Below are 60,718 nucleotides of genomic sequence, written 5' to 3' on the forward strand. Positions count from 1 at the left end.
TAAAATGAAGATCGCAGTTCTCCTTCTTCTGGTGTGTCTTGCAAATCTCTGTGTTGTATCGGTCAGGTCAGTAAAATAAATTAAACTATCTTCTTTAAATAACCATTTTCTTATATTGGTAATATATAGATAGACAAACTAACAACAAAAACAGTCAGGTAGACAAACAAACAAAAACAACAACAGAGAGACAGACAAACAAAAAAAAGTTTAATAGTTGGATCGGTGGATGAAAGGTTGGGTGGGTGGGTTTAGGTTTGGAGGTTGGATGGATTGATGGATAGAAGAATGGATTTGGAAATTGGAAAGGATGTGGATATGGATATAGAGATATATGAATTTGTAGATTTAGCTTCGTTTTATTCCCTATCAAACAGTTGTTGTAAAAGGACTGGTGAAGACTGTGTAAGTAAGAAGTGGTGCTGTGAAGATAATGATTGTGTCGTTAATAGAAGGTATTAAATATTTTTTTCAGTCATTAAAATTATGAGTCGAATTTTTCCTTAAATTTTTAAATAATTTTTTCAAAGGAGCTTTAATGTCCTTAAGGTTTATTGTTACTGAGATTTAATTTAAAATTGCCTTCGAAACGAATTTTTTGAAGCATGTTTTATTGTTCAATTTTCGATTAATTCATTATGCTAAACTCGAGAATAAGCTCAGTGTACAATGGCAAAACGTTTAAATAACAAAGTAGTTATTTCCATACTAGAACAACGCCTGACACCACACCAGTAATGCAGTACAGGTTATTCAAAACGTTTAAGAAAGATTTGTTGTACAATCTTGGTTTTGTAAGTTGTACATAGGCTGTATGAGTTTTGTCTCCCTAGCTTGAAAATAGTGCAAAAGACAACGTTCACGAACAAGAAATAATTCAAAAGTTTAAAGACATCTCCGATATTAATCTAATACTTATTTATGAAATGTCCACTATCAGGCTGAAGTGGTATTCAATTTATAGACTTTAATATTGCTAGTATGTAATAGCTTTAGGATACAAATAGTATGATTATAGTAATTGTTGTTATCCAAAAATATTTAATAAAAACCTCCATCCATTATTGTTTCATATTAGTTTTCTTTTCTTTCTTTATATAGAAGAGATAAAGGAGATGGTGGAGAAAAAATATGTTGGCCTGCAAAGTAGTAAGTTATAGAGACCTGAAAAATAATGCGTAGTTTAAGGTTGCTTCTTTAAGTTTATAATACATTTTTTAACATAAACATACTTTTAAAAAAAAAATATCTTCGCCATGTCTGTCTTCTAATTATAACACATACTCCATTTTTTCAATACTAACCGACACTTTCACTATTAACATTGTTTGCGTCACATCTCCATCGAAAATCACAACATCTCAATCAATACATTCAGCAACAAAGTATCCTAATCTTCTATTGTTCATAACATGTTTAGATAAATGATAAAACAGCAATGCTTTACACATTAACGTTGCATACAAAATTTTACTCAGCAAGACTTTAAAGTTTCCAATTATAAAACTGATTGCGCAGATCAAAGTATAACACACAGGAACGCTTTCAAAATACTGAATTTAAAAAAAAAACAATCGATGATTTATGACATACACATTTTAGTGTGCGTATTAAACGTGTTTGCTTGTTGGGTAAGTTAAATTAAAAAAAAAAGAAAAAATATAAACAGTCTTTATGTTTAGAATTTTAATATTTGTGATTATATACATATAACTGTAATGGTATTATTTACTATGTGATTTTTTTCCCTCGTAGAAAAGAAAATGAATGAAAGAATCTTTAAGAAAAAATAAACATCTGATTCTGGCATTGACATATGTTTTTATGGTTGTTTTTTTTTTTACTTTGGTTTTTTACTAAATGAACGCGGATCATACCCAGAACAATCAGTTGTGTCGCCAGATACAAATATATATATATATATATATATATATATATATATATATATATATATATATATATATATATATATATGAGAAAAGTATGTTTGTGTTTGTTTGTTTGTTTGTATGTCTTTTATGCATTACTAAACCTTTCATTACATCGCCATGAAACTTTGGGAAGTTGTTGAGAATATTCCTGAGGAGGTTTTTGCGAAAAAAAAATTCCTATTCGAAGGGGCGGCTCCCCAGCAGGGCGCGATTTCATTTTTCTCTATATGCGGTATATAAAAAAGCGATTTTGGTTGGACAGCGTTCATTCGATAGCCATGAGACTTTGGGGATTTGATTAGAACACTACAGGGAAATGTTCTGTAGAAAAATATTTTAAATTTCGCAAGGGCGCTGCCACAGGAGGGTCCGATTTTTCTCTACATACAGTATATAAAATTAAAAGTCGATTGCATTTTAACATCGTTCATCAAACTTTGGGGAGTTAATTAGAACACTTCAGGTGAGATTTCTGTAAAATCTTTTTTTCATAATATCGCAAGGGCGGCGCCACGGGATAGTGGGATTTTTCTCTATATACGGTATATAAAAATAAAAGACGATTGCGATTCGACAAAGTTTATCCGGGTGCCATCTTTATAATACTAAAATTCAAGTTTGCTTACATGTTTGAAAATTTTTTTTGTTTGTCTAATTTGCTACTGGAGAGAATCTGCACTATGTGGAGAGCTGTAAAATAGTATGTAGGTAGAGAACGATTTTTGTTTTCAGACAGACTGTTAATCACAAATTTATTTAAAGACGTTAATTAATGTATTGATTTATTCATTGATAGATTAACCACATTAATTTTAGAAGTTTCAAACGATGGCTTAACTTTGACGGAATAGTGACGTCACATGATTTGTTTACATTTTACATCAACAATGGCGGCTTCTATCGAAGAAAACTGTTTTCCCATACCAATGTTTAAAGCGTTCTAAAGCTAAATTTTGTCGACTATAACTTTAACAATACGTCCGTTTGCTGTATTTATTACGTTCCAACACTTATATCTATTTTCAACTGTCTTTGTCATTTAGTTTTACAATAAATTTCTCTAGATCTACAGATCAGCTGTTGAAGGAAGAAAAAGTTATGAATCTAGATCTCTAGATCTAGATCTAAGTCAATAGACTTAACGTAAATTCTAGACCTAGACTTAATGTAAATTCTACATCTAGAATCTATTTCAAGCCTTAATTATTTTATATGGGACTCAAATACAGGATCTTAATTATTGGACTTCACAACTTAACTGGGACAGCTTTTTCCGTGACAACCTTTTTTAGTTCTGGTCCACAAACTTGACAAGAGAGCGACCTTGGATGTTCGTACTTCGTAAGGATCAAGTGAGGGGATGGGGGAGTGGCGGTATGCTTAAACATGTTTAAGAATATATAGTAATAGATCTAAACATTTTAAAGATATTCACATGCATGTTTTTATTAATTAGCGTAAGTGTTTTAACAATGTTTAATCAGGCCATTTATAAAATACGAGCCGACCCACGGCGTATCACACGCCGCTATTTAGTTTTTTTTTTACTTTTCAGTAATTCATAATTTGTGCATTCGACAGTACCAATGCTGTCAATAAAAATATTTCTTTAAAACCAGTGACGGAACTAGAAAAAAGCCCCCCCCCCCCCCCCCCGCAAAGAAATTTTTTTGGCCCCATATATATATATATATATATATATATATATATATATATATATATATATATATATATATATATATATATATATATATAACAAAAATTCTTAGTTTAAAAAAAAATTAAAACAAGTTACAACAACATGTCATTTGTGTGAGGTCCATTAGTCTGTTTTGAAAATCTCTGGTACAACATATGTTTTCCATAATGCCTCCTATACGAGAGTCGATCAAAAGAATATGAAACATTAAACCTTTGTATGTGTAATGGTTTCTTGCGTTATCTTTATTTTTAAGTTTTTTTTTTTATTTATGTCATTAGTTTTAAATACATTTCCTTTTTACTTTCTCGTATATACGAAGTATAGAGAAAGTCATGTAATCGTGCAAAAAAATCGAGATTTTTACAAATCTCGACGTTTTACACCTCACTGATATGGAAAAACATAATTTTGCACTCTTCTCCGTATGTCTGTGTGTCTGTCTGTGTGTCTGTGTGTGTGTGTAAACACGATAACTTGAGTACCGTTACAGCTAGGGTGAGTAAATTTCATATATAAGTATTTTATTAAAATAGTAGATCAGTTTGAGCTTTTGAGCGATTTCCGATAACCGGAAGTGGTACTTTTTCTACTTTTCAAAAGCCTATAACTTACTTAAGTACTATTTCAGATAGATAAATGAAATTTCATATGTAAGGAAAAGATCTAATCCTCTACATTCTGTCAAATTTTGAGTAATTTTCGTTTGACCGGAAGTACTAATTTACGCTTTTTTTTTCTCAAAAAAACGAATGTAAATTTATAAAGTACTAATATTATTGCGCACTATTATGCACATTTCATTTGGCGTTCACCTGGTGTGCAAATCTTTTTTCTACGAGATTTTATTCTATTTTAAAAACTTTAAGTATTTAAAATGGAGTTCCCATCCCCTGTTGTTTTATGGTCCTAGTACCTTTGACCACAGGTGCTTTGACCATAGGGGGTTTGACCACAGCGGGGCTTTGACCATAGCGGTGCTTTGACCATAGCGGGTTTGTTCATAGGGGGGTTTGACCATAGGGGGTTTGACCACAGGTGTTTTCTAAGCAGAGGGTCTTTGATCACAGGTGGTCTATCAACGGGTGTTTGATCACAAGTGAAAAATACAATACGTCTAACGACAATATTTGCGACATGAAAATTTACGTCGTGGAAATAAGAAATTTAATCGTATTTGAAAAAAAATTCATAAAAAAACGTTTTAATAACAAGCTTTTATGTAATAATGCACTAAAAAGTAGAAAATAAATTATAAACTACTGTTTAAATAACTGCAAAGGAAAGCGTGTTCTCTTCCTAATATTAGACACTACTATTTAAATTACTATAAAGAAAAGCGTGGGTCACTTTAGTATCTATTGGATACCTTTACTAATATTTAGGAAGAGACCCATGCTCAAGCTCGAATCCGAGTTCAAATCAGTCGAACGTCTCTGATTGGTACCTAACCAACGTTAGGGAAACGAAAGCAGCTGGGCATAGTGCTGAACACACTATCCCTTTATATGTGTCTTTGATATGAACGGGATAATCTGAGGAAACAGTTATAAGTGTACAGACGTTCTACAGATGTAAGTCTCAACAATCAAACCGTTCTCCCACGCTGCAGATTCAAGACTTAAGAATCTCATACAAAACCAAGACTACAACGTTCATTTTCTCTATATTGATATATACATACATACATACATATATATATATATATATATATATATATATATATATATATATATATATATATATATATAATCTGTAGAAACCTTGAAACTGTATAAATTTAAAGCTGTTCTAGCCAAAAAAGTAATATCCAAAGCAGAGAAATAATAAACGAAAAAAAAAACTGGTAGCTAGATACATATGTAGACAGACATCCCAAAAACGGCTGACACTTAGAAGCAAAAACTAGGGACAGACAACACGAAGATTTCAGTTAAATAAAACAACAAAAATATCCAATATAGCTTCAGACATATGTGTGTGTATCTCTTACCGGCAACAATGGCAGCAAAGATTAATCCATAAAAAGCAAAGTAATTTTCTTGATTAAAATACGTCATACTACAATAACATTGATATAATAACACCTAATAATACACTTATACAATTGCTGAAATATGTGTTGCCTTAAATTTTAATTTTTTAAAGGCTCTTTGAGAATAGACATGAGCAAAGTTTTGTAAACATTGATGATTACGCACATTTATCTAGCCGTATAGGGGTCGGTAGTTCGCATCTAACAACGATAGAAATGGGAGGGCACTCCCTCAATGATGTTAACCACACCTCGCAACTACAGGTACCTAACTCTAGTTTATATGTTTAGTACGGTTACACCAAGATTTAGTGACGGAATGACCTAGCGGTAGAGAGCTATTGCTAACATGTAAGATTACCTAACTCACGTTATGGAAAGCAGTAGCGTATCGAGGGGGGGGCGGGGGAGGGACATATGTCCCCGGGCGCCGACCTTGGGGGGGGGGCGCCAAATTGAAAGTTTGAAGGGGGTGCAAATGAAAAGTTCGAGGGGGGGGGGGGCAAATCGAAAGTTTGAGGGGGGTGTGCAAATGAAAAGTTCGAGGGGGGGGTGCAAATCGAAGATTTGCTCTCGAGGGGGCGCCAACTTGGAAGTATGTCCCCGGGCGCCGGGAAGGGTAGCTACGCCTCTGATGGAAAGTAAAGGCGGCTGGGCATAGTGCTGACCACACTATCCCTTCATACGTCGAGGTCAAAGAAACACGTGAGTCTACTTTACCTGACCCTTAGACCTTGAGATTTGTAAGGGGAGATTTATTTACACTGAGATTTAAGACTTGTATTGATACACAGTTTATAAAATGATACTTTGTTAGGACTAGGCCGGCCAGCTTAAGGATCAATAAAGCTCTTAAGATTTAACGTTAACCAGGTGTTGTGTTTTATTGAACGACCTGGTGGGCCAGTTGAAAGGGTGTATAGGGGAGCTATGGATGTCCCAGCCTATGAGAACAACGCTGAAATATTACTTTGTGTCGGGAAGCCTAATAGTATTTTCTCTAGGTAAAAAAAGTGGCTATTTTTACCACAAAAGTAAACAAATGACTCTGTACACTGTACTTTAAAGACGGTTTTTCATAAATAAATATGGCTTTTAGGATCATAGCAATGTCTATTTAGATTCAACGTTGGTTATTCCGAATATATCAAGTAAAATTGGGAAATCAATGAATTGTTCGATTTATAAAGAAAAGTACTCCCGACCATTCCGTTTAGAGATAAAAATGTATTGGATTTCATACAAAAGGTTTAAGTCTAAGTTCTTGTTGAGTTGATAGGTTGTCATTGGAAACATTGTAGCTGCATTGCATTATTGAATGAATTTGTCCGCTTCGTCACAGTAGATGTATGTTACTTCGTTGTTTGAGTCTTGTTAATAATACAATTCATTGTGGGCTGTGTCAATTTCTGGTTGCCAACTTTAAGGGTGTGTTTTTAGAATTTTGTTTCTTGTAAAGAAGCAGTCTGGAACCTCACAATATAAACACTAATAGGTAAGTGCTCTTTGGTGTTATGTTTCGGAATGTTCCAACATGTTTGTCTTGATTGTAAATCTAACAATTTAGGGCGTCCATGTGCTCTTCGTTAACCAAATGTATTGACAGTGGTCCGAAGAATAAAAGCAAAGCAGATTAGGAAAAGTTTGTGGCGATTCAGGTCTTCACTATGTGATTTGGACGGAGTGGTGGCTTCTAATGTCATTGAACTTTGCTGGTGATGTATTTTTTTCTTGTTAGGTTAAGGTGATATGGTGTGTTGTGGCTTTTTACTTGCTGTGTAAACGGTAATACTTCGGTTGTTGGTGTGGTGGATACTAATGATGAATATTTTTTTTTGGCAGAGCTTGTATTAGAGTCTCTTGCATAAAGAAGGAAGCACCCAGCTCAGGGTTTCTTCTATTCGGGTTATGTCGCCATTTGTGAAACTTAGAGTGTATTGTCCGTTGGTCTTAGTAGAATTCTGTCGCTTGTAGATCTCAATCATTAGAGCTGATAGCCATGCGTAAACACAATAGTAGTTAAAGTATAGAAATTATATTTATTACCCCTTTTTTAGTATCCTTTTTTGTTATATTTAAATTCATTCACATCTGTTAAATCCTTCGGTTTCACTTGATGCCTTAAATTAAGTAAACGATTTCAATGCTAATGTCATCATCACTTGCTTCAGAGACTTCGAAATATGAAGGGTAAGTGTAGTCAACACTATGCCGAGCCGCCTTTGTTTCCCTAACGTAAGTTAGTTACCCATCACTAATTATAAGATTGTATATTTATAAAAATGTGGTATATAAAATAATTATAGATTGAATTTTTTAAAAAAATGTAATAAATAATGTTAATATTTCAAAAATAAACTTATTACATTAAAGTTATAAAATTGTAAATATTATTCTATAAGAACGTTGTCTGTGTTTAGATAAATCACTTTTTACTTTAAGTTTGTGTCTATTGTTATGTAGAGGGGGTGGAAGCAAGAGATGTAACTGAAATAGTAATATAAACAGAAAGTGATATTTCAACGCTAATGGTAGACAAAGGTACAGCCGCCTTTACTCTCCCTAACGTGGGTTAGGTACCAATCAGAGCTGGGTGGCCTCAGGGACGGTCTATAGACTTGAACCCGGTTTCGAACTCAAGACTTACGGGTTAGCAGTCCAGAAGTACATGTGTAAAGATTGTAAATTGCACCCGTTGTTTCAATACTAGTATTGATAACAATAAAAGAAAAAAAATTGTGTTGAAGAGAGACAACATTTTAAATAATTTTTCTAATCATACTGATTCATCAACTGATCACTAATGTATTAAAATGGAGTATGTAAATTTCGCGTTGTGCTTCAATCTTCAACGTTTATTTGATTTAATTTTTTTTTAAATAATAAGACGTATTTTTTAAGCCATCATTATTACTTAGATTATTATGAAGTAAAAATGTTTCTAAATTTCATTACTTTGCTTATTTTGAGAAAAATAATATATTTTATTATTGTGAAATGAAAAAAAATTATTTCTTTGACACATATGAAATATTTGTGTTATTCTTTTTAATTTATGAAACCTAGTAAGTTATTTGTTAAAATTATTTGACAATTGTAGCTTGAATTTCTTTTTCTTCTTTAATCTTAAAAGGAATACAATTATTCTGATAAATGACGTTTGTTTTCCAAATAGACAACGTTTCTTTTTAAAATTGTATGCATAGAAGTTATTTTTAAGCAGGTAAACGTTTCAAAGACTGCCGCCTTGGAAAACCATATCAGCTAAGTCAGTAACCGAAGACGAACCATCACCAATTCACACATATCGCTGATGATATAGATGCCATTGCAACCGTGAAGACATGGAGTAGACATTGATAATGACCAACATCCTGAATGGTATGGCTTCTGATTTGTAAATGGCAATGTTGTAAGGCTCTGTGCCGAGAGAGAAAATAAGGGGAAAGCAAAGACGAATATTTATATATGACACAAAGGAACAGACTAGTGTTCTCACAGAAAGAAAATGAGCGTCAGACGACTGAAGTGGATGGCGGAGAGTTTATGTGTCCACTGTGGTGCCCCCAGCAACCATAATAAGGGCAAAGTGAAGATGATGATGATGATTTGATAATGACATATCGCCTAATTATCGCAAATAAATATACAAAAAAAAATTTTCTTTTCGATTTTTATTAGATGAATTAATTAACAAAATTATCCATTAGTTGTTTCTTTTGACAAGGACTCCTGGGTCATCCAAAAATGACGTCATGCGTTGCCATTCCCTGGTCTCATACACCTAAATGTTGTTCCACATGGTTTGGTCCTATTACACAGAAAAAAATAAAAAATTGTTAAAAACATCTAGAAATGGTATATATGTCTATCTAAATATATATATATATATCTATCTCTCTCTCTCTCTCTCTCTCTCTCTCTATATATATATATATATATATATATATAAATATATATAAATATATATATATAAATGTATATAAATATATATATATATATATATATATATATATATATATATATATATATATATATTTATATATATATGTATACATATATATATATATATATATATATATATATATATATATATATATATATATATATATATATATATATATATATAATATATATATATATATATATATATGTATATATATATATATATATATATATATATATATATATATATATATATATATATATATATATATATATTTATTTATTTATTTATTTATTTATTTATTTATTTACTTATTTATTTATTTATATAAAAAACCTTAGAATCATTAGATTTGTCCACATGTTTGTGAAAAAGTAATTAAAGAGTATGTCATTTGGTCTACGAACAGTGGAGGTAGCTTTTTAATGTAATAATTTTAAAATATTTTGTTTACTATTTCTAAGAAAAACAAAAATAAAAAATTATAGCATTTTTTAAATAGATTTTTTATTATAAATTAAGTTTTGTGTTGTAATTGCGAAAGAAATGTAATAAAATATTTGATTTATACTATTAAGAAAGCCCTCGCATTTCTAATAACATTGCGAGTAATAAATATGCGAATATTCAATCATTGTTTGAATGACATGAAAGCACTCCAATGTTTAAATTTAGGCCCTATGCATTTAATATAACAGCTACTCACCTATGTATTAATCATTCAATGTCTCATTTTTTTTGAAAACCTATGCGAACCTAGGCAGTATGCCTAGTATATATATATATACTTTGCAATGGTCATGAGAAATGCCCAGTTGCATTATTAACAATTTTTTATATTCACAGTGACGCTCTCTAACACATACTTTGGACAAATAGGTGTATTCAAATATTACACGAACCATAAAACACAAACACCCGAACTCAAACATAAATACATTGTTTATCTGTATCTTTACACACATGTGTACTAAAATGCAATTTTTTTACGCGGCATGCTTTAATTGACGATTTTCACGGACCCCCTATCCCCAGTAGGATAGTGACGTCATTTAAGGACAAATTTTTACCTGCACACATAAATGTCCCAACAGCATGGTTTAGTGGGAAAACATTTTTTAAAGTATCGGGCGCACCTATAAAAAAAACATTTTATTTACTAAGACAACTTATTATAGTTATCTATAATAAAAAGCTGGTTGACATGTTATAGTTCTTCCTTCCATCCGTTATTCCTGCATCGCTAAAGATTCTAGAACCATAAAAGTAAACATTAACACATGCCGCGATTTTACGTAACTCATTTTCTAATTATAAGTAGGCCTATTGGAGTAGGGTTTGTTTATATAACGACTTTCATTTTTTAGTTGTCGTCAAATGTTTACTCTTTTGCATACCTAAGCTAAAGAACGTGAAGAAATATTAAATACATGCACATTGCTAAAACATATTAAACTGATCAATGTAAAACAATACATTTGCTTATATGCCTAGAAAAAATGAATTGAATTTACATGTACCTATGTGGGGATAGGACAAAACTAATCACAAACACAACCGAAAAAATAAACACAACACAAACTCAAAACTAAAACAAGCACATACAAACACAATGCAAACACAAACGCAAAAAAAAAACACAAAGTAATGGACAAACACAAACGCTAACGCAGACTCAACACGCAAACACAACGACAAACAAACAAAAAAGAATCGCAAACACAACGCAAAACCAAACTTAAACACAAAAGAAAACACAGTCGCCCACACAAACGTAAACACAAATGCAAACACTAATGCAAACGCAAACGGAAACAAAAAAACGCAAACATAAACCCTATCACAGCCCTAAAAACAAACAATAACGCATCACATAAACACAAACTTTAATGCAAACATAAAAGCATAGTGCTCACAGTGTAGCCCTGGGCGTCGAATAGCACCCTGCCGGGGATCTGGTTGAAGCGCCGGATTCTATTTAGTAGACGACTATAATACCCCTAGCCTGTCCGCAAACCGAAAGATAGAAGTAAACAGTGGACATTTAGGAGCAGCGTGTAAACTGTTATTGATTAAAAATAATAATCAGTGTATATAGGAATATTTTAAAGGCAGTTTAAATATCCGTGTTTTACCAACCTCATTGCACTTTATTCAATCCACGCTAATTATTGTATTTCAACAATAATGCCCTAATTGACGTCAGCGCAATATGCATTCACATTTTTTTACTTAAATATCAATATTTGGCGTGAGTTTAAAAAAATTCAATTACCTCCCCTGTCATAAGTATTATATATTTTATTAAACATTTGAATTGATTACTTTTATTCGACCATAGGTATATAAGCAAAATATTATTTGATATTGATCCTTTTAATATGTTTTAAATGTGAGTGTATTTAATATTTTATTTAAGTTCGTTTCTTGACTAATGCAATAAAGAATAAAAGCTGCAGACATGAAAAAAATGTAATTCGTTATGTAAATATACCCTACTTAAGTAATTGTATAAGAATGCGATGAAAGCAAAGTCAAGGCATATGTTGATGTTTTCTTTTAAGGTTCTGGTTCTATAGCGATGACGGAATGATGGAATGACGGAAGGAAGGACTGACACACTACCACTAGCCTTGTATAATAGTATATTATGACTATGATTACGATTAAGCTAATCACGGTTTTTGTTTAGTGCTACCGTCACCAGCATGGAATGCGGGCGCTCTGCTAGTATGCACTTTACGAGCCGACTCGCGGCGTAACATTCGCCGCTATTTAGTTGTTATATATTCTACATTTCAGTAATTCATTATTTGCGAATGCTGCCACTGAAATTTTTTGCTTTAAAACACTATCAGTAGCCCGTTAGGGACGATAACCCCCTCCTCCATTCACCCGACTTCTACCCGGTTCCCCGTGAAAGAAGTCTCCTCTTAGTTACCTCCCTTAAGTTTAAAATAGTTTCAAACTAAGTTATCTGCCCCTAATGGCCGTGACTAATTAGACCCTAATCCACGATTGTAAAAAAAAAAAGGTCAACAGACCGGTGGGGGTGGGGTTGGTAGCGATATGCCTAGAGAGGAAGAGAGGGGGCTGCTAGGCGGCGCTTACGTCTTTTGGTGCCCAGCAAGGTCCCCTTGAAGAGAATTATATATATATATATTGTTGAGCTTACATCTTGTTGGTTTCCCGCATGGTGCTCATGAGAATTATATATGCGAGTTGACCCGCGACGTAGCATACGGCTCTATTTAGTTGTTCTATTTCCCATTTTTCATATTTTGTGAATTCGACGCTAACAATGCTTCGACTAAAAATATTTTGCTTTAAAACACTATCAGTAGCTCGTGAAGAACCCTCACTTTCCATTCCTCTCCCTCCCCCGTGAAAGCAGCCATCCGTGACGACAATTCGCGAACGACATTAAAAAAAAAGATTAAACAGAAGGTGTTATTACCTCACCTTAGTTTCACATATTTTAAAAACTAAATTATCTGCCCCTAATAGCCGTCACTAATTCGACCCAATAGTAAACAGCTCACCAGACTGACAGGGGTGGGCTTGGTAGCGATATGGTCTGTTTAGCTTACGTCTTGATGGTGTTTCGCATGGTCGCCATGAAGACAATTATATAGACAGATTGCTACGTTATAATGAAGATACACTTGTAATTCTGGTTTAGGTAAGGTTTAAGATGTTAAATGCATGTATAAATTGAGTCATCATTCCCGTTCGAGCCCAAGACACATGGGGCAGATGAAGTAGGGCTCATCTGCATCAGAGACCTCAGCATATGAAGCGATAACTGGCGGTCACAACATTACATATAATTTCTAAGAGTCGACTACACTAAAATGCTATCAAAAGGTCATGCAATATTATTCGAATTGATGTGAAAGCTTAGAGGTTCTCAATACATCTTTATATGCATCTTTAATATTATATTTTTATTGGTAATATACTCTAAAAGCAACTGTTATTCCTAGGATAAACGGATTTTTAAAATTAATAGAGATTATGTATAAAATTAGCTGTGTTCCGCTTGTTTACTTGATGGGCCTTGTACTTTTGCTCAATACCACTATTACCAAAACATTTTAAAATTTACCATAACATTTGCTGGTTCTAATCTTAACTCTAAACAACCAGGTATTATAAAGAAACTAAAATATGTGGATAACAAAAACATACCATCTTTTGCCAAAGGTTTCTGTTAAGTTACATTCCACGAAAGAAACTGTGCATAACAGCAGCAACAGTAAGATCAAATTGCTCATCATGAGTTAGGCCACGATGTGTCTATCTATTTAATGAGAAAGTTTGTTCATAATAAAAGCAACACGTTTGTTTTTTAAATTCATAAAAAGCGTTTTAATAACAATATTTTATTTAATAATGCATTTTAAAAAAATAAAATATCTTCTTGAAATATATAATAATCCACTATCTTTTAAATTAACATAAACAAATGCGTTGGTCACTATAATTTCGAATTGATACCTTTACTTATATTTAGGAAGGGACCCACACTTTTATTTATATGATTTTAAATATTATTGTATCATTATATATTTCATGAATTACATTTTTTCTCTACTTTTTAGTGCATTATAACATATTAGTGACAAAGCAAAGAAAAGTTATATTGCTAAAAATCAGACACATTCAAAATAACATAGGCTACCATTACTTTTTTAGAAAAACAAAATTTAAATAAATTATTAGTCAGCACTGCATCGTATTAAAAACACACACACACAGATTAAGACACATAAATGATTCCGTAAAAAATCCCGGCTGTTCATTGGTATTTGTGTTATCTTTTAAAGTAGTTTGTATTACTTTTGGCAGAGAAAACTATTTACATTTTATAGCGTACGCCTTGATAAGTAGATGTAAGTCAAATTTGCTTAAAATAGGTAATTTCTTCATATTCTAAAATTAGAAGATCACGCCATTAGTTTTGTGCACTTTCCGTTTTTTAACCCCGTGAAATTTGAATTCATTTTTTTCTGCGTTCTTATCAGAATAATAAACACTTTTGCGGTAGCATAATTAAAATGCTTTTATTTTTATTTTCTTTCTTTAAATAAAATATAGTTTGTACATTTAAAGCACCCAGCATATTATTTTCAACAAAATACCATATCAAGTTCTCTATATATTGATGAAGAGTCAGATTTGATATCCTGTGAAAATATTTTGCGGACAGAGAGAGAGAGAGAGAGAGAAGTGCGCGAATGGGCTTATATATATTAGGACTAGCCGTTGGTACCCGTTACACGTGAATTATCGGTCTATATATTTTTAATGGTATACATTTTTTGGAAAAATATTTTATAAAATAGTTATTGTTCAAAAAGCAATGTTCTTTACTAAAAGGTTTTAGGATATTAGTGACAAAGCAAAGAGATAACTAAATAGCTATAAGCCCGACACATTTAAAATAACACAGGCTACTAATACCTATTAGAAAAAAATAAGACCAAATTATATACATAATTTATCAACACAACACCGTATTAAATGCACGCATTGATTAAAAGGCTTAAATAACTCAGTTAAAAAACCGGCTTTTCAATAGTATTTATGTTGCTTTTTAAAGAAATTTTATAAGTTTTGGCCGAGGAAATTGTATAAAATTCATAAATTACGTCTCGATAAATAAAACTATAGATCTAAATTAAATTTTAATGAAATAGTTCACTTCTTTATATTCTAAAATTGGATGATGACGCCATTGGTTTTGTGTACTTTATTTCAATTGTATGACATGTGACGTCAGCGATTTCTGCGTTCTTGTCCCAATTATAAACACTTTTCCGGTTGCATAATTAAAAGTGTGTTTCTACATTCGAATATGTCTTTATTTTTATTTTCTTTCTTTAAATAAAATTGTGTTTATACATTTAAAACATCTTCCATATTATTTTCAACAAAAGTCCGTATCAAGTTCTCCATATATCGCTGAAGATTGTGATATCCTGCGTAAATAGTTTGCGGACACAGAGAGAGAGAGAGAGAGAGAGAGAGAGAGAGAGAGAGAGAGAGTGAAAGAGAAGTGCGCACATGGGCGTTTATATATTAGAATAGAGAAAGTATTGTAATCGTGCACAAAAAACACGTGTAATTTTTACAGTTTTCCTGTTTTTACTTCTTAGGGCTTCATCATATACGGAGTGTAGGGGACTTATTTTCATCGGACAAACGTTCTAAATAAAGATTTATTAAAATGTCGGTGGTTCACACGTAATCAAGTTCGGAAAAACTGGACTTTGCAATTCTGTCAGTGTGTGTATGGGGGAATGTCTGTAAAAAAAGCGTGAATGGGTTTATTTGAATAGGTTACAGCTAGGTTATTTAACTTTTATATAAGTATTATTATATCAAACTTGCAGTTCTGTATTAACTTTTGAGCGATTTCCGATAGCCGGAAGTGGGACTTATTGTACTTTTAGTTTTTCAAAAGCCTATAACTTGAGAACGGTTTCAGAAAAATAAAATCTTATAAATAAAATCTTATATAAAAGTAAAAGACCACTTTTTCTGCTTCCCGTCAACTTTAGAGTAATTTCCTTTCTACAGGAAGTAGTAATTTACAAAGTTTCCGATTTAACAAAAAAGCATATATATTTATAAAGTACTGATAACATTCCGCACTATCATGCACATATTTTTTGCCATTAACTAGGTGCCCAATTTTCGTTTCTACGAGATTCTATTGTATTTTAAATAGTTTTAGCAATTAAAAAATGATTAAAAATTATTTCTATATCCCGAGTTGCCTTCCCCGTAGTGTTATAAAAGAATATTCGCAATATTAAGGAGGAGAGATCACTCCCGGTTTATTTTCAGCACTTTAACCTTTTTTGTTTACAAAAAAAATTGCATGCCTAAAAACTTTTGCGCACCTAATGAACATGGTAACTCGTGTATAATAAGATGGAATAGTTGGTTACGGCTGCCAAATAATTTAGGCAAAATTTTCATTATTTTAAAAAAAAATTCTTGGCATCCAACTAAGTCAAATTTAATGTTAGATTGCATTGTCTTCATGTCTTGATCAACGTGCCAACTTTTCGCACCCCAGTTTCGATCCATGATGCGTGTCGGTAAACAAACTGTCGACAGGAAGCAAGTTAGACAAGAGCTTGTAGATACGCTTTCTTACCGAAGTATATATTTTTTTAACATTTTGAGCTTAAACTTTCACCGGAAATAAACGTTCTAAAATGGCAAAATATATAGAACTAGCGAATGAGCTAGACATTAAAAAGGAAGACAGGTTGGCATTTGCAAAACAAAAGAAAGCTGAAAACGATACTAGAAAAAAAAAGAAGAGAAGGCTAGAAAAGAAGAAGAAAAGGCTAGAAATAAAGTAGAAAAGGCTAGAAACGAAGAAGAGAAGGCTAAAAAGGAAGTAGATGACAAGGAAATGGCTAAAGGGTTAGAAGATAGAAATTGATAAAAAGAAGCATTTAAAAGCAAGAAAAAAGGAGATGAAAGACTGCTAAAGCAGTAAATGAGAAAATACGGCTTCAAAGAGAAGCAGATAAAGCAAAGCATAAGCTAGAAATAGAGTTAAATAGATCTGAAATTACAACAGGCAGTGTTAGTGTTTACTTAAGTTCATCACAGAGCGGCAGTCTAGGTGTTAAGCCCCTGGGAGAATGGTAGTCAAGGTGATTCAATAAGTTTATCGGAAAATGGCAGCAATCACCATAAAATAATACTATCGGATGATAGCAAACCAATGATGATGAACAAGTTGGTCAACGAAATAAGCAACACCGGAGATAACGTACCTATAGTAGAACTATTAAGAAAGTTGGAGTCAAACCATAAAGAAGATATACTGGACATTAAGAGTAAATTTAACAGAGAATTGGAGAATTTTTTTTTTTGAATGAATTGGAATTAATAATGAATCACAAGTTAGTCAAGAAATATGAGTCAAAAACTAGAAGGTACCTGTAATTAAAGCACAAACTGAAAGTAGAAGAAGTATATTAAGCTGTGGATACAGTAACAATAATTATATAAAAAAAAATCTAATTGATGATTTACATCGGAAACACAGGTCACTCCCAAGATCACTGCTAGTGTAGATTGGCAGATCAAACAGAAATAGTCATGTACAAGAAACTACATATAATATCAAAATACACCAATAACAATAATTTAAGAAAGAACGTATCTTATTAGGCCAACAGAGACCTAGATGACAGATATCTAATAAAAAAAATATGAGAGGTCAAGGCAATGCCATAATATTTGTATAAAGTTGGTTGATAAACCAAGCAAAAGAACACATAGTGAGAAAATACTAAGCTAGATGACCAAGAAATAATACAGATACCCAAAGAGAAGGAAGATAATGGTCAAGAAAACCTAATAGTAATACAAGTTAAAATAAATCAAGGGAATTATTATAGTAGCAAAGCTAGAAGCCACACCCACAATTTATGGAAGAGATGTCAGACAGGTCATCAATTATACAAAGGTTAAAACAAACATGATTTTATGAATTTATTGTTACACATTATGCCAAGTATAGTATGTTATCTAATATATAAAGCTCAATTCATACAGCATACAGCTACATGTGATAAGTTTGTTTGTCGTGGACATACTTTGATGGATTTAAGTGTTAGATTATAACCGTGCTCATAGTCTAAATTTATAAGTTAAAAAATTACTATTAAAAGGGTTGGGACATAATTTTCATTTTTTTAAACTGATAGTAATAATTTTCGGCATGTTCATTAAACACAACTTTAAAAAAAATATCATCTTTTATAAAAATTCTAATTATGTCTGAAAATTATATTTATATTTAGTCCTTTAGCACTTACTTCCCTTTGATAAATTAGGAAAACACAATTACTTCCCTTTATAAAACATTGCATTAGTGGAAAAGAATTTACATTTTATTACTTTGTTTTGGTGTTGGGAAAAAAATAATTACATAATTAGCGGGGATTGATCACGTGCAAATGTTGTAGGTATTTTACGATTAAGCTCGGAGTATTATAATAGTTCATTAAATTGAAACAGGCGCGTCCGCCGGCGCCCCACCAGGGTTCAATTTGGCGCTCTGGGCTATCCTGTGAGCGGTATGGTGCATAATTTCGCTTTAAACAGTACGATAGAGTATGGATACGAAAGGTTACTATAGTCTTTAAGTGAAGCGAATCCGGGCGTCCTCTGGTGCCCAGACAGGTTGCTATTTGGGGTCCCGGGCCTCCCGTGTTCGGTTTGGCGCCTACGTTCGTTTAAGTGAGTGCAAAAGACTATGAATAAGTTGGGGTACTATAGTCGTTTATTAAGCTGAAACAGGCGATTCCGCTAGACTGTGAGCACTTTGCGTTTATGTTCGCGTTAGTGTTTTCTTTGTGTTTAGGTTGGGTTTGCGTTAGTGGTTGCGTTTTGATTTGGTTCGTTTTTGTTCTTTCTTTTTTCGTTTTCGTTTGTGTTTTTTTCTTTGGGTTTGTGTTTGTGGTTGGTTTTGCGTTTGGATTTGGTTTATTTTCGTTTGCTTTTTCATTTGTGTTTTTTTCTTTGGGTTTGTGTTTCTGGTTGGTTTTGCATTTGGATTTGATTTGTTTTCGTTTGCTTTTTCGTTTTTTTCTTTGTGTTCGTATTGGTGTTTGTGGTTGTGATTGGGTTTGTTGTTAGGTTTTTGTTTTCGTTTGTATTTGTAATTGTGTTAGCGTTATGTTTGCGTTTTATTGTTGAGGTTTTGTTTGGTTGGGGTTTGGGTGGGCAATGCCGGGTTTATGATGATTAATAAACACACAGGTAATGGACTTTAACAGAAAGGTTTTCACAGAAGCCAGAGCAGGGCCTGGCCGGGACGGCTAGTTATGTTATATAATGTTTAATGTACAATATCTATGGTAGGCAAATAAAAGTAAAGGACTATATATACATCACATGATTATAAGCAGGACGTCTAAATCATGACACATGTACAGGTCAGAGCTTGCTAATGGCAGGAATGTTATTGATGTGCCGTGACCTAGATGTAACTTAAATGGGTCAACTAGGGGAGACAACAAGAAAATTAAGCAAGCGTGGTAAGAAAATGCGTTGTGGATAAGGAAGGCTATCCCTGAATATAATAAAAAAATTAATTTATGAGTTTAATTTAATCTTGAGTATTTAAATTATGTGATATAAAAATGCAGATAAGTCGTATAACAAATTAGTTTCTTGATATTCTTACTCAGTTGATGTAATGGGTTTAGTACCAGGGTAACTCCATGATTAAAATGTTTTTTTTCTATTTGGGCATATGTAGGTACCAACAATTAAACATAATGCTTAAACATTTCAATGCTTTTTTCAAACACTGACACATTTAAATTATCGGGTTTATTTCGATATTGATATTGTTTAAGGTTCTGTGTATGAACAAGCTGATTGTGATGTGTGCCACTGTATATTAAAATGTATGAGCATTTTCTACACACTTATTGATCTAAATATATTGTCATAATATTTTGCAATTTTTATAATCTAGAAATTATCTAGTGAGTGATATAATCACCACACATTGTGGTATGTTCTGCTTGTAAACTTGTGACTACAAATGTTTATTCTATATTGAATTTATTTTCACTCTACTTTTTTGTGTCTGGCACATGATCCTGCCCTACTAGCATTGTACTTATAAAATTGTGTTGCAAGGAGTTTTATTTGAAAAGGGGACATGTAACAGACTGTACTTTTGGCATCGTTTATCTATATTGTATTTACCATGAACTTGTACAAAAGGAGAATGCCTGGCCAACGAAGGACTATATGAGCGATTAGTCATGTTTTTCCATGCTTTTGTAAGATCGATCACATACTTTAGGGGAGAGAATGAAGGATATAAAAGGGGAAAAAATGGACACAGAAGAAATAAGAAAAATGCATAAATTTGGACAATGTTTAGAACATGGGTTCTCAAACTGTGGGTCGCGAGCCCCAGGTGGGTCGCAAAGGGCTTTCTGGGGGGTCGCCAACTAGTAGAGTACACACCAGTAATGAAAAAAAAAAATCCCATAAATATTTAGAAAAATATCTAAAATTCGGCTTTACTAACATCACTGGAAATGAAATAGAGAAGAAACAACGTGTATTGTGCAAAGTTGTTCTCAGTCATGAGTCTATGAAACCTTTAATTCTAAAAGGTCATTTTGAGACGAGTCATTATGAACTTACCAAAAAAATGAGAAAGAACACGGTCATATTTTTATCATTCAAGGAGTGCAAGGAAGCTGTGGTAAATTGTTGGATAATAGGATTATCAAAGTCAATAATACAAACTCAAACTCAGTTTCCAAGACAACTTCTCGGCCCATTCATTGTTACAATTGTCAAAAGTAGGTCATGTAGGAAGAAACTGTCCAGATAGAGTTAGTTTTAGAAATTAGTTGGGAAGAAGGTAACAAGTCATATGCTTTGTTTTGTTTACAATAGGCCTGGTCATATGCAGAAAGATTGTAGGGATTTTTAAGCATCAAGGAGGAACAATTGTAGGAATGACCAACATGTTGTATATATAGCTGTGCTGTTTATGTTGATACTTCTCTAGGTTGGCGAGAATCATAACTTGATGTGATGCATGATGTGGAAATACTATATTGTATTATGATAATGTAGGCTGAATTGATTTGTTTTCTAGGTTGATAGAAGTCCTTATGCGCTGTTGATGTTTTTATACGATGTGTTGATAGAACTTTATCCTAATGTTTTATTACAAGAACTGGGGGATCCAGTGGCATGTTCTTTAAGCTACATATAAGTAGTATATTAGGTCCCTTTTGGAGCGAATTCTTGGCGGAGGAGCGGAGGGGGAGGAGCAATGACATATAGCAAAATACTCCTGGTGCTCACTCTGTGTGCTCACTGTCTCTATCTCTCGTTTTTAAATTTGTATCTCTGTCAGTCTGTCTTTCTGTCGGATTCTGTGTCTATATAATTTTCGATCTATCGGTCACCTTTTCAACCCTCTGCTATTGTAATGCTTGTATATAGTAGTCAACACAAATAAATATAAATTTCAATCTAATTCAATCTTGAAGTATTTATCTATATAGGCCTACTACTAAAATTCAAATGTTTGTATATAATTTATTTATTGATTTTTTTTTTCACTTTTTTGTCTGTTTTGTTAGATTAGATTGGAGCACCTGCTCTATGTGTAGAACTGTTAAATACGCATTTGTATAGAATATTTTTTCCTCGAATAATATACACACATGTAAAAACGGTACATAGTTTATTAATATGTTTGTTTGTAGAAATACCCCTTTAATTATAAAAGTTCAGAACAAATATTTTATTAAAAACAAACATGGCGACGTTCATTGACGACCATGGTACCCATTAATAACGCTCATAAAGCTTAATGATCTAGCAAATAGCTTCTAGAATAGGCATATTAGCAATTTTTAAAGTTCCAACACTTTTATCAATTTTAATAGAATACGCTAAATTAAATTAACAGTTCTTCTAATTTGAGTATGCAATCAATGTATCTAGATCTATCTATAAGCTGTCAAAAGAAAAGTATTCAAATTAGGCAGAACCAAAAATAATTAGTAAAAATGAAAAACAAGCACGCAAACACAATAAATAAATGAGTTTTTTATTTAACCATTTTTGTCCTAGAATGTTCTATTTTTAGCTTCACATCTATATATATAATTCTCCTCTTCGAGCCGTTAGAAAACAAGCTGCAAACGCTCTCCCTACCTCCCCACCCCTACATGGTTTTAGTGAGCTGTGTTCACTCTAAATGTTTACAAGCAAAGCCGGGTTTAGTGACGACTATTAGGGGCAGATAATTTAGTTTGAAATGATTTTAAACTTGGGGAGGGGGGTAACTAAGTGGAGTTTACTTTAACGGAGGAGGGGGGGGGGGGTTATCGTCATAACGAGCTACTTATAGTGTTTTAAAGAAATATTTTCAGTGGCAGCGTTGGTACTGCCGAATTCACAGATTATGAATTACTGAGAAGTAAAACAACAACTAAATAGCGGCGTATGATATGCCGCGGGTCGGCTCGTATAATATAATTCGACAAAACAAGGAATTCATCTAGAGTTACCGATAATTAGACTAGAGCAATTTTTCATCTGTTCGTAGATTCTATCTAGATCGAGATTCTAGATATACAATCTAATTTAGGCCAATAAAACAGCGAATAATTTAATTTCTTTACTAAGCTATTTCAGGCCTTAATTATTATATTTAAATCTTTGTATTTTAACAATGGACTCGTCTAAAATAGGATATAAGCTGACTTAAGTAAAATAACCACATATATATTTTGACCAAATGATAACTGCCTAACTGGACAAGACGATAGTGTAATAGACACCATGTAGGTAGTACAGGTACGAAACACATCACGTCAATGTAAAATTTTAAGGTTTGAATTTTCCCTCATTGAAAATACACCGTACGAGATCACAACGCACGCGGTTGGTTCTAATGCGTTTGGACCATTGAGTGCTATGTCAAATATTTTTAGAGCATTATAAACTTTATACCCTTTACTTTAACTTTTTAACTTTCTTACTGCAACTTAATTTTTTCTTTACAAACCGGCTTTACAGTAAACAAAATAAGTGAACTATAGTCCAACTGATTTATTTCTTTACCACATAAAGTGATAATGTGACATACATAGTGCCCAGATTAATTGTTTTTCCCCTAATTTAAAATCAGGTACCCATCAGAACTCGGTGACCCAGATGGCGCCCTATAGAAACAGGTTCGAAACTCAGTTCGATCTGCAGTCAAGCGCGCTACAGTCCGTTCATTCAACCCATACTTAAAAATAAATCAAATACGAAAGAATTTTTTTTATAATAATAAGCTTTTAAGTGTAATTAAATAATGTAGGAAATTTCATCGGCGACAAAATATTTTATTATGAAAGCACACATTTCTTGCTTAATTTGTTTTATTTTCTAGTTTTTAATCATTTGTAAATTATTTTTATTAAATTCCCTTTTGTTTTTTATTTTAGTAATTTTTTTTTTTTATTAAGTTGTAATCAGTAATATAATGTATAATAAGATACACAATTAAATATTTTGCTTTTTCATCAGAGAAGAATGTAAACTTAACTCGTAATTTTTTTGTTATTCTTATTAACCATAAAGCATAATACTCGCAATAGCCTATTTAAAAAAAATAATGATATTTGTTTTCAGGCAAAATTTAATGTCTTTTGCTTTCATAAAATTTAGCTTTATGAATTGCAAACTGTACATTTGAGAGTGTAGCCATCACTACTTGCCCAAAGCATTTGCTAAACATTAGAATCATATATATCCATAATGATACAATATACATTGATTTAATGAAACTCTTAATTAAGGCACATACTCTACATTATTAGCTTACGCATTTGCATCCTATATTGATTTTTGCATCTTATTGTAAAATGTTTCTAACTCATTAATAAAATAAATATAAAATAAAATATAAAATAAAATATAAAATAAAATATAAAATTAATATAAAATAATGTAAAATAAATAATCACCCGTCATTAGTTAGCAATTTAAAACTCACGATAAAACACGAACAGATTACCAACTTACAATTTGCAACGTTGGTTCTGTGTAAATTTTCTGCAATCAATCAACGGTCGCCTCTGAGAATAGCTAGGTGTGGCCAAACGAATGTTTTATAGAATATCACAGACAACCTAGGAGGCTGGGCGTGTTTGATCATCATCCAATAGAAATGTCTCATTAGTCCATTAACGAATAAACCGATCGCCACACTGTAAGACACGTAAACTGTAGGCGTATCATGAGTATCATGGCTGTTATGTATTATTTTGTTTAACCTATCAAAAAAGAATAACTGTATGTTAACTTTACAAGTGTTTGCTATACCATATTCTTAAAGTGGACTATTCAGTGGATGTTATAGGTTGGGGGTATCAATAAATGATGTCACCCTTTTTTTGACGATTTTTACCTCCCCCCACCCCCTCCCCACCGTCACACGTCGTGACAAAAAGCCAGACTTCCCTAAAATAACGTCGCACCTCAGCCTACAACCCCCTCAAAATTAAGTTGAATTTTTTTTAAACAGCTATATTTTTCCAAAATCTTGTCTGAACTCTGTCAAAATAGAGTATTTTAATCAATTTTTATAAAAATTTATTAAAATAGCTTTCTAAAACGCAAAATAACGTCTAAAATGCGTTTCTAACATTGCCTTTATATAATGCAAAAGTGGGACGTCACACCATCTAAGCTCCCCCACCCCTCCCCATCATCACACACCGTCACAAACTTGCGGACCCCCCCTCCCCCCTACGAGTGTGACGTCATTTATGGACGACCCCTTGGTGTTAAATGGTAGTATTGTATAAAATGGGAGTTTGAGGATAACGTTAATCATAGATCAAGTTTTAAACAACCTAAAATGTATGTGTTTGGAGTGGAGACTTGAACGACACAAAAATGACCATTGACTAAAACATAAACATACACATAAGCATAAGCATAAGGATAAGCATGAGCATGAGCATGAGCATGAGCATGAGCATGAGCATGAGCATGAGCATGAGCATGAGCATGAGCATGAGCATGAGCATGAGCATGAGCATGAGCATGAGCATGAGCATGAGCATGAGCATGAGCATGAGCATGAGCATGAGCATGAGCATGAGCATGAGCATGAGCATGAGCATGAGCATGAGCATGAGCATGAGCATGAGCATGAGCATGAGCATGAGCATGAGCATGAGCATGAGCATGAGCATGAGCATGAGCATGAGCATGAGCATGAGCATGAGCATGAGCATGAGCATGAGCATGAGCATGAGCATGAGCATGAGCTTGAGCATGAGCATGAGCACGAGCACGAGCACGAGCACGAGCACGAGCACGAGCGTGAGCACGAGCACGAGCACGAGCATGAGCATGAGCATGAGCATGAGCATGAGCATGAGCATGAGCATGAGCATGAGCATGAGCATGAGCATGAGCATGAGCATGAGCATGAGCATGAGCATGAGCATGAGCATGAGCATGAGCATGAGCATGAGCATGAGCATGAGCATGAGCATGAGCATGAGCATGAGCATGAGCATGAGCATGAGCATGAGCATGAGCATGAGCATGAGCATGAGCATGAGAATGAGAATGAGAATGAGAATGAGCATGAGCACGAGCACGAGCATGAGCATGAGCATGAGCATGAGCATGGGCTCATTTTTTTACCGCCCTCCCCCCCCCCCCCCCCCCGAACGAAATGAAATATATAATATATATATATATATATAGAAAATATATACTTTTAACAGTGTCCGACCCCCCCCCCTCCCCCGAAGAAAGTCTACCGCCCCCCCCCCCCGAAAATTTCAAGTGCCCCCCCCCCCCCCAGAGAAAAAAGTCTGGAAGAAACACTGCTCGCACAACGTCAACAACAAATGCAAAACTAATTGTATTGATTAAAGAAGCAGTAACAATCAATTTAATGATAGCCCATGACGTTCTGATTATAATCAGCAGCAATAAAACGCGTTTTAACACTCAAAGAAAATGTGGAATTCAAATGCATAGTCAAAAAAATTCAATCAGGATCTATAACTAAATGTGGTCTGTTTTACTGTATGTCTAGGAGCTAGATTACAGACAGTGGAGAATGAAATAAGAGCATGGAAAAAAGTGGTGGTTAGTGGCACAATATCAGTAAATAACATCACTAAGTAGGTGCTGATGTAAAGTCCACGGGAAAAAAGAAGGAGACAAAAAGTCCTGAAGGAAATCGTTTGAAATAGAGGTGTGGGAGGTTGGATTATTAGGGTTCGAGCTTCATAAAAATCATTTGAGTTGACGAAGTGTTGCCTACGCCTATACTCCTTAGGAAACCGAAACAAAAAAAATGTTTTTAGCTCTTAAAGTTTCGGCAACTGTATCGTCTTCCGCCCACCTGCTCCGACCGTATACCATTGTACTGATCGGATAGGGATTCAAGAATCCGTGATATTTAGTTCTCTTTAATACAGTTCAGTGATCCAGGCAAGATTTAATGCAATCACTCAAAAGTATCTGATCTCTCACGTTGAATTTGAGAGAATCGTAAGAATCTTACAAAGAACTAGTCGCGTCTTTTTTTTTAACAAAACTGGCTAGTGAAATTGTACATTACGCGCTAATACACTTGGTTTCTTTACTAAGTGTTACGAGAGTTATCTACTCACCAATCCAGTACAAATACTTGCGATTTTTGTTAGCGAAAAAAGCGCCCCCACCCCCCCCCCCCCCACACACACTCATCACAACCATCTTGGACAAAGTTTGTAGAGCGGTTTTTAACGTAACTAACTTTTTTTTTTAAATGTTACACAATTATACAATGCACAGTACAATTCGTTTCTTTCTGAGAGCTAAATGTTGTTTACTCAGAATGCAGTGTAATTTTGCTATTTTATTAAAACGTTTTTCTTAACTCAGCTTCGCGTTTGTTTGTTTGTTTGGTTGTTTGGATGTTTGTTGTTAAAATTGACATCGAAAATTAGCCCACTTCTGATTGCTCTAGAGACCTGAAATTTGGCATGCATGCTACTTTCGCCTAACAATTTCAGATGCAATCATAAAAACTAGCAATTAGTGACCGTAATTAGCTTAATTTAATTACGCCCCAAGGACCATAAAATTGAGGACATGATTTCTAAAGATACCGACAAGACTTGAGGCCTATTGACACAGTTACTTCGGCCCCAATCGATGTGAGCGCGCTGGCCGTGATCGTATAGTGGTTAGTACTTCGCGTTGTGGCCGCGACAACCCAGGTTCGAATCCTGGTCGCTCAAGATTTTTTTAGTCCGTGTATTTATAAACACTTTTTTAAAAACCACGTTTTTCATGTGTAGCAACGGACTAAAAAGGAGAAAATAAAATACTTAAAAAAAACTTTTTAAAAAACCACGTTTTTTATGTGTAGCAACGGACTAAAAAGGAGAACGGACACGGTAACACATTGTTAACGGTGACACGGTTGGTACGCTGGGCATGCTAAAATACACATAAACACGTTTTTCCTTAACTCAGCTTCGCGTTTATTTGTTTGTTTATGGGAGATTTGATCACGTGATTCGTGAGTAGATCTCCACGCCAGCAACGTAAATTACACCCTTTCTCTGTTTAAAGCGTATCGGTCGCTCAAGATTTTTTTAGTCCGTGTATTTAAAAACACTTAGTCAAGTCATACTTAATCAAGTGATTAGATAAAGTAGAAAATAAACTATATAAAAAACTTTTTAAAAACCACGTTTTTCATGTGTAGCAACGGACTAAAAAGGAGAAAATAAAATACTTAAAAAAAACTTTTTAAAAAACCACGTTTTTCTTGTGGACTAAAAAGTATAAAATAACTATTTACATACATTTGATGACAAAAAACGTGGGTCGGGCAGATGGGTCGGGAAATTTGATGGTGAACGTACCCACGTTTTTTGTCATCAAATGTATGTAAATAGTTATTTTCTACTTTTTAGTCCACAAGAAAAACGTGGTTTTTTAAAAAGTTTTTTTTAAGTATTTTATTTTCTCCTTTTTAGTCCGTTGCTACACATGAAAAACGTGGTTTTTAAAAAGTTTTTTATATAGTTCTGCTAACTTTATCTTAAGAATAAATGAAGTGAGTTAAACTGTATTTCCATCAGCTGCTCTAAGAACCTTCTGATTGAAACTTATCGATTTAATCGTGGCCTTTGGTATTAACATCATCAAATATGATTCTGGTATTTTTAGATTTTGAAATCTGTTCTTGCATTATTAGTTAGCGGAAATGTAACTTAGTGGACTGGAAATAGTTCAATGACGACCTCTTTCTATTTGCCACCCAACTCGTCCAACCCACCTATCACACGCATCCCTTCCACTCTTCCCACCAACTATAGGGCTTGTAAAAATCTACTAGCTGCATAGCACGAGAACGAAAAGTTGTCACCTACTTACAAGCCTTATAACCACCAACCCACCTACACGCGTCTACTCGGTAAATACAAAGTGACTCCCAAAAATATAGAGCACTCACAATCCTAATATATAAATCCCCACGTTCGCACATCTCTCTCTCTCTCTCTTTCTCTGTCCGCAAAAAATTTTCGCCGGACATCACGTCAGAATCGGCAGCGGTATATCGATAACTTTTTACGGACTTTTGTTGAAAATAATATGTTAGATGTTTTAAATGTATAACCACAATTTTACTTAAAGAAGAAAAATAAAAATTAAAGGCGTATTCGAATGTAGAGAAACAGTATTATTTATGCAACCGGAAAAGCATTAATACATGTGAAAAAGAACGCATAAAACTGTGACGTCGCTATTGCTTATACATTAACTAATGACGTCATCTGCTGTGTTTTGAATAAAAAGAAATGAACTATTTCATTCAAATTTGATTTAGATCTACGTACACTATGAAATGTATACAATACAGTTTTTCCGGCCTAAACTCATAAAATTTATTTTATTTATTTGGATTCTAGATCTAGACTAGATTCTAAATCTAAATCTAAATCTACGCAATAACTAGACTAGATCTAGACGTAGACGCTAAGATCTAGATTTAGACTCTAACTTCTCTAAAATCAATTCCAAAAATAAATTTCTATATTAGGACTAAACTATTTCAAGACTTATTTATTTTATACAAAATCTTTGTTTGGAACTGGCTAATTTGAGATAAAAAATTAATTTGAAAGAATAGGCATATTCGCGTAAGTTAAGATTTTAAAATACGTGTTTCATTCTCCGAATATTATAAGGTGCCTAAATAGCGGAGATGTTAGTGTACATTAAACCACGCAGGTGGTGCGGGTTCGAGACACACCAAGTCAACTTGGTTAATGTATTTTTTTTAATTATGCTCGGGCTAAACTTAAAAAAAAAATTCTTTTAGGAATCTAGATCTAGATCTAGATTGTCGGGTGTCCGATAGGGCACTTCCCGGCGCCGCAGGCGCTTCAAATTTGGCAGGATCTTGCCTTGGGGCGACAGAACACGGGGGCCGGTTGGCCGAAAAGTCTACGATGAGGGGGTCAAAACTGACCTCGACTGACCGGTACCTTATATGAGCTATAAATTAAAAAAAAATGTCCACGGAGGAACCTCTTCATAACTCTTGAGGTCGTAGACCGACCCTCGGGCGAATTAATTAAGCATTCAAATTCTCAATGTTTTCGAAAGCCTAAGCGAAGCTGGGCAGCATGCCTAGTGTGTAATAAAAAGCCTATATAAGTAAGGAATCACTGTGTTATTGTTCTGCGCATCGTCAGAAAAACCGAGTATTGATAATAAGTGCGGCAGCCAGTAGATCTCTAAATGTCTCCAGCATGTGCTTGAGGTAAAGGCTTGTAGGACATTTCGACCTCTGGCCACAGCACACGAATGCCTATACAGGTTATATGGAAACAGCTGGTTTAATAAGGTCAGAGTAGATTGGTGTTTAAATTAGCAAGATCTATTTCTGAAGATGATGTAAAATAAAAACCTAGGTCGATGTGTTAAAGGTAAACATGCAAGCCATAGACGAAAATGTACATCATATTCTCTAATTCCGCTTTGATAGACTTTATGCAAGTTTATATGGACACGATTCTATAGATATCCTAATAGTGTTTCCATTGGATTGAAGTTCATTAATCGAATTTGTCAACTTTGTCAACTTGACTGTGAAAACCGGATCTACTTGGTGGATGTTAAGAGTGAGGTGGATTATGTAAATGTTACATAGCGTTTAGTGGTTTGAGTGTTAAAGGGAATTAAGAGGCTGAGTGCATTGCGTGAATGCTAGAGTTGAGTGGATTAGGTGTAAGTTTTGGAGTTGAGTGAGTGGAGTGGATGTTAAAAAACTGAGAAGTTTGTCACAGAATGTTGTATGGCTTCCGTGACTGTTGCAGAATTGAAAGGATTGATTCTTCTTCTTTTTCTTTGTTCTTAATGTTAGTGTTGGAAGGTATTCCCTCTAACACAATTAAGTATACGTGTCAAATGATTATGAGTCATTGAGGCCATTGACTCCGATTTCGTTTGTCTATTTGTGAATATACAATAAATATTTGTCCCTCATGACACATACTATGTAATGAAAATGAAGCCAATAAATCAATCTACTCAGCTTTTTAGCTGTGTAAGCTGCCAACGTCCACACATTTTTGATATTCATAAAATCCACTTTACAATTTAAGACTTTTTAAATTCTATTCTATCGTCGAAATACTTAGTAACCTTATATATAAAATCTCACGTCTGTCATCTATTTTCCGAGGCTATGAGATGAGTATCTTTAACAATACATGGTGAACCAAGAGATACGGACTTTTGTTGAAAATAATGCTAGATTTATTAAATGTATAAATTAAATGGACAATGTAAGAAACCCATTTTGACGAAGATCAGGATTTTGGTAAATTTCTGTTGCGTATATCTCGTAAAGAAAGATAAGCAAATCTGATTAAAAGCAATTTTATTCTTGATTTAAAGTATTTTGTATCAGTTACAACATTAAATTATACCTAACATGAATATTTACTTATTTAGTTGAAATCACTTAGATGAGTGATTAAACAAATCGCTCATGATCTGTGAATTGAGTACTACTGTAGTAGTCTACGTAGTAGGGCATAAAACTAAAGGTATAGTTTATTTAGCAGGACGTAGAACTTGAGTGTGTAGCTTATGTGTTAGGGAGTAAAATTATACTAGTAACGAGTGTAGCATAAATCTGCGATGATTAGCAGACAGCCACATACATATCTGTGTAGTAAGTATTGCATTGCTAAAAGCCTGCTTTTATATGCATCCTTATTGAAATATGTGTATCTGGCCACCTGGTTTGGACGAAGTCGATTGTTTGGTCACGTGACGACCTAGATTTAAGCTCTATAGTCCCGGCTCTGAACTCGTCATTTCCGGGTTTGTAAGAGTGCCAGCTGCAGTAATAGTACTAACATACAAGATATTAATAAACATCGTCTTAACATTTGATCGCATTGAATCCTGAACAAAATAAACTTTGGCTTAAGGAAGATCCATTAATTTTTGTTTTTTCTACTGCTTCGTTTTTAATTTTAACGTTCGAAGATATTTCATACACAACGATTAAGTATTGCGTTTATAATTGTTAAGTACCATGTAGGCCTGTGACTCAAATATCAGCCTGCTTTTCTTTATGGAAGTGCTTCCATAGCCTTTGTCCATTCAAGAACAATCTGCAAAGATGCAGTTGCTCGAATTTAGAGTTGTCTCTCATGTCACCAGCTTTTTTAATCCATGTTAGAAACACAAATACGTACACAAACTCAAGAAAACACCAATACAAACAAACTGTTTGACAGCAGAGATACAGACATTTAAAAGAACAAATACTTAAGCATAAAATACACACTAATACGAAAACGTACGAACATAAATAAACATACATACTAACAAACACAACATAGACGCTTACATGACACACACACATAAACATACTAACACAAAGACACACACAATCACGCACACAGATATAAACACATAATCCAAACCGGCTAAATGTATTGATGCATTGTGTTAAAACATAATTTAATAGATGGTAAAAATGGCTTGTAAATTGCCAATTCCTTTGTACAGGAGTTCAAAATCATTGTGAAGATTGTCATTTTCTTTGTGGTGATTGTCAGTATATTGGTGGAGTAAGGCTATACTCTTGGTGGAGATGAACAATACCTTGGTGGAGATGGCCATTACCTTGCTGGAATATTCACATTTCATGATGGCGATGGTCAATATCTTGGTAGACATGGCCAATATCTTGGTTGAGATGGCCAATATCTTAATTGAGATGACAATATTTTGGTGGAGATGGCCAATATCTTGGTGGAGATGGCCAATATCTCGGTGGAGATGGCCAATATCTCGGTGGAGATGGCCAATACTTAATAGGAGTAGGCTTATATTTTGGTGAAAATCGCACAATCTTGGTGGGGTTGACCTATATCGTATTTAAGATGGTCAATATCTTGGTGGAGACGGCCAATATCTCGGTGGAGATGGCCAATACTTAATAGGAGTAGGCTTATATTTTGGTGAAAATCGCACAATCTTGGTGGGGTTGACCTATATCGTATTTAAGATGGTCAATATCTTGGTGGAGATGGCCAATATCTCGGTGGAGATGGCCAATACTTAATAGGAGTAGGCTTATATTTTTGTGAAAATCCCACAATCTTGGTGGGGTTGACCTATATCGTATTTAAGATGGTCAATATCTTGGTGGAGATGGCCAATATCTCGGTGGAGATGGCCAATACTTAATAGGAGTAGGCTTATATTTTTGTGAAAATCCCACAATCTTGGTGGGGTTGACCTATATCGTATTTAAGATGGTCAATATCTTGGTGGAGATGGCCAATATCTCGGTGGAGATGGCCAATACTTAATAGGAGTAGGCTTATATTTTGGTGAAAATCGCACAATCTTGGTGGGGTTGACCTATATCGTATTTAAGATGGCCAATATCTTGGTGGAGACGGCCATTATCTTGGTAGAGATAACAAATAAATTGGTGGATATGACCTATATCCTGGTGGATATGGATAAATTACAGCCCCATTTGTGCTGAACCGCGAGAATAATGCTCACATTGATCGAAGTTATTCAACCCAAATTGATTAGACTAATAGTCAATCTAAGACCTGAACATATTACAATCTTGATTTAATGTTGTTAGTGATAATTGAAAACCTTGTGCTTCAAACTGCAAGAAATCGCCTTATTGAATTCTGGATAAATTAGTATGTTAACAATACGTAGCACGTGTTCAATTTTACAACTTAAGTGATTAGATTTTGCAAGCTGGTGTATTTTAGTTAAGCGATTCGTGAATATTTGGGCTCTTCAAGTCCTTTTACATTGAATTTGTAAAATTATTTTTAAGATTACTTTACATACAATCTGTGAGTATCTGCTTGAAATGATTTTACCTTGGTTTCTACATTTTTTTCAAAAGCTATTCTTGCATTATTAGTTAGGAGAAATGTTGTAATGCAAAAGAAACTGATTGAATGTAAAAAAAATATATGAATATCGCTTTAAACTGAATGATGTGGCTGACAACGTAATGTAATTTTTGCACGACCATAAAGTGACTGCGAAGTTAAAATACTTTACTATACTATATTTTTGCGTTTTAGAAAACTTTTAATAAATTGTGATAGAAATTGATTAAAATACTCGATGTAGACAGATTTTAGACACGTTTTTGGAAAAATATCAATGTTTTAAGAAAAACTCAACTGACTATTTAAGGGGATTTGTAGGCTGAGGTATGAAGTCATTTTAGGAGCGGGAAGGCTTTTTGTGACGATGTGTGGCAGTGGGGAGGAAGGGGGAGGTAAAAAGTTTTTTAAAAGCTTGACGTCATTTATGGATGACCAATGAAAGGAAACCTATAATTTTGATAGAATACTTTTATATACAATTTTGTTAATTAAAAAATAAAGTTACCGCGGTCTCAGACAAACATGCTGTCAGAAACCATTGTAAAACTGTGTTTTTCAGATTCAGTGAGGTGTAAAACGTCGAGATTTATCAAAATCACGATAGCAATGTTTTGCAGGCTCACAATAGTTCACCTGTACGCTGTACACGAAAAAGTAAAAATGAATGCTTGTGGATGGGTCGATGAGATTAAGCAGAACATCTGTTACTTGTTCAGGTGATATACGATATGATATAAACATGCATGGGACAGAGTGGCCTAGCTTTAGAGAACTGGACTGCTAACCCGTAAATCTCGATTTCGAATCCGGGTTCAAGTCAGTAGACCGCCCCAAAGTCCACCCAACTCTGATGGGTATCTAACTCACGTTATGGAAATTAAAGGCTGCTTGAGATTGAGTTAAACACATACCTTCAAATGCCGAGATCAAGAAACATAACACTACTTCATCTGCCCATTAGGGTATTAAATAGTAATAAATGACCACACTATCCCTTCATATGCCGAGGTCACAGAAACAAGTTAATTCTACTTCACTTGGTCCGTAGACCGTCACGTTTGAAAGGTAACTGTACTAGCTTATAAATAACCAGGACATACTAGCAAACACTGCCTTACTTACACCTACGCAAAACACATATGTATATGTTGTAATACTCTCAATGAAATAAAAAAAAGCAACGGACACATGTGTGTGGTGCATTTATGGGCATTGTATCTATATTCATAAAAGGCAAATCTTGTGGCGTACGTACGTATTGTTGTCATTATTGATTGTTCGGTATAGAAATCTAAACACGATCATCGATTCGTTTCATTTTCGCCATACCTGATTTACCAAAATGATGGTCATCGCGCACTTTCTGTTTAAATTGTTTTTAATTTTTCAAATATTTGTATAGGGCGTATAGGCGACCTCGTTACCTCCATTGTTAGGTCTTTGGAATTTAAATATTTTGCACTGTAGTTCATCGCCTGTGTCCTAAATGAACACGTACCAGAATGCAACAAATGACCGAATGGACACTTGCCCGAATGCAACAAATGCCCGAATGGACACTTGCGAAAATAGGAGAAATGACTGGCATTCTGGCAAGTGGCTTACGGGAAAATGTCCGGCTCCCTGTCAACACACTTAACTGCACACGTTTCCTTAGTATGTGATATAATACGCCAAAAAAAAAATCCAATGATAATCTAAAAAACAAGCACAAAACTGAGGTTAAATATATTTTATTCGATGGTTAAATTATTTAAAAATAAACCTACTCCATCATTATAAAGTAAACCCACAATACACAACAAAATCCATTAATAAAACATGTTATAAGTCATCGTGTAACAAACATTAAAAGAAAGTTTAATATTCACATGTTACACCGGTCCTTCTCAAAACAAAATTGTGTCAATAACTATCTAGGTATGGTGTTATTCGGGTTAATTAACTGTTAATTATAACTTACAATTGGCATTGAAAGAATAACATGTCTATTTTGCTGTTTCAGTAACAATCAGAGGCGTAGCGACCCTTCCCGGCGCCAGGGGACATACTTCCAATTTGGCGCCCCCTCGAGAGCAAATTTTCGATTTGCATCCCCTCGAACTTTTCATTTGCACCCCCCCCCCCCTCAAACTTTCGATTTGCACCCCCCCTCGAACTTTTCATTTGCATCCCCCCCCCTCAATCTTTCGATTTGCACCCCCCTCGAACTTTTCATTTTCACCCCCCCCCCCTCAAACTTTCAATTTGGCGCCCCCCCCTAAGGTCGGCGCCCGGGGACATATGTCCCCCCCCGCCCCCCCCCCCCCCCTCGCTACGCTACTGCGCTATGGTGACTACGTTCGGTCTAAACAGTCTGATAGACAATAGAGAGGATGGGGCGTTACAAACGTTCACTAAATTGAACCAGGCGTGTCCGCCGGCGCCCAGGTAGAGTGCGATTTGGCTGCAAACAAAAATTTCAGTTTCGGCCACCAAAGGCTCACATGGGCCGCTGAGTGCCATGTAATACTCTTTATTTTTAAAATCAGAAAAATTAACTAAGGTTAGATTATTAACTGGGATGTTTCTTTTTGTCCGTAACAAATCAGTTTCGTCACTTTGCGAATGATGCAATTAGCATCTATTTTTAGACAATACAATCAGAAATTGAGATCGAGCTTCTAATAATCGACCATTAGTAACGCTAACATGTTGCATCAGTCACACTGATGTTTGAAACACGTCAAATAATTTTTTACATGCTAAAGAAATAAATCCTGTCCATTTGTGTCACTTTAGCGAATGACACAATCTGCATCATTATTAACAGGATGCTATTTGGCACACTGTGTTATCCTATGAACAAGATGGTGCCTGTTAGTTTTAAGGAGCCAGGGAATGTACTTGGCGCCAGTGGCGGAACTAGAAAAAAAAGGCTCCCCCGCAAAAAAAATTTTTGGGCCCCCCTATATGTATATATATATATATATATATATATATATATATATATATATATATATATATATATATATATATATATATATATATATATATATATATATATATATATATATATATATATATATATATATATATATATATATATATATATATATATATACACATATATATATATACATACACACATACATACACATACATACATATTTAAGTAGCCCGCTTCTCTAAATTTTAAATAGTCTATTACCTGAGTATTTTAATCTATTTTATTGCAATGTATAACCACTCTGATATAACGAACCAGACAACAAAGTCACCAATAAGTCCGAACTCATTTCGGGCCCGCAATAATCGTGTTTTACAAACAGAAAAAAAAGAATTAAATTACGTCTTTATGTTTAACAAAAATTGCGACCAAATGCTGGCTGATCAAAATTATATAAACACGTAAGCTTGATTTTGCAATGGTTTCTCGCGTTATATTTATTTTTATGATTTTTTGTATTTATATTATTAGTTTTGAATACATTCATTTTTATATCTATAGGATTTTTAGTATGCCTTATTTAAATAATAATCAAGAGAATAAATGGCTCTTTAATTTACATAATACAAAACTATTTAAATGAGCTTTATGGGCACCCGTGTTTTAATGAAGGGCAGTAAGTCATGGAAGTAGTGTGAACGTTTGCCTATCTTTCAAAGTAGAGCTCTTATAGATTTTATATTTTTCTACGCAACTGTGTGTGTTAGTTACAGTAGAACATTCACTGCTCTAGTAGACCTGTTTGGTTTTTACAAAACCACTATCAAGGTGCACGAAAAACATTATTTATGAAAAGAAAATTCATTGTTTTTTTTATCGGAATTACAATCAAAATTCTTACATGCATGCGTTCATTATAGTTATTAAGGATGAGCTTGAACACAATTCTACGACTAGAAAGTTGTCAACTTCAGAACATAAAAATTTCCAACATTGTTTAAATGTATGTCATTGCGTCCCACGTTTCTCATTGTAGTTTTATACCTACTGTACATGATTATACTTAAGGATATGGCGGGAGTACTTTTCTTCGTAAACACCAAATCATGGATTTCTCACTTTTACTTGATTTATACTGAATATTCAACGTTGAATCTAAAAATGACTTGTTATAACCCTAAAAGCAGTATTTATTTTTGAAAGTCTGTGTCAAAGTAGTGTGTACAGCGAAATTTGTTTACTTTTATTGTAAAATTAGCCATTTTTCCACCAAGAAAAATACTTTAAGGCTGCGTTGAAGCCAAATGTGTTTCATATCAGTTAGGTACCTATAGTTGCGAGGTGTGGTTAACATCATTGAGTTAGTGCCCTCCCATTTCTATCTTTGTTGGATGCGAACAACCGACCGCTATACAAAAGTTTTGCGCACCTAATGAACATGGCTCCCGGTCAAAACCCCCTTGGACATAAACCCCCTGGACATAAACCCCCCGACATAAACCTCCTGGACAAAAACCCCCCGCGATATAAACCCCCTGGACAAAAACCCCCAAATGAGGTTTATATAAGGAATAACCAAAGATGATGGGAAACTAAATTAGTATATAAATACAAAACAAACATTAGAAAAAAAAGTTTATTTTTATTATAACTTTAAAAACACAGATTGTGAGAGATGCCTCGCAAATACTCAATAATGGTGGACTCATTAAAATTTTTATCAACAGTTAAAATTCGAGAGCTGCTATCAGTATATTTTTTTTCTGTTTTGGTAAACAGTGACCTGAATTAATCTGTGTACAATAAACCTCTTGGAGCGATTGTTCCATCTTAATAAAGTAAATAAATTTCCAAATATTTGGGTGGCAACATCCCATATTCGACTAGAAACATCTGTGCCAGCCTTCAAATGAGTTGTTTGTTTTTGGCATACGGTCTTCAGCACGAGTGTGCATACTCCACATATCAAGTGGAAACATAGGTTGTCTCCGACAGTGGGTTTTTAGCGTTTGATGTTGACGCCTGATGTTACGCCGTATGTGTGGAACCGAGGGCAGCTTGGCCTTGGCATCTTCAGTAATCGTAGTAATTTAATGTAATTTTTTTTTTTTTTTGGTTCACATCATCGTTATTATTTCTTTATATAAACCTCAGTCCGGGGGTTATTATCCGGGGGGTTTATGTCGCGGGGTTTTTTACAGGGGGTTTATATCGCGGGGTTTTTTTGTCCAGGGGGTTTATGTCGCTGGGGTTTTGGTCCAGGGGGTTTATGTCGGGGGGGGGGGGGGTTGGTCCAGGGGGTTTATGTCGGGGGGTTTATGTCGGGGGGGTTTTGGTCCAGGGGGTTTATGTCGGGGGGGGGGGGGGTGGTCCTGGGGGTTTATGTCGGGGGGTTTATGACCAGGGTTATTTGTCCAGGGTTTTTTTGACCGGACACCCCCAAACGTAGCCTTCAAACAAAAATATAAAGCAACACATATTTTAGCAATTGTATAAGTGTATGATTCGGTATTATTATGTCAATGTTATTATACTATGACGTATTTTGATCCAGAAGATGACTTTACTTTTTTAAATATTTATCGTTTGCTGCCATTGTTGCTGGCAAAGAAACCCACACATATGTCTGAAGCTATTTCGGATTTTCTTGTTGTTTTTATTTAACTGAAATCTTCGTAGTGTCTGCCCCTAGTTTTTACTTTCTCGAATATAGGAAGTAGGCCTATAGAGAAAGTCTTGTAATCGTGCAAAAAAAAATAGAGATTTTTGCAAATCTCGACGTTTTACATCTCACTGATACGGAAAAACAAAATTTTGCAATCTTGTCCGTATGTCTGTGTGTGTGTGTGTGTGTGTGTGTGTGTCCGTATGTAAACACGATAACTTGAGTACCGTTACAGCTAGGTTGATGAAATTTCATATATAAGTATTTTATCAAAATCGTAGATCCATATCAACTTTTGAGCGATTTCCGATAACCGGAAGTGGTACTTTTTCTACTTTGAATTTTTTAAAAGCCTATAACTTGAGTACTATTTCAGATAGATAAATGAAATTTGATACGTAAGTAAAAGATCTAATTATCTATCTTCTGTTAAATTTTGAGTTATTTCCGTTGACCGGAAGTACTTATTTACGCTATTTCCGATTTCTCAAAAAAACGCATGTAAATTTATAAAGAACTAATAATATTGCGCACTATTATGCACATCTTTATTTAGCGTTCACTTGGTGTGCATTTATTTTTTCTACCAGATTATATTCTATTTTTAAAAATTTGAGTAATTAAAATGGATTAAAAATCATGTCTAGAAGTCTATATTCCGAGTTGCCATCCCCCCGTAGTGTTATATTAGAATATTCGAGAAAGTTTAGGGGAGATCACCCTCGGTTTTATTTTTTTCCTAGTGTCAGCCGTTTTGAATTTTGTCTGTCTTCAAATGCTTCTCGCTAACAGATATTTTTTTTCGTTTATTTTTTTTTCTGCTTTGGATATTACTTTAAGGCTAGAACAGCTTTAAAAATTCCAACAGTTGCAAGGTTTCTACCGATCATATATATATATATATATATATATATATATATATATATATATATATATATATATATATATATATATATATATATATATATATGTATCAATATTGACACAATGAACGTCGCAGTCTTGGTTCTGTATTTGGCTAAGAGTCTTAAGTCTTGAATCTGCAGCATGGGAGAACAGTTTGATTGTTGAGGCTTACGTCTGTAGAACATCTGTACACTTATAACTGTTTCCTCAGAAATTTCCCGTTGATGCACATGAAGGGATAGTGCGTTCAGCACTAGGCAAAGTCGCCTTCGTTGCCTAATGTAAGTTAGGCTTGCATGTCTTGTAAGCATTTTATTACATTCAAATGATTAACTCAAATCTTTTGATAGATTTAAAACGCTTAACCGTTATAATTTCTATCTACCGTAATGTATTTTAGGCAATTTTCATGTTTAAAGTAAAGTACAAAATAGTTTTCCTTTCAAACCTTACGGTCTATGGGGCAAGTGAAGTAGAGTTCACTTGTTTCTGTGACCTCGGCATATTTTCATGTTTATTGTTTTAAATATTTTCTCTGTACCAAATGTCGGCAAAATTGCTGTTCTAAACTTACCATGAATTGTAACTTTACATAATACAGTTCTTGCTCTATTTTACAAAATTATTACATACAAGAAAATAGACGAACAAGATAAAACTTACTTGATTTGTTGTCAATTTCATTAGAATTAGAATTAGCAAATTGTTATCAAACAACTTTTTGATACTGATGTTGGTATACCGTGATACTGTCGGTGATTTTAAAACATTCCTAGTTCAATGTGACGACAAGGCCGACATGTAGCCTAAATAAGGATATATACATGTACAATAATGATTTATTTCAATGAAGTGAAGTTCTAATAAACTTAACTTATATCATACACAACCGTTAAGATGTACATCTTGTTTTGTCCTACTCCAATAGAAATGTTAAGTGAGATCGGAGTTTGTCGCTCTGATTGACTAACACTTGTAAAATTTTTCTTTATTCTTATTTCTTCTAAATACTTTCACCAACTGGTTATAGAACACTCGCATGTTGAAATGTAAGTCTCTCGTTCCAAAGTTCATCCAGCTCTAATGGGTTCCTGAGTAAAATCGGGAAATATAATTCCGGCTATGATGGCATAATTTAAATATGTCATGTTCAAAGAAAAAGATTAACTCTTAACTTTTTAAAGGTATCGTAACTTCATTGGATTTTATGGCAGAACTTGTTAAATATTTGTAACATTACAAACAATGATTAATGCACAAAACCAAAAGTTTATAATGAGCTCACAAAAACTGTAAAGATTATTTTTTATCTATAGAATATATTTTATAGCTATTTTGATGCATGTAATATTGATCAAAGTTATTACAAGCTGTAAAACACATACCACATATATGATCTGATAGAAAGGCTATTTCTTTATTGTTTTAGCTGAAAACTTTAAAAAGTTTTCAGCTAAAGGGAAGCAACAATGAAAATATTTTAAAATATTTTAAAAGAAAAGAAATTCATGGTTATCTTTCCTTTTTATTGTTCCTGTCAATAGTTTATGTCGTTAATCTCTCAACAATGGAAGATATTAACCTCCATCATATTATAGGGACATTCATATGTTGTATAAATTGTGACTTATAATGTGACATATTCTTAATGTACTTATTAATGTTTTTTTTTATCTATGGTTATTTGATAAACCCTGCTCGAACAAAGTGTCATGGTCCAAGGGAAATAACAATAAAAACATTTTACATTCAACAAAATTTCATGGTTGTCTTTCTATTTAATTTCATAGCCATAATTGTTTTGTCAACGTTTTAGGATTTATTAGGATTGCTTCGATTTTCTGTGGCTTGGCACTGTTCGTTATCAGAGTTTCTTACAGCCCCCCCCGAAAAATTTTTTACCGCCCCCCCCCCCCTCCCCCCGAACGAAATCAAATTTATATAATTTATATAGAAAATATATACTTTTAACAGTGTCCGCCCCCCGAAGAAAGTTTACCGCCCCCCCGAAGATTTCAAGTGCCCCCCCCCCCCGGAGAAAAAAGTCTGGAAGAAACACTGTTCGTTATTGGTTGCCACGTTCACATCGTTAAATACCTTATTACACTGTGATACATCACATTAAAATGCACGCCATACAATACACTACACCCATCACAACTTTATTCATAATAAAATAACGTGTTTCTCTACAATATTTGCGACGTGATACAATAAAAAATTACGTGGAAACTTTGTTAAAATTTGTAAAACAAAAAAAAAAGCCTAGTAAAAATAACACATTATATCAAAATGAAGAATGTTTTATTGTATGTATATGTATGTTTGTGCGTATGTATCGAGCTGCCTTTACATCTTTATCTCGTCACTAAAGCTACGGCAACATCTAAATTTATCAACGATAAGGTCTTACAGGGGTAACGCACCTATCATCGTTTATTACTAATCACAAAATCTAGGTGTAGAGATCTTTTTGTATCAAAGCTCGAGATGTATGGATCTGTTAGCACAGCTTGGAAGTGTAGATCTATGTTTTGCAAAGCTCAAGGTTTGTGTTGAAACGATTGGCTCGTTAAAAATTGTTTCAGTCGAAATTTAAATAGAGTTATTTATAAATAGGATTATAATGAATGTCCTCTATTCACTCGCTGATGTCATTTGGGGAGAACTTAGGAATAATTTAATTTCAGCCACTTTTTCAGCTTGATAGTTCCCATCATCAACACAGCTGGTGTTATGAGTGTTTGCCCGATGATTTGTGGTTTACCCCGCTTTACCATAAGGTAGACGGCTTTGTACGATGCCGTGAGGATACAAAGCTTAGAATAGACATATGAGTCTATTTATCAAATCTAGCTCTCTTCACATTGAAGAGAATTGAAATTTCGACGAGCTTTTCATAAACATCAGCTCTTTAATTTATTATAATTAACAGTAGGCCAGCCCATACTACTCAATTCTACCCGTTATCGTAAATAAAAATTTACATGACATTATGTTCGGGTAAAAATAGAGCGTCTAGTATTACTTGTCCTCTCTTAGTTGAATTACAACCATGTGAATTACGCAACCGCTTCTATTAAGTATGCGTATTATACCTAGTATAAGTAAAATTAAAACTCAGAAATCTTGATATACTTAGCAGGTTCCGGGAAGCGCCGGGTACATGCTGCTATTTTTTTTTGTGTATCTGCGGACGAATGCAGATGGTTTTTACCACTCAAAGGTGAATGTCCTAGCAAACAGGATACTGTGATATATCAGGCCATGGTTAGAATATACATTCGTCAAGATTTAAATATTTCATTATGACAAAGTCTATTTTAGGTCTGAACCACTATATGTGATTGCCATTTGTCTACACTGTACTAAAGTGAAGCTAAATTCATCAACCTCATTTTGTCGCCATATAACATCCTTTGTATTCAGAATAGACACTACCATTACTTATAACTACAACGTAAGCTGTAATACTATATCTACCCGATACATCTTCTTGATTGTTCGTGATATATCTACCTGTTTAATACCCGTTTGGGATGTTATTTGTTTCCAATTATCATTTCAGAGCATTCCCCAAGTGTGTGGAATGTTCATTGTAAAATATCTAATATGTTGTCATGCTGCTAATGTTCCCTCAATCATTGTTGTTGGAAGTATTCTGGTGTACATTCTTGAGTGAAGTTTATTGCTGGTAGTCAGCTTCAGGTGCTAGCACTGACAACATTTTTGTTCGGGCTGGTTTATTACAATCAAAGTGAATATTTTGTTACATTATAACTGTTTAAATTTGTGAAAATTTTAGATCGGGTAGACCTACACTTAATGTAATAAATGTAACAGGGGTGCTACCAGTTTGAACAAGTTAGTTGGGCTGTTAATGATGTTTGTACGATGTCGTCATGGTGTTACTTTATCAAGGTGTGTGTCGATACTGAAGGTTGGTGTCATGGTGTTACTTTATCAAGGTGTGTGTCGATACTGAAGGTTGGTGTCGTGGTGTTACTTTAACAAGGTGTGTGTCGATACTGAAGGTTGGTGTCATGGTGTTACTTTAACAAGGTGTGTCGATACTGAAGGTTGGTGTCATGGTGTTACTTTAACAAGGTGTGTGTCGATACTGAAGGTTGGTGACATGGTGTTACTTTAACAAGGTGTGTGTCGATACTGAAGGTTGGTGTCATGGTGTTACTTTAACAAGGTGTGTGTCGATACTGAAGGTTGGTGTCATGGTGTTACTTTAACAAAATGTGTGTCGATACTGAAGGTTGGTGTCATGGTGTTACTTTAACAAGGTGTGTGTCGATACTGAAGGTTGGTGTCATGGTGTTACTTTAACAAGGTGTGTGTCGATACTGAAGGTTGGTGTCATGGTGTTACTTTAACAAGGTGTGTGTCGATACTGAAGGTTGGTGTCATGGTGTTACTTTAACAAGGTGTGTGTCGATACTGAAGGTTGATGTCATGGCATCATAGTACCCCCACCAGTTTTATGATCACATGTTTGAAACCCTCCACATCTTAACACCCGACAGTCGTTTCCCCTTCCAGATGACATGATACACCTTCTTCTGTTTGTCGGTGTTGCTAAACCCTTGATATCTGTTTAGCCAGGTCATCTTTGACCACAGACAGCAGAAGAAATCCGGAGCTGACTGGTGTGCATGTGGGGTCTGACAGCTGAATATCGGGAACAGTTATGTACTACTCGTGTCGCCAAACGTGCTACGTAGTAATTCTAAGATTTACTCGACGCTCACGTCAAGGTGAAGACAATAAGATAACAAAACTGCAGATCTTCTATCATCTAGATAAAAACAACAATGAAATAACAAAACTGCATGTTAGGATGTGAGATGAGGGCAGGGTCGACAGTTGCAGAAAACGTACACAGAAGTCCACGATCCAATATAAATCAGAACAGCGTTTATTCATTTCATAGTATAATTGCACTGTTAAATATACACGGGACACGACTACATCGACGACGACAGACGAAGACATCCACACCTTAACGCGACATGACCAAGACTCATTAAACTCCTCCCCCTAACAAAAAAATCATGCTTTACCACGTTACGTCCTTACATGTCTCGTCACATTCAATTTTGTTTTATTAATACAACACATTCTACTACACATACTCTTATACCCATTCATTAACTTAAAATACCTAATATCGAAGCTTTGTCAAGATGTCCGTCGTTTTAAATATTTAAAAAAGTATAAATAAGCTACAAGTTTGAATGGATAAAAATCGTTAAGGAAAACACATTACAATAATATTATCTAAAATGTTATTCAACAAATACGTTGAATAGCTAGTCCCTTGTCTACCTATTTAAATAGAAACGTTAAATGAGATCGGAGTTTATCGCTGAATTAGCCAATATGAAAAAAACTCTACTTCATCTGCCCTCGATCGACCGTCAGTCCTGAATGAGACATTTTATTTATATTGAATTGTAATTTTTTAACGATTGAGAATTAAAGTTTATTATCACACTATGCATGTTGGTCTTCTTGCAATAAGTCCATACTAAACACCCACTAACGCCATATTAAACATTTTAATAACTGTAGGCTTCACAGAACGTTTATGACGAGTTTCTTTCAACATTAATGACCAATACAAAACGATCTTTCAGTTTGATATTTTGTGTTGTTGACCAGCCTTCCAGTGACTAGTATTACAACCGATATTCAAGAAAATGTAGATACAGTAAAAATGTATGTGTATTACTGAAAAAGCAGCGTGTTGCATAAACTAATCAATTCAAAAGCATGAATAATTTACATATTATACATATTTCAGTTCACATTAGTAAAATATACGTTCGTAATATTTTTTCACCAACGAAGCGACTATACTTGTTGTTGCTAGCTCTTTTTAATATAAACATTAGATTTATTTTCGTTTATGATATACTGTTGAACAAAGTTGATGCGTTGTGAGCCACCTCACAGAGCGTGTGTCTTGAGTAAAGTGAAAAGAACAGCAATTATCAAGAGGTCCCATTAACAATAATTCAAAGACTTGTAAATGATATTTTTTTCTTCCTTGTCTCTAGCATGAGACTAATATATCCGTGCCGGAATGAATAAACCCTCTACTTTTACACAGGTATGTGTAAAGACAGCTAAGAAGTAAGCTGTCTCAACGTGTAGCAATAGCATTAAAATATATCCCTCGCTTGGTTGCGCGCCGGCATATATTTGTAACTAAAATACTTGTAGCTAATCTACTCAACTTTCTTTTTTAGAGAAACATTCAATAATAACATACTTTTATAAAAAAAAAATGAAATATTGATTGTAATATCGTATCAAACCAAAAATATAAACATTGTTTTACTAAAGACTTGTTTAATGTTTATTTATCGGTAAAACAGATCGCAAAATTATAAATACACCTTTCTAAGAAAAACTTGAAGTTCACATCGGTTGCAACAGCAACATTCCAAAGAAAAACTTGTAATTCCGACGGAAGAACTGCTTAAAACTAAGCCTCGTCTTATGTGAGCCTAATTAAATAAGTGTTAGCAAATACTTCATCGACTATAGAGGTTTAGTTTACGGAGAAGAATTTCCCATTTTTCACTCTATCATAAAATGCTTCCCAAAGAAACTATTACTGAGAAATAAAATATATAACAATATATATTAAAAAACAAAACATTAAAGTAATGTGTTATATGCACTTAAAGAATGAAGACATAAACAATTATGCTTTAAAAGAATTGAACAATAAATTGTTTATTTTACATACTTAAGTTATAAAGGTAGCTCACTTCTTCTCTTGTTTATATACCTCTTTCGAGGAAACATTTCAAATGTGGTAGGTGTTGTATAATTTAGTTTAATACTTGTTGGGAGTATACAGAAATATTAATGTTACATGGCAAAAGAGGGGCGCAGAAAGAACAATTCTTCCGCTTACGAGCGTGCTACCACGCAGAGTTCTGCATTTGTATGAAGGATACGAGATCAACGATAAACCACCATTAAGGTGGAATTATTGGGTTTATTCAACAATTAGCTCAACCACTGGTAAACTGTGGCAAGCTAGTTGGTAGAGTGTGTTGAGAAAGTACACACAATGTTTGTTAGCACACCAAAGGCTAGTTCACACTGCGCCACAATCGATTATACAATCGATCGGCTTTTATAAGCACGAATGTTCAGTGTATTGAATGTCTGGTGCTATATATTGAGTGCACTGTGGTGCTCATCTATTTAGAAATTCTTTAAAATATTCAGTCCATGGTTATTAAAATCAATAAAATGATTTTTTGAGTAGAAGAATTACCACGAGTATATCAAAATAAAAAACTGCAAACATTCTATCTGTTATAATTGTGTTCGATAATTTTATCTGAATTATAATCCTTTCTGTTTATTTGTGGCTTAGTCCAAAAATTCTATAATGTACGTATGCAATTTTTAATACGTTCAGAGCGCCTAGATACTTTTGATCTAAACCCCTCTGCTGAAGGGTTTTATTACGTATTTATTTTTTATTAAATGCACTATAATATAATACATTCATTCAACAGAAGAATCTTTTATACACGAGATAACTCAGCATAAAGGTTTATTTATTGTCAGTAAGGCTAGTTTGTGTATGAGTGTTAATTGATTAATTTAAAAAATAAAATCTTAAAATAAATAATTTATAATTAAAACATGTGTTTGTTTGATTAAAACTTAAACCGTGTTCCACATCTTTTAAATGTATGCCACTGCAACGTCATTGTACAAGGACTTCCTAGTCTATTAATATGTTTCAACCTTTTATGTCAAGTAGTGCAGAATCGTAACCTAAAAATAGATTGAAAACAAGCTTAGTCAAACTTACGTTCTAGATCAATGATCTAAATATAATCCGTGACGTAGCTATCTATAATTGTATCGGTAAAACCAGAAATGTGTAACGTAATAGTACGCAATATACATCTACGCCTACATATTTTTAAATACATTCAAGGTCTTAGTTTTTTTATAACACGTACCGTTAACAACATCAGACAAAAGCGTAACCATTTCGAAATATGATTAACAAACTGAGAATTTAGTTACAATTAGAAATATTAAATGTACGACGGATTTATAATTTTTTTTTTAAAGCGTACTATAAAAAAGCTTTTGTGAATAGCTGAACAAGCATGTTGCAGCATCTTCATAATTTAGGTCAAATAAAAACTTTTATTTTGGCAATTTTCTAGGTATAAACGTCATTATTAAATCGGCATGGTCGAGGTGGGAAAGCGCATATCCCCTCACATTATAATTCCCTAGTTCAAATCTTCTGACAGATGTTGCTAATGTATTTTGCTAACCAGTATTTCGCCAAAATTTACATTCATCCTTTTCAGCTTGTTTTGTCAATAGGTGATTCATCAAGTAACCTTATGTAGTCAAATTATAGAGAATGTTTAAATAAATATAATTAGCTTGTTAGCAGTTTTTTGTCGCTTTTTTTTCAAACCGTATAGTCTGGTAAGAGTAATTATGTCTCATTCAGCAAAATTAAGAAGTAAAATTAAAATTTGAATCGTGTTTAGAAGAGCCGATAGCTAAATTAGTTAATAACCTAATATTGCAGATAACATTTGTGGCTAAATCTATCAATTTTCTTTTCAAGCTTGGTGAACTACTGTAATTTTTATTAAAAAGGAATTTAAAATACTCAACTTATTACATTTATTATTAAAATATAATTTCTTTAATAAGTGTCAATAGTGAAATAATGAAATTGATGACGATAGGTGCACATTTCACTATGTTTTATAGTGTGAATACATTTGCTCAGCATTTCGTTTGACCACTTCAGCTAACGCTCTGGTACACGCCCTAAGGTATCACCTCACTAAGCGAATCCAATGTATACCACGGCAATAGGAGTCATGAATATTTGATCTAGTTTCAAATAAATTATTTTTACATTTATTATATACTAGCGTACCCGTCCCCGCGCGTTGCCGCGGGGATAGAAGAAGGGTTTCATTCATACGTTACCAATCCTATATTCTTAGACTTGTAACCTTGTTTTCTAAAAGTGAGTTATTTAAATGTATACAATGCCTGCGCTTGGATCATAAACACCGGGACACGGGTTTACCTACACTACCGCGTGGAAACCTTATGTGTACATTAATCACCCACCGAAATAATCAGGTAGAACACACTTCGGTTACCACCCATGTGTCAGGGACGTAGAGGGGCGCTCTCAGGAACCCCCCCCCCCCTTCGATTACATACCGCATAGGCGCCACGTACGGCCCCTGGCTCCTTAAAACTAACTGGCGCCATCGTGCCAAATAGCATCCTGTTAACAATGATACAGATTGCGTCATTCGCTAAAGTGACACAAATGAACAGGATTTTTTTCTTTAGCACGTAAAAAAATTATTTCACGTGTTTCAAACATCAGTGTGACTGATGCAATATGTTAGCGTTACTAATGGTCTATTATTACATGCTCGATCTCAATTTCTGATTGTATTGTCTAAAAATAGATGCTAATAGCATCATTCGCAAAGTGACGAAACTGTTTGGATTTTTTTACGGACAAAAAGAAACATCCCAGTTAATAATCTAAACTTGGTTATTTTTTCTGATTATTAAAATAAAATATATTACATGGCCTCCCAACTGAGCCTTTGGGGATGGAAACTGAAATATTTTTTTGCATCCAAATCGCATCATACCAGGGTGCCGGCGGACACGCCTGATTCATTTTAGTCAGCGTTGGTAACACCCCATCCTATCCATTGTCTGTCACACTGTTTAGACCAAACGTAGTCGCCATAGCGCTCACGGGAAAGACCAGGGCGCTAAATCGCATCCTGCCGGGGGGGGGGGGCAGCCCATGCAAAATGAAATCCCCCCTCCCACCACCACTCACCCCCGTCCAACCCCCAGAAATCTTTTCGGGAGTATTCATCAACTCCCTAAAGTTTTTATGGCACCCGGATACACTGTGTCGAACCTCAATCGTCTTTTATTTTTATATACCTGTATATAGAGAAAAATCCCACCATCCCGTGGCGCCGCCCATGCGAAATTAAAAAAAAAATATAGACTTTTATTTTTATATACCGCATATAGAGAAAAAAACAAATCACGCTCTACTGGGGCGCCACCCCTGCGAATGTGATTTTTTTTTCTGCTTAAACCTCCTCGGATATATTTTTAGCAACTTCCCTTAGTTTCATGGCGATCGTGTGAACAGTGTCACTACAATTCACTTTTATTATTTTTATATACCACATGTAGAGAAAAATCACAATCTCCCGTGGCGCCTCCCTTGCTAAACCCTCCCCTGGAGTGTTCTAATGAACTCATCAAAGTATCATGCCTATCGGATGAACGGTGTCAAACCAAAATCGACTTTTATTTCTATATATCGTACAGAAAGAAAAATTGCACCCTCCCGTGGCACCACCCATCGAAATTAAAAATGATTTTTTTACAGAACCCTTCCCTAGAGTGTCCTAATCAAGTCCCTTAAGTTTGATGGCTATCGGATGAAAGTTGTGAGACCGCAATCGACTTTTATTTTTATATACCATATATATAGAGAAAACAAATCGCGCCCTACCGGGGCCACCCCTGCGAATATGAAAATGTTTTTAGCGCAGAAACCTCCCCAGAAATATTCGCAACATCTTCCCAAAGTTTCATGGCGATCGTGTGAACGGTGTCACCGCAATTCACTTTTATTATTTTTATATACCGCATATAGAGAAAAAACAAATCGCGCCCTGCCGGGGCGCCACCCCTGCAAATTTGAAAATGTTTTTAACGCAGAAATCTCCCCAGTAATATTCTCTACATGTTCCCAAAGTTTCATGGCGATCGTGTGAACGGTGTCACCGCAATTCACTTTTATTATTTTTATATACCGCATATAGAGAAAAAACAAATCGCGCCCTGCCGGGGCGCCACCCCTGCAAATTTGAAAATGTTTTTAACGCAGAAATCTCCCCAGTAATATTCTCTACATGTTCCCAAAGTTTCATGGCGATCGTGTGAACGGTGTCATCGCAATTCACTTTTATTATTTTTATATACGTAATATAGAGAAATATCGCACCCTCCTGTGGCACCGCCCTTGCGAAATTAAATATGATTTTTTTTTTACAGAACCCTTCCGCAGAGTGTCCTAATCAACACTCCCAAAGTTTCATGCCTATCGGAGGAACGATGTCACTGCAATTCACTATTATAATTTTTAAATACCGTATATAGAGAAAAATCGCACCCTCCTGTGGCGCCGCCCTTACGAAATTAAATATGATTTTTTACAGAACCCTTCCCCAGCGTGTCCTAATCAACACCCCCAAAGTTTCATGCCTATCGGATGAACGGTGTCACTGCAATTCACTTTTATTGTTTTTATATACCCTATATAGAGAAAAATCGCACCCTCCCGTGGCGCCGCCCTTGCGAAATTAAATTTTTTTTTTACAGAACCCTTCCCTAGAGGGTTATAACGAACTCCCCAAAGGTTCATGCCTATCGGATGAACAGTGTGAAATCAAAAAAGACTTTTATTTTTATATACCGTATATAGAGAAAAAACAAATCGCGCCCTGCCGGGGCGCCACCCCTGCGAATTTGAATTTTTTTTTTTTTGCAGAAACCTCCCCAGGAATATTCTCAACAACTTCCCAAAGTTTCACAGCGATGTGATAAGAGGTGTGGTAATGCATAAAAGACACACAGACACACAGACACACATACATTGCTTTTTATATATATAGATAGATAGATAGAATACCTTTTAGCACGAAGTGTTTTCATGTTGTAGATGGGTTTCAATAAGTATGTCTTATTCTATTGTATCAACAAAAAAAAGCAATCACATTTGCCCGTAATTGTTAAGCGTTCGATTTAAGAGTGTTAATCGATTCTTTAGGAACATTGTCATAGTCACATTGTTTCTGTTCAAAACAAATGCCGATTTAATTATTCACCAAGATAATCGCTGTGTAAAGAATAGATATTGAAGTATAAATTTAAAATACTGGAATGTATATTTCAATTTTAATAGAAATAAACACTGTATTTTTAATGTAAACCTGGCATTAGACGATTTAAATGTATTTAATTTTTTACAATACAAATATTATTATTTTAAAATTTCACAAGTGATTTATTTCATAGTAGTTTGTGTTAATTTTGTTTATTTTTTTGCAATAGGGCCTACACATATTATTATTTCGAAATGTCACATTCGCCCGTAGTTTGTGTGTGGGTTTGAATACCTTTATAATAAATGTTTCACTATGTTTAACATAGGGCTTCTAGGTCATCATATTGTCCTCCACCATTTAAATGCCAGAGTTTTATTTTTAGCATTCAAGTTCCAAAGACGGTATTAGTCATGTGACCTTGTTTGGTAAATAAAAAAATACGTCATGTTCCTGCGTTGATGTGTGACGCTGTGTCAGCCTCGCTAAACACAGCACAGCGTGTGAGGGTCGCTAAATTCAATAGACAGGATGTTGTAGGCGTAGGTTTACACAGACATAAATGTACCTTGTATGAAGTCTAATTCCAACGTCAGTAAGAAGACATTTTTTTTTGTGATTTACAGAGGAGTATTTTCAATTTTATATGTAATGTTTTTGTTCCAATAATTAACTATATACTATAGGGCCATAAATAAGTAGATCTACAACAAATATGGATATTTAAAGGATAAACAAACAGATTATCTCTCAAAAGTTAATCTTCATACATTTTATTGAGGCTTGAGAATTAATTTGAAATACTAACCAATTTTATGTGACTACTATAATTGCTTGCATATACTCTATTCTATTTTTTTATATTCATAATAGTTTAAATTAAAATATTATACTTGATTTTATTAAGCTCTTTAAGGTCCATGATAATAAGTTTACTTATTTGCTTTAATTACTATCAAACAAGATTCTTCTGATAAATATTTACATTTGAAATGTGATTTAACTTCATCTGAACTTTTGGGCATGGAAATATTCTAAACTAATTGGATTAGGCAATGTATCCACAGAAGCTGTTAAGTATTCACATTGTGTATAATACTTGTTTAAATAAGTTAAAGTTTCTGCAAACTTAGTGTAAATGTTTTAGTTGCTAATTCCAATACAACATTTGATATAGTTATTAAATATAGTGGAGGAAATTTAACAACAACAAGCTGATAAGGATATTAAGACTATATGGTTTACTAAAGAATGAGCTAAACTCAATATTGATTAGCTTAGATTTAACTTAAACTTACTCTTCAACTTCTAGGCTCACACTTCTGACTATTATGAACTTAAATTAATTTTTTTAATTAAACATTGATCAACATTGTTTCCATGAAAATAATCAGATACTTTTGTTTTCAAGGTTTAGTGGACAATTGTGAGTGACAGCTGGTCGATATCGAAACAATAATATAAAAGTTATACAGATAATATAACTCCTTCTGAAGAAAAATAAATAGTTGAAAATCACAAATAATGTATTAACATCTTTATCAAAAGCTAATAAAAAAATAAATAAGCTGATATGTGCTATGTTGATAGCCAAAAAATTATCAACGTTGTTTTAATGTGTGGTACACATTTTATGTAGCATTTTTAGCATTTAAAAGAAACAAATCTATTTTAAGTTACAATACTACATGTTTATTAAACTTGAGGAACTTTTAACTGCAGATGTAAAATTAATTTTGCAATTATTAAGCCCAATGTACTATTTGATACTAATGATCTATTTTCTTATCTACAGTAACACAAACCATAAATACACCAAACAAAGTGAGCAAAATAAAATTGGAGCTACCAAGTACACCTGAAGGTAGAGCCAAATAAAAGTTTAATTATTTTTTTGACCAAGTCTTTTAGTAATTTAGCTAATATAAAAAAAACTATTGAAACATTTTAACATCAAATACTTTAAAAATCAATTCCTTAATAACCTATATGTGATATCTATAAGTGTAAAAATACAATTCTCAATACCCAAGGAATTCTATGAAAATGTATATTCTTACATACCTGACTATGATCTTTGAGAGGGTAGGCCCTATCTATCATGCTGTAAGAGTTTATCTCAGTAATGCCACATTTCTTGCCACTGTATTTATAAAGTAATGTGTGTGTTATTTTCTTATTGTTTATTTTAGATGTGCCATACTGTGAGAGTTCAAGTAAAGTTATCAAAAAGTGACCAAACAGGTGTCTTTTTTCCAGGTAAGATAATAAACATAAGTCAACTCAAGTCTAAACAATTATAAATCTGTGTTAGTAAAAACATATAGGTGACTTTAGTACAGTAAATGTATAGTTGATTAAATGAAAGACATGGTACAAGTTTAATTTATATCTATATCAGCTTGCTAAATTAACTATTAGTGTCGCAGTAACTATTAATATATCAGTTTGGGGGCCAGTTTCTTCCAGGCAATTGTTTAGGGCGGCAAAGCCCAACCTCTCCCCTCCCACATGAAGATCGTCTACCACCCTCCCCCACGGAATATGATTTATATTGAAATATATACAAATTTTAAGTGTCAAATTTTAAGTCCCCCGCCCCGAAGAAATAAAAGTCTGAATAAACACTGTCAGGAGCCGACAACACACTTGAGGTCCAAGTTTGTTCTCAAATTGTTCTTCACGTTTTATATTCTTGAAAAGGTTTGTTATTTGAAAGGCAGTTTGATGCAAACGTTTTAATATTAGGAAAGTCTTCATTGGGCAAAAACTAATAAAAACCCATCCGCCCTTCTTTGAACGTGTCTCTAAGGAGGTCATTCGCTTGCAATTCAATGACCCACAGCTGCAGTTCATCTGTGCAACTGACCACATTTGCTTCAAATGGGTTTTGAAACATTTTAACTTTTTCTATCTTTGAATCCATGTCAGAAAACCGCTGCTGAAAATGCAGCTGGAGACGTGCAAATAACGAGGGGAAATCAGCTGTTGCTTCAGCCATTAAGACCTTGCACTGCTATAAAAGCGTAAGGTGGTTGGCATGTACTTGTTCCAAATACATGACAAATTTTGATCTAAAGGTCTTAAGATCGGTCTATCGGTCGGAAACTAAGATTTCCCTCTCTTGTAGTTTTAGATTTAAAAAAAATGCAGGAACATCTGCTGTAGAATTTTTTTCTCATTCACTTGTCCAACCTAGCCTTCTTTATGCCACTCATGTTCTTTTCTCCATCAACAGTCAGGTAACTGAGGTTAGTCCAGTCCAAGTTATAATCAGAAGGTTTTTTAACTCATTGAATATATTATCTCCGGTAAAAGTGCCATACATGATATGTAGGGAAGCCAGCTCTTGTGTTATGTTGATGTCTTCATCTACATCTTTAATGAACACAAGCAGTTGAGAAGTGGAACAGCTGTGCAGCGACTCGTCCATTGCAATTGGAAAATGGCGAAACTTGCTTACATTTCTTGCTATTTGAGTCACAATGTTTTAACTCTTGTCTGTATCACGGCGAAGAATGGTATTTGCACCCAAACTCCTTTTTGCAATTGTTTTGAATTTATTTTCTGGGCACAGTTCTTCAGTCACGTCAAACTAACATTTTTTTCCGTGGACAAAAAGATATCTGCGGGCCGCAGTAGAGGATCTCGAGGGCCGCATCCGCCCCACGGGCCGTAGTTTGGAGACCGCTGGTATAGCTAATCAAAATAATAATAAGAGCATTTTATATCAGTGTTTTAATTTTTAGGCTCTTTAAATAATTTGTTTCCCCTGTGGTCCTGCAGGAAATCATGAAGCTGAGATGTGCTATGGAGGAGAAGCTGATCTACACAAACATGTTACTGGCTGTAAGAAGAATCCAGGTCACAAAGATTTTATACCTCTTAAAGATTTCAATGAAAGTTGTCTCCCCTCACGTTACCATGACAACAACCTCATGTCTGAGACAATCAAAGCATTGGCAGCCCTAACTGTCCAGGTAAAGACTAAATTCACCAGTCTAGAGAGACCAGAGTTTTACCCAGGCACTCTAGTTCCATATCCATGTTATAATGACAGAGGACGTCACGTGATGAGGTTAGGGACGGGGAGGGTGTGGCGTGTGGACAAGTACACAGAGAGTGAATGTGACGGAACTTGTCATTGTGCCAAGTGTCAATTCTCTGCCACACCCAGCAAAGTGTTGTGGAAGGTTGATGTGTTGACAGCCAGACACGTGGTGTTTGATGACAGTGAGGCGAGACAGACCAGGTGTGTTTTAGGTTTTGATGACAATAAAAGTCCAGTGGTCAGTCTTGATGGCTGGAAGGTGGAGGGTAGGTCAGACATTGAGAGAGACTGGTGTAGGTTGAGTTATGTGACATGTGACTTAGAGTTGGTTAATGAACTGGACAATATGTGTCGGCGCTTTCATGATCTATGTAGGGAAGTATGGTACAAATACATGGTATTTGATGATGTGGACAAGTTGACCGTTATAGTGTCACATCCTCATGGCTGTCCTAAACAGGTTTCTGTAGGACAATGGACACACAGACATAGGAGGGATGGCTGGTGGACCAGGTACTGGTACACAACATGTACATGTCCTGGCTCCAGTGGAGCGGCTGTCTACAGGATAGGATGTGACGGGTGGTGGTATGATAGTTTTTTGTATAACCATCCCCACTGTGGATCAAACTCTGAAGGAAATTACAGTGGGGAGTATTTGTACTGATGTAACAGTACACAATGTACTGTACACAATGTAAACAAACAAAATGGAAAAGAGGGTTTTAGTGTTTTAAAGGAAATATTTTCAGTGACAGCATTGGTACTGTCGAATTCACAAATTATGAATTACTGAAAAGTAGAAAATAAAACTAAATAGCGGCGTGATACGCGCGGGTCGGCTCGAAGAAAATAAATGCCCAAGATAAAAATACATTGTTTTCTTGTTTTTTCTTGTTGCTCTCATTTTTGTATAAAATTATTCGGATGTTATCTAATTATAAAATGTGCAAACTATTGTCGGTGGTTTTAAAACATTCCAAATCCAATGTACAGATAAAGGTGATATAAAAGGATAAATGACAGTCTAGCAAATATCAATTTTAATGAATTGATGTTCTAATAAACTTAACTGATACCATACACAACCGTTAAGATCTTTAGTTTTTGTTGTCCTACTTCAATAGTCCAATAGAAATGACACCAGAGATTGTCGGTCTGATAGACTGACACTTCTTATTTCTTCTAAATACTTTCACCAACTGGTGATAGAACACTCGCATGTTGAAATATAAGTCTCTCATTTCTGGGTCCATAGTTTATGTCGTAAATTGAGAATAATTAAAGTTTAATTTATTTTGTAATCTTAGAAATATTTTTTAAAGAGATACTGATGTCTTGTATGGTAAGACTGGTCGGTTTAGAGAGGCTGGTCTGTTGAAAGATTCTGGTGTCTTTAAGATTGGTCAGTTGAGAGTACTGGTGTCTTGTATAGTCAGACTGGTCTGTTGAGAGTGGTTGGTCTGTTGAGAGAAACTGGTCTGTTGTGTGATAGGACTGGTCTGTTGAGAGAGACTAGTCTGTTGAGAGAGGCTAGTATTTTGAGAGGCTGGTTTGTTGAGAGAAGTTTATCTGTTGAGAGAGGCTGGTATGTCGTGAGAGGCTAGTCTGTTGAGAGAGGCTAGTATAATAGGTCCATTTTGCTTATTATTGAGGAGAAGGAGGGAGGAGGGGACCTGTTGATTGTTTGACCACCTGTTGATTTTTTTGACCAGTTATCGATTGATTTTTTATCAACTGTTGATTTTTTTCCTGTTTTTTGACCACATGTTGATTGTTATTCCAGTTGTTGTCCAGTTGACAACTTGACCACTAGTTGACCAGTTGTTCTTTTACATTTTTTAACGGTTAGCATTGAGAAGGAGTGACCATCTGATGGTTGTTTTTGACCACTCGTTGACCAGTTGATCAGTTGTTTTATATTTTTAAAAATTATTATTAACGGTTAGCATTTAGGAGGCGGATGTAATTGTTTTTTCAGTTGTTGACCACTTGATCAACCGACCAGTTGCTTTACATTGTTTTATTAACGGTTAAAAAAAAAAATTATACATTTGTAGACCAGTTGATTGTTTTTTTGACTTGTGTTAGTTGACCACTTGGATTTAAATTTTATCTTTTTTTACACCTTTTGTACTATATATCGTTTAGTGGAAATATGTCATGACCTCATGAAGGAGCAGGTGCTGTCTGTGTGAGCTTGTCTTTTGTATATGACACGACTCGCGAGCACCCTTAGTCTACCCCGACCCACGTGCCTTTACTATCGATTTTAAAAAAAAAAGTCACGTTTAAGTAGTCATTGAAAATTTTATACTTACAATAGGCCAGTGTTAAACACGTTGGCCGTATGAAATCCGGTACTACTAGGCTGGCCTTGTTTTACACCAGTTGTTAGCTATAATATTTACATAAAAGGTTTGTCTTATATACATTTGAAAATTCTAAAATAGTGACCAGGGTCAGACATCAAAGAGTATATTAATCAATTATCTTTAACAATTTAAAAAATTAATTTAGAATGCCATGGTTTAACAGAAATTACATTAAATACCCTTGATTATGTTTTTGTTTTAGTTTCAAAGTCGGTTATTTTTCAAAGCTCAAGTTTTGTAAGCTTCTTTGTTGTTGTTTTTTTGTGTTTACATTGTTTTAAGTAGGTTCAGAAGTATTTTTATTCATCCGCTTTCTTTCATTTACATAAAAGTTTTGTCTTCATTAAAAGTAATTGTCAGACTACTTAGCAAATTAAAAGATCAATAGCAGTTTGGTTTATTAAGCAATATATGTGTTCCACCAGCGTTAATCTTAGAAAAGTATTTTGATTGTTACGATTATATTTTGTTTCCTACGATTTGTGAGATAATTACCAGGATGGTATATATTTTATTTATATACACTGTTATTATATTTTTATAGTCTTCACTACACCCTGAAACCTCCCTTTATCTACTGACGGTACTAATAAGTACCACTTTAATTAAGTGCCTGTACCATTTTTAATTTAATACGAATTTTTAAAATTATTGATGTAATTAATAGTATTATCTCCCCTGAGTCGCTGGTAGTTGGAGGGATTAGTGTTTTTTGAAATTTCTGGTGTGGCGCATTTTTAATGTCTTGTTGTATCGGTAGTTCACAAATGTTCTTTACAGTTCTCACACACGTTCCTGAATTCAATTAGTTTTACCTTATTTTTTAAGTTTTCAACCCCAAATATTTTTTATTGGTACCTTTACTAGTCAGGCAAACGCGTTTAACTTCTAGTTATACAATTTTAATCAAATTGTCTTTGTATTCGATCGATGTTTACAAGTGGACTTATGAGTACCGTCAGGGCACACGGTCATTTTTTAGGATTTCTAGGAAATGGCAGATTTTCGATGTGGAGTGACATAAATATTATTTTGATAATTAATTATCGAAATGTACTTAAAAAATGATATTTACACATTTTTAAGAAGGTTAGCATATGGTTTACCTAAGAAATATTGTGATTGCATGTTGAATTCTAGTAGTAAAAGAATAACAAGAATAAAGCTAGCAGTTGCAGGCTCGTTTACTAGGTTAAGTATACTTCATTTGTATAACAAACCCTAGTTCTAGTGGTAAGATTTAATGTGTTAGTTAAAATTACTGCAATTAACTGTCTTGTCTACAATAACTAGCATTTAGGTAATATATACATCTAGAATAGTAATAGTCCATACTTTTGCATATAGTATAGATCTTTATAGTAAATTTTAATCAGTAAACAGAAAACAGTAGGCCACTACGGCTATCCTAAACACATTGAGCTCACTTCTATTTATGAACTTTACACTGCAGTGTAGACTTGTCATAACATTCTAGTAGGCTACAATTATACTAGATCTAGTATTAATAGTAGTTGTGTACTGAATGACTAGCCTTTTGTTTGATTATGCGGCTCATTGTAATAGCTATTGGAAGCTGTTTTATGCGTGAAAATTACAAAAAAATGATTGGTATAATGATTGCCACATTATTAGTTAAATAAATTGTATCGTTTGTTTCACTTTTGTAAAAAACAAATGTTTTTGGAAAAAATGTCCTACATTCCTGACGGTACTTATAAGTACCAATATCTGTTTGGGCCATTAAAAATTATTTAAGCGAAATTTCCTTTGACATATGCTTTAAATGTGCTAAAAACAACATGATAACACATTGTTTAAGAAAAAAATTCATTCAGAACCTAATTCCGTAAATAAAGGGTTAAAATAAAGACTATTTTTTAATTATTAAAATTTTATTTAAAATCAGTAGGAAATAAATCGGGTTTAGTATATATTAACCAAACTGATGTCATTTAGAAGAAAACTTTTAATAAGTTATTATTTTTTTACTTTTCATAGATATGTATTGAATTAGTACCTTTTGATTATGACTTTTTTTTCCAGGCGTTGACTTTTTACACCTTTTTGAGACACACATAATTTATTCACACACACATACATACATTCACACACACACACACATGAAACTAAAATCAAATCACAAGAAGTCTTGTTTAGTTTTATTAATTAATTTAACTTTG

At 34.2% G+C, this 60,718-nt stretch overlaps 1 protein-coding gene and 2 long non-coding RNA genes across 5 annotated transcripts in view; 2 read left to right on the plus strand and 1 right to left on the minus strand.

The window, feature by feature from the left end:
* Positions 1-1,813, plus strand: part of LOC131935609 (uncharacterized) — a 1,966-nt gene extending 153 nt beyond the window's left edge. The window contains exons 1-4 of the long non-coding RNA XR_009385958.1: positions 1-66; positions 378-455; positions 1,102-1,149; positions 1,756-1,813. The exon at positions 1-66 is cut by the window's left edge and continues 153 nt beyond it. This is a non-coding gene — a long non-coding RNA (uncharacterized LOC131935609). The remainder of the gene's footprint in view (positions 67-377; positions 456-1,101; positions 1,150-1,755) is intronic.
* Positions 1,814-9,322: 7,509 nt separating this feature from the next.
* LOC131935606 (uncharacterized) lies at positions 9,323-24,323 on the minus strand. Its single transcript, XR_009385956.1, has 4 exons — positions 24,222-24,323; positions 13,803-13,914; positions 10,682-10,747; positions 9,323-9,476 (listed from the first exon to the last, which is right to left on the minus strand). It is a non-coding gene; the product is annotated as an uncharacterized LOC131935606 (long non-coding RNA).
* A 28,266-nt stretch (positions 24,324-52,589) lies between these two features.
* LOC131935617 (uncharacterized) lies at positions 52,590-57,034 on the plus strand. 3 transcript variants are annotated; one of them, XM_059292117.1, is made up of 4 exons: positions 52,590-52,704; positions 53,905-53,973; positions 54,302-54,368; positions 55,896-57,034. In XM_059292117.1, the coding sequence occupies exons 3-4, from the start codon at positions 54,302-54,304 to the stop codon at positions 56,825-56,827; spliced, it is 999 nt and encodes a 332-aa protein (XP_059148100.1). In that variant the 5' UTR covers positions 52,590-52,704; positions 53,905-53,973; the 3' UTR covers positions 56,828-57,034. The 3 variants fall into 3 exon arrangements, with proteins under 3 accessions (XP_059148100.1, XP_059148102.1, XP_059148101.1); XM_059292119.1 differs by having other exon boundaries at positions 52,622-52,700; XM_059292118.1 differs by having other exon boundaries at positions 52,695-52,757.
* Positions 57,035-60,718: the final 3,684 nt, after the last annotated feature.

Source organism: Physella acuta, unplaced genomic scaffold (genome assembly GCF_028476545.2).
Source record: "Physella acuta isolate Inbredline_101_S28 unplaced genomic scaffold, ASM2847654v3 ptg000150l, whole genome shotgun sequence".
Taxonomy (NCBI): Eukaryota; Metazoa; Mollusca; class Gastropoda; family Physidae; genus Physella; species Physella acuta.

Bases quoted from the DNA above. Each gene is read 5' to 3' on its own strand.
- LOC131935617 (XM_059292117.1), top strand. From the start codon at position 54,302: ATGTGCCATACTGTGAGAGTTCAAGTAAAGTTATCAAAAAGTGACCAA. The intron at 54,369-55,895 runs GTAAGATAATAA...GTGGTCCTGCAG, and splicing joins AACAGGTGTCTTTTTTCCAG to GAAATCATGAAGCTGAGATG.